The 72,089-nt window shown below is 38.8% G+C and overlaps 1 protein-coding gene across 2 annotated transcripts; it reads left to right on the plus strand.

The window, feature by feature from the left end:
- The first annotated feature begins 27,795 nt into the window (after positions 1–27,795).
- LOC121395657 (phospholipase A2 inhibitor and Ly6/PLAUR domain-containing protein-like) lies at positions 27,796–41,000 on the plus strand. 2 transcript variants are annotated; one of them, XM_041569739.1, is made up of 5 exons: positions 27,796–27,916; positions 36,299–36,412; positions 37,839–37,991; positions 38,902–39,042; positions 39,779–41,000. In XM_041569739.1, exons 1-5 carry the CDS (start codon positions 27,865–27,867, stop codon positions 39,970–39,972), a joined length of 654 nt encoding a protein of 217 aa, XP_041425673.1. In that variant the 5' UTR covers positions 27,796–27,864; the 3' UTR covers positions 39,973–41,000. The 2 variants fall into 2 exon arrangements, with proteins under 2 accessions (XP_041425673.1, XP_041425672.1); XM_041569738.1 differs by having other exon boundaries at positions 27,797–27,916; positions 36,299–36,415; positions 37,842–37,991.
- Positions 41,001–72,089: the final 31,089 nt, after the last annotated feature.

A 72,089-nucleotide genomic window follows, 5' to 3' on the forward strand; every position in this document is an offset into this window, starting at 1 on the left:
ACGGACGCCGGCGTAAAAAACGGGCGCTGGCGTCGGAAAAACGGGCGCCGGCGTCAAAAACGGGCGCCGGCGCCGTTTCGCGAATTTTTCGCCGTTTCGCGAATTTCGCGCGAAATTCGCAAAATTCGCCCATCACTAACCACAACTGTTATGTTTAGAAAGGGTAATAATGTATAGGTATATAATAAAATCTCCCATTGAAAATTAGCTGTTTTTAAGCTGTTTTAATATCTTATACCCAATTTTTAATATGTACGATATTTTTAATTGAGGAAAACAAACATTTTATCGCCAGGCGACTAAATCTCCCTGAATCTGCTCGTGTGGCAGGATCCTTAAATAACTAAGTTCAAACTGCTCACACATAACATTTACAATGCTATAAAAAGTATATGTATTACATCTATTTTTTCTGACTTTTGTGTTTCAATAAAGCAGGTAGTATAGTAGATTGCAAAAAATGAATTAGGGATAAGGGTTTGTCTCTAAAATGCATTTCTAATGTATTCTTGTACTGACAGGCTTATCACAAACAAACATACAGGGATCTACACCCAAATGAATTAATTCATAAGCTACACAATTAATTCATAAACTACACAAAATGAATTAATTCATAAGCATCTACACTCTTGCAAATAGTGTGTGGGTCTGACCTGGAGTGACCTATGTTTTTATTTAAATATGACAAGATGGTTGATGATCTAACTATAAAATAGCATAGTCATTCACTATTTATTGGTTGTTTTGTGTACCCAAACCAGATAGGATTCGTGAATCCATAATCTAGGGTGTATTTAGCAAAATGGGGTTCTGTGTGCAAAATAGCATAGGCAGGAACTATTTATTTGGTTTGTATGTGTAAATTAAAAAATGGGCTGTTGAGTATATTGTAAAATTTATCAAGGAATAAGTGTTTGTAAAATGAGGGGTCTGCTATAAGTAAATAGACTGAGCTAAGGTCCATGCAATAAAAATGCCAAGATGGCTGAGGGTCTGAGACAAAATGGCTGTGGATCCATGGAATGAGGCTCTGCCTGTAAAATGCTATGTAATCCATTCTTGTTGTGTCAATAACAGATAGGCTTATCACCACTAAACACATGTATATACACCCAGTCATGTACACAGTCCACCTCCATATAGCATAGAATTATGCTGAGCTAGCAAATGTATTATTAAGAAAATCTATAATATTCATTTCATAGCATTTCATTACTGGTTCAAACAGAGATACACTTAAAAACACATAAAACTAATTTAAAAATGATCTGACTTGAAATAACATGTACCACTTTAAGTTGCTATAGATACAACATTTTAGTTCTGGTATTTGGTTAATTTTTAATGTGATTTAAATTAATTTACATCATTTTTCTAGATGGATTTGGTAAAGAATGACAACATATATGAATACATTGATGATATTACTGATTCTGAACTGAGTGAGTATTAGTGACTTTTGAGGGCGTGGCTTGGCACCGAGAGTAATGGCCGCATGTTAGGGGAGCTCTGATAGCCTGCCGTCGGTTGAGGCCTGATACGCACAGCATACCATGGGGAAATCTGGCAAAACTTGAGCTGAGAAGGAGCAGACTCCAATGCGGAGACAAACCTCGGCACAACAGGATTTGGTCCCGCTATTTGTGAAGAAAAAGCCGGACCGCGCGGCTTCCAAAATGGCGCCGATGGCGGCAGCCAGAGAAGCGTATGCGGAGGCAGAGAGAGATACCACAGAACCGGAGAGCGATGCGGACGAGGAGACAAATCTCCGCTCTTACCTGGCTAACCTCCCATCTCGATCGGAGCTTAAGACCATGCTTCAGGAGGTCACTGCTTCATTAAAGGAGGAGCTGCAGGAAATAAAACGGGACATGGTGAGCATTGTATCTCGTACTGACGACATTGAAACTAATCAAAACAAACTGCTCCATAATGAAAAGCTTTTCCATACCCAATTGGCAGCCCAAGCTCGTATCATTTCCGATATGCAGAGACAATTGGAAGATGGCGAGAATAGGAGCAGGCGCAATAATATAAGGGTTCGAGGCCTACCTGAAACAGTACTTACTGATGAGATCCAGCCTGCACTATTGCAAATTTTTAACGGCATATTGTTAAGGGATGCTGGTGCGGTCATTGCGATAGAAAGGGCCCATAGGGTCCAAAAACCGAAGGCTGCCCCATTAAACGCCCCACGAGATGTGCTGTGCTGCTTGAACAGTTTCAAACTTAAAGAGGAAATCATTCAAAAGGCAAAGGATGTTGACAGTTTAACCTATGAGGACAATGCAATTAAACTATTTCAAGATGTATCTCGCTCTACGTTAATGAAACGAAAAGCTTTGCGACCACTCACAGATGTTCTCAGAGAAAAGAGCATTGCTTATAGATGGGGGTTTCCATTTGCCTTGATGATATCGAAAGATGGCGCCCAATATGCTCTTCGTGTTCCAGAGGATACCCCTCACTTCTTGAGAAAGCTGCAACTTCCCCCGATACAGCTGCCGGGCTGGTCCACGGAAACCGCGGGGGCCCAAGTACCAGATTTTGAGTTAGAGGGGAGATGGTCGGCCCAACGCACCCCCAGACACACCCCGAGGACACCGAGGAACATGTCTTCTAGAGAGAGATTCGCCTCTCCTACGGCACCCCCCCACTGAGGGAAGGCCTCTATTGTTTTTGATCTATGGTCTCTTTGCCTATCCAGAGGAGTGTCGATAATTCATTGTTATTGAGGCCGCTCTCTTCCTTGGACTTCAGATGACATTTCTGTGGACCTCCTGGTTGATAAGTTATTGCTTTGTTTTCTATTTTCGATTTTATTGACAAGTTTTTGATTTACATGATTATCTGCCTTAGTTTTTTCCCTTTCTTAAGTGTATAGGCCAACAGACCTGCCGACGGTTAGACCTACCATACGTTCTCTTGACAGTCTGACCTAGTACCCTCTCGACTGCCAATTTCTCCCCCCAAGTTACAATGGCCAACAGAATTGATAACCAGACTTGGGTTATTTTTACACCCACCTCTGGTTCGGCCAATTGGGAACGGTTTGTTCCCCATAATTTTCACCCGCTTTCCTTTCCCCCCTCTTTTGTCCTATCTCTTGGGATTAGGGTAATAGTGAGTAATACACTTAGCTCTATGTTTTTTTTTGGACCATGTGTACGTTCGATAAGATTGATCCAATAACTTATGCCTTCTAGCATGGAATGTAAAATTATTAGTTACAATGTTAACGGTATGAACGTGCCCATTAAACGTTCACAAATATTGCAGGAATGTAAGAGATTAGGTGCTCAGATCGCTCTGATTCAGGAAACCCATTTTAAGGACTCTAAAGTCCCTCAGTTTTCCTCCAAATACTATACTAGAATGTTTACTAGCAACAATCCGGTGAAGAAAAGCACAGGCGTGCTGACAATGATTCACAAGGATTTGCCGTTTGTTCTTATTGATCAGAAAAAAGATTCTGAAGGCAGGTACTTGTTGTTAAAGGGTAGATTGGCTAACTCAACAATTACAATAGCTAACGTTTATGCTCCCAACTCAGATCAGGTGCACTTTTTATGTCATTTTCTTTCCACCTTATCCTCATTTGCGGAAGGTATTATTTATTTAGGAGGTGATTTAAATGTTCCTCTCAACCCTTTGACTGATACATCCAACAAAAGATGCCATATCTCTTATAAAGGCCTTAAAAAAGTGAAAAAAGCCTTAATGGACCTACAATTAGTGGATATCTGGAGATGCCTTAACGTTCACAGTATAGATTTCTCTCATTATTCGAAAACATATGCATGCTATTCTAGGATTGATTATATTTTTATCTCTCATAAATGGCTCCAGTTTTGTCAGGAGGCTACTATAGATCAGGGAACTCTCTCTGACCACTCGCCTGTAGTGGTGCTTATGTCTATTCCAAATTCCACTAAAACGGAGTTTCATTGGAGATTCAATAGTACAATGCTGTTAAATGACACCATAAAGGCACAGATAAGATCTATGATAGAGAACTTCTTTTTGGATAATGATGTCTCGGGAACGAATCCTGCAATACTGTGGGAAACTCATAAATGTGTGTTGCGGGGTCATCTTATAGCATTGTGTTCGAAACTCAAGAAGGACAGAGAGAAAACTATACATACTTTATTGAAAGAGATTGCCATCTTGGAACAAGCTCACAAGCAGACCATTGCGGTTGACACGTTGAAGGCATTAGAAAGTAAACGGCTATTATTGAAATCCACTCTAGACCAATATTCCTACAGGGCCTATCTTAGATGTAAGCAAAGGACATATGACTTAGGTGATAAGAGCACTAAACACTTTGCCAATATTTTGAAGAGATTGGAACCGACCACCTTTATCTCTTCCGTTAAAGGGAAAGACCAACATACCTACTTCTCTACGCCCCAGATAGCCCAGTGCTTCCATCAGTTTTATCAGTCCCTATATAAATTGCAGGATTCCAGTCCATCAACCTCTCTGAAGACCGAAATAGAGAAATGTATTCAGGAGGCCAATCTCCCGCAGTTAACGCAGCTCCAATGCCACCGTATTGACGCACCCTTTACTGTTGCAGAAATAGAAGAGACTTTAAAATCAATACCGACAAACAAAAGTCCCGGCCCGGATGGTTATAATTCCTTATACTACAAAGTTTTCTCTACAGAATTGCTTCCCTATATGCATAGGTATTTTAACGCGATAGACAGTGGCAGCCAATTCCCAGCTCAAGCGAAAGAAGCTCACATAACAGTAATACATAAACAAGGGAAAGACCCGCAGAGTTGTGGGAGTTACAGACCTATCTCCCTCATTAATGTAGACCTAAAAATATTCGCTAAAATTATAGCTAATAGACTAAAGACAGAGTTGGCGCACTTGATCCACCCAGACCAATCGGGTTTTGTCCCTAAAAGGGAGGGTAAGGATAACACCTATAAAATGTTTTCCCTCATACATTATGCCAAAATGAAACAGATTCCTGCCCTGCTTTTAACGATTGACGCCGAAAAGGCATTCGATAGGATTTCCTGGGAGTTTCTGTATCAGACGTTAATAGGATTTGGATTCAGTATTACTACAATTACTAGAATATTTGCGTTATACTCTGAACCCACTGCCAGAGTCCGCATCAATGGCACTCTTTCTCCCACTATAAGCATACATAATGGCACACGACAAGGATGCCCTCTCTCCCCTGTGTTATTTGTGCTGGTTATGGAAACTTTGTTGGCCATGGTAAGAAACAAGAAGGATATCTCGGGACTGATTGTGGGAACTACAGAACATAAATTGTCTGCTTTTGCAGACGATCTTATGTTATTCATAACTAGGCCTGTTATTTCTCTCCCAAATCTTATGGTTTTATTTTCACGGTTCGGGAAACTTTCAAATTTTAAAGTAAATGCTAGTAAATCCGAAGCTCTGGATATAAATTTACCCGGCCCCTGTAAAACATTAATTGAACACAAGTTCCCCTTCCATTGGCCCAAGGGTGGAATAAAATACTTAGGTGTGCAGATAACTTCAGATCTTTCCTTATTATACCAGATTAATTTCCCTCCCTTACTTACCAAACTAACCAAACAGATACACTCCTGGCAGACGCTAGGACTTACCTGGTTTGGGAAAATTCAGGCTATCAAAATGTCTATCATGCCGCAAATTTTGTACTACTTCCAAACCTTACCGATTAAAATACCCCAACAATTTTTTTCTAAATTAAGAGGGTTGTTTAATAAATTTATTTGGGATAGTAAGCCTCCGAGAATTAAATTAGACACCCTTACACTGCCTAAGGACAAGGGTGGAGTGGCATTACCAGACCCATACTTATATTATGTCTCAGTGCACTTGACCAGAACGCTTCATTGGTGCCTGAAACCTAACATGAAGAAATGGGCTGAGGTGGAACAAGCTATGACAGACATTCCTCTTGGTAATATACTATGGGCCCAGAAAGCTAATATACCTAAGGTCCTCATCTCTCATCCAACCATATCGGCAACTGTGGAGGTGTGGTGTAAACAGAGGCGGTCTTCTAACCTTATATCTCAGTTGCCTAAACATCAACCTCTCCTACTTAACCCTGATTTCCCTCCTAGCTTGGATCCTCAAGCATTTGGTAGATGGGGCTTATTGGGAGGCAGGGAAACCAAGCTGACTGATTTTTACAAGGATGGTAGGATAGTCCCCCTAGCTTTGATACAGAGAATATGGGGTAATCACCCTAGGGATCAATGGTGCTACACTCACCTACATCATTATTTGGACACTCTAGAAATTCACTCAATTGCTGATCACCCTACTATATGGGAAAATTTATTAGACACTAACAAACTCCCATCTCGCCCGCTATCTCTTTCATACAGGATATTGCAACAGGGTAAAACCTTACCCCATCCTAACTATTTTGATTCCTGGGAAAAGGAATTGGAGGTCGTGCTACCTCAGCCGGTGAGAAGACAGATCTTATTGAGGTTGCATAAATGGATTATGAGTTCCCGATTAGGCTTCTATGGGTACATTTCGAGGCTTGTACTGAGGTGATAAATGTGTAGTGCATACTATGATTTATAAAAGGTCTAATGCTTTTGTCTTATATGTACTAAGAACACTAGGTCCTACTATTGAGATGTAACTTACTATTAACCCTGTGCTGATTGTATTGGATATATGAATAATGTTTTACCCTTCCCTGGTCCCTCTCCCCTCTTTTTTCTTTCTGTATCCTTTCCCCCCCCCCACTTTTTGAAAATCAATAAATAAAGATTTATAAAAAAAAAAAAGTATTAGTGACTTTTTATATAGTTGTGTGCTATATAAACATTAGTTAACTAATAATGTATTGTGTTTTTGCTTTGTTAAGTTTCAGCATTTAAAGGAACTTATATCCCACCCCCCTGACATACTTGGTGATAATGCAAACATGCTTGTGAATGATATAGTTCAACAAATTAAGACTGGTAAGGGAACATAAAAATGACCTGAACACTGTATTATAGTACTATTATAACTTTGTTATAAAATTTAATGATACATTTTATGTTTTAGACCTAAATATCGTGGTACGGGATGATGAAATAAAAGAAGGCGACCAAGTCATTGAAGAAACAATTGAAAAACAAGTGTTGCTACCAGAGAAAACATCCCGAAAAAAACAAAGAAAAAATAGTATGCCAAAAAGTAAGTTGTACAGAAAGATGTATGTAGAAATTATGTAAAACTGTAATGTATAGATATTCGGCATTTTTACACAATTATATTTTAACAGGCTTAGAAATGTTACCAAAAGATGTGTATGTTGAAGAAAGACCATGAACAAGCAAATTAAGTAACGCCCAAAACACATTTACTACAACAGCACTAGTCCATGTTGATGGGCGTAAAGATAATAAACACAGTAAGTTTAATCAACCTATTAAGAAAAAAATTAAATTGTAAAATATGTCTTGATACGTATTCTTTGTTTCACCGCTAAAACAAAAGATGTATGTAGAAAAGATGTAAAAACTGTAATGTATAGATATTCAATTTACACAATTATATTTTAACAGGATTAGACATGTTACCAAAAGACGTGTGTGTTAAAGAAAGAACATGTACAAGCAAATTAAGTAACGCCCAAAACACATTTACTACAACAGCACTAGTCCATGTTGATGGGTGTAAAGATAATAAACAGAGTAAGTTTAATCAACCTATTAAGAAAAAAATAAATAAATCAAATTGTAAAATATGTCTTAATACGTATTCTTTATTTCACAGCTAAAACCAATGATTGAGATAACTACTGATATTAAGCCTGCTGAACAACAATCCAGAAACACAGTTACAAATAATACAGAGCAACTGACTAATAGACCAACAAACTCGACAACGCGCATAACACATCGTACTGCATTTGCAACACCTGCTGAATCCATAATACCCGAAACACATGTCATGACGGGTGTTCGTGGGACCCTGGGCAAGTCAGTGTGCATAAGACCAAAAAATATTTTAGGTATGCGTCTTCCTAAAAAACAAACACAATCTAAAGTTAAACAGAATGGTACACATTTTTTCAAGACACAACAGTTACAGAACACAGCGCTAAACCATTGAAGAGATGTATTTCATTTAGTGGTTGTGACACCCCACAGATTAATAAAACTGTAGAGACACAAACAGACGACAGGGGTACTGTACTTGCACCAGAAACACATAACACATTCACAGTATGGCCTAAGGATACGAGAAAACAACTTTCATTCATTTGCAGCGAACATGTGAAATATATAACTCTGTGTAACCTTTTTGCTTCTTTGGTTAAACAGACAACTGAGTTAAGTAATGGTGAACCCGATTCACGCAGGTATAGTGCAGTGGCCAGTCTGTATGATAAATGTAAAAAAATGTAGAAACCGACTAATCTGAAACTCAACGAATCAGAAACCTCTTCCTGACTAACTATGAGTGGACGTGGCCTGGGTAATTCTAAGAAAAAGTTACTTAAGGCACAACACAGATCTAAAATGATAAAACAGGCTATAAAAATGTTTATACAGTCAAAACAGGCAATTTCACACAGGAAAAAAAGACAAGCAGAACACAGTATCACTACAAAAATTTTAAGGAATCATATTCCTGAACATGACCATCAACAGTCAGCTCATACTCTATTGGATGCTGTAGTTCCTAAACCTGCAGTGCATGAACCACAGGTCTCTTTACGTAATCAGGCAGACACACCTCAAAATTGTGAATCTGTCAGATCAGGTAAAAATAATAATAATGAGTTGTGGTTGACTTCCGGTTATGGCGCCGAGAGGGAAGGAGCGCAGAGGGTAGAGCTCCGTCTTACCGCCAGCCTACTCTTGCAATTTATAATTGGGAAAACCTTATTCATGTTAGAGAGATTGCGAGGCGGGTCTGTGATACAAGATATGCTGCGTCCATGTTAATATGGGAGGTGAGCATTTTACATTGACCCAATTATTTTTCTCTATGTGATATTGGAGTGGATTTTTGACTGAAACTCTTTATTAAATCCCTTCACATACTAAGCTCTGATATAGGAGCGGCTTTACTGTAGATGTCTGATTTTTACCTCAGTTTGTGTGAGGCGGCGGCCATTTTACCTTCTCTTACCTTCTCTTATAATGCCAGCTATCGCTTTATCAAGCTTCTATGGTTTCAAGCTGCAGTAATAAATTGACCTTTCTACAAGATTCGAGAGCATAAAACTTCCTCATAGAAAGTATAAATCTATGTGCTGGTCACTACAAAGAGCCTATATTCCCTCAGCTATAGAAGTGTGGCGGCCATTTTATCTTCTCTCACAAGTCTTGGACTCCTATGAACTGTGTCCTGAAGTTATAATTCTATAATATCTTCGTTTTGGATTTCGGATTAATTTTACCTTATCTGCTGGACGTTAGTGAGCTGTTTTGAAGTTTATATTCTCTCTTTCCAAAACTTGGGCATTTTTTTCAAAGACTACTAGTTTACTAGTAATTTTACACACAGGCTAGCTTTGGTCTTTATGTTCTCAGATTTTCTCAGTAATTTCTTTGAAGAAATATATCGTTTTTATAAAAAGCAAAGAATAAATAAAAATTTAATACAATCCTAACAAAAACAAAAAAATCTAAGTTAGTCAAAGATAAACCTTTTTGAATTCTCATTGGTCTAAAAAAAAAGAAAAAAAAACAAGATGGAAAAAGTGAATGGGAAAGCCTCAGAGAAAAAGGTAAGACCTACTAAAAGTTGGAATTCCAGAATCTTATAATACAGAGGCTTTATTGTTACTTGTTACCAAAACCTTTCCAGTGATGCTACACTTTTAAGATAAACTTCCTAACATTGGAATTGAACGGATTCATTGGTTGGGTCCACCTAGAGATAACATGAGCTCTAAACCTCGTGCTGTCATCTATGCTGAAAAAACTCCGATTTTTCAGGAATACAAGAAACTTGATAATCTGGAAGTAGATGGTAAAAGAATCCTATTATTTCAAGATTACTCAGATGTTCTCTCTCAAAAGAGAAAGGAATTCTCTACCATATGCCAGGCTCTATCTAAGCTCAACATTAAGTTCTCTTTGAACTATCCTTCCAGACTTAGAATTGTTCATTCTTCATGAACTTTTGTCTTCAATGAACCTGATGAGGCTCAAGGCTTTCTTCGACGACTTAATATTTCAGGATCTTCACCAAAGAAGGTTACAACCTCAGATTCTACCCAGGATTCTCTTTCCTTACAAGTAAAGAAGTCCACAAATTTAAGAGATTATACTCGCATCCCTTTGAGGTCCCAGAACAGATCACAGGTCCAGATCTCCGAGATCACCTTCTCCTGTTCATAAAGATCTGATGGTCCATTGATTTTGCAGTTTTTTTCTTTTTTCTCTCTTTTATTTTCTAGGTTCCCAACTTATTTCTCTGACTTTTGGCGGTTATTCACCCAGGCCACTTGCCTTCTTCCTTTTGAGGAAAAAAGGAAGTCAATAAACTGGTTCTGATGACCCTACTTTTAGGGTGGTTCTTTTTGTTAATAGTTTTTGTTTTCTTTTTTGTTTTTTTATTAGTTTTTTTCAGTATATTACCAATTGTTTACTCCTCTCTACCAGAATGTTATATTTATCACATTATATCCTTTTTATGTATTGTATTAAGCTAGATTTCTATCTCATTTTCTTTTATGAATAATTTGAAAGTATTATCTTGGAATGTTAATGGGTTAAATTCATATATCAAGAGAAAGAGGATTCTCAGTGCTTTAAAAAAAACAAAAGATGGATATAGCTTTCCTTCAAGAAACACATCTCTCGAACCAGGAATCTACTAGTATTTTTTGAAAAATACTAGTTTGATTGATATTTGGAGAACTCTTCATCCTTCAGAGGTTGATTTCACTTTTTTTTATCATCCTCATAATGTGGGTTCTAGGATTTATTTTATTTTTACATCCTTGGACATTTTTAATATGGTTCAATCGGCTGATATAGGTTTAATAGACTTATCTGACCATGCACAGGTTTGGGCTGATTTTAAGATAAATTCTACTCACAGATCTTATATTCCTTGGTCCTTTCCAGTTGCTTTATCTGAGAGACCCGATTTTGTTAATATAATATTGAAAAGATGGGACTCCTTCTTGAAAGACAATATTTTTCATCATAATGATCCTCTTTTATTATGGGATACATGGAAATGTGTCATTAGAGGTGAAATAACTTCCTTTAAAAGTGTCTTCTTAAAAAAAGCAAATAAGGATTTTTTTTTCATTAAGCAAACAATATGAAAGAGCATTTCTTAATTTTAAAAATTTCCCTACTTCCCATAATCCTAATAAACTCAAAAGGGTTATGGATACTTTCAAGTAGTGGAGGGATTTGAGGGATCAATTTTTTATTTCTAACTCAAATGCTAGATTTCATACCCTTGGTAATAAACCTAATAGATTTTTGGTTAATTTAGAAAAAAATTAGAATAGCGCTTCTCATACATACATAATTAAAGATAGCAAGAATAATGTCTCTGGCTTACCAATATTGTGGGATGATTTGAAACCTAAGTTTGATCTGAACGAGTGTGACAGACTAATTCATATGAGATTTCTGTGTGGTTTAGACCTTCCCACAAATAATAACAGTGTTGCTATGGATAAACTTCCTCTTTGTAAGGGGATCCAAAATTTTTTAGACAAACCTACTTTTAATAAGTTTTCATACATAACTGACTTTTGTCTTCGATCTTCTCCTAGCAATCTTAATCCTCTACAAATTTTAGTGAAAAAGTGGTCATCCCTATTAAAAGTTGAAATCACTTCTCAGAATTTATTATCCTCTACTAAGAATTTCAAGAAACTTATAAGATGTGAAGGATGGCAAGTTAAACATTATAGGTTGATACATTTAAGGTATAACTCTATTTACTTTCAGAATTCAGAGGCTATCGCACTTTCCTATTGTCTTAAATATAAGTCAGAGAATGTTTCTTTATTGCATTATATGTGGGAGTGTCCTTTTATTTCTAAATTATGGAGTAAGCTTGAAGACTTCCTAAATGACAAGTTGAATATTGATTTTAAATTGTCTCCTGAACTTGACTTGACTTTCAAGTAATGTCTTCTACAAGTTGTTTTGCAATGACAAAGATGTGGAATAATTATAAAAAATTTATACATCTAGCCTTTGCTGCCACTCGTAAATCTATCTTCCTATATTGGATTCAAGATACTTCCCCAGATTTGAAGGTTATCTTATCATATCTTAGATCTTTATGTATAGATGAGGCAATTGGCTTTAGGTATGGTAGTTTAAATTTAAGGGAACATTTTCTTAAGCTATGGTCTCCATATTTTCAAATTCTGGAGTCTGATGATAAAGCCTATATAGATAAGTTTCTGTATAATTCTGATGAAGACCCTTCTCTTTATACCCATTGCAGTTCCAGGATTAACTGATGATGTGATAATTTAGTATATTATTTTAATAAATACTTGTTTGTCTGGTTGGTAGAGAGGAGGATCTTATTTTAACTTATCTTATTTTATTTTCTTATTTGATTTTCCTTGATGAATATTGTTAAGGTCAATCTTTGGTGTTTTGTTAAAAATGAATTGTTATGTAATATTCTTTTTATTGCAAAAATCTACAAATGTCTTGATGAGCTAATAATTTCCTGCTTTAATTCTTTTTGTTTATTAAAAATTCCAATAAACATAATTGAAAAAAATAAAATAAAAAATAAAAAAAATAATCAGTTGTGCAATGAAACAGTGGTTTTAGAACACATATACCATCATGAAAGAGACATTGTATGTTTTAATTCTAGAATGTACACAGACCATTTTTGGTTTGTAAATCTAGAACAAGTACAATCTTTCTTAGAGGCATTGCAAGCTGTTCATGTTACTATAGAAAATTTGTTGGAGCGGGTAATTGCTGACATAGAACCTGGTGATTTTGTACAATTGAGACTGGATAGTACACATCTTTTGAGGCCTTTATTTTCAACAAGACAGGTTGGTCATGAGTTTAACTCTGAAGATTTCCTAAATGCTGTAGCAAATCTTTTGCAAAGTAATGCAGAGTGTCTTGGAAATAAGTGTTTAAAACTCATTGTAAGGAACAGAAGAGGTGTCTCAAGGCGTGGCTTAAAATCCATTGCACTAATCATTAAAGGTAAAAAAACTGGTTATACGATTCTAATAATGTCGACAACAATCCTTGTTTTGCTGCTAGTCTCATTGCTCTGCTAGATGATGATGCTGCTGATTCTGGGCGAGAAAGATTTGCAGTGATTTGTCGATACCTGATGACCATTTGGTGAGCTTTAGCGATACAACTGATTTTGAATCATACTTAAATGTAACCATTAAAATACTGTATCACAACATGGGTAAATGGTGCTATTATAACACTGGTTAATCGTGTACTAATAAAGTCTTATACATAGTACATCATGATAACCATTTTTATGGAATAAGAAATGTAAAAGACTTTATTGGTGCAGCATACTTTTGTGATTACTGTAGCTCAGTTTCAGAATGATCATTCCTGTCAGTATGTTTGCAAAGCATGCAGCAGAAAAGACTGTCCAGAGTCTAAGTATGCACCTAGATGTTCTAGTTGTCATGTTTTCTGCTTGCAAACGTGTATCCATAATGTTAGTACCCGTATGGTAAAGATGTAAAGTCAAATGTTAGCTGTCTCTTTGTATAAACACACTTTTGAGTTTTTCGCAGTAACCTTGATTCAATCTGCCAGTATTTTTTGTTTCTAACAATTCCTGGTTGTTCCACTAAAATTCGTTTCTGGGTCTCACAGTCGGAGTTGAGTGGGTAATCTAAAACTATTTCTTTAATGCTGTCAAAATTAATGGACTGTGCATTTTTGACATTTAGGGTTATACCCTTTACTTTTAAAATGTTTTTTCCACTAGAAAATTTGTATCCGTAAGTTTTGGGTCCTGCAGAAACAAATTCAGTAACGTGCATTCCATTTGGTACCTCACTAGTTAACTCACCCAAATAGTCACCCAAAGGTGGATTCCACTCACCCTCTTTACTTACAAAGATGACTGAATCGGTATCACGATAAAGACACCTCTCCTGCAATCTGTCAAGAAGCGCGTACAACTCTAATCTGGCATAGGCTGTGGTAAAACAGGCTATAAAAATGTTACTGTTTTTGTTAGTTGTGTACCTCTCTTTGACATATTTCCAGTTCACACTCGCTGTCTCGTGATCAATGAAGTTTAGTTCAGAGATGTCATAGTATGGTAAGAATGCAAAGCATGAACTATTGGTCAGGGTCTGTAATAATGCTGGTGCATGGTAAATTGGATCTCGGTCCAAACTTACCCTAAAGGGAATTAAGAAAAAGCTTAGGTATCTGTCTTTTGGCTGAATTCAATGCTATGTTTTCTGGTAGTAACTGAATGCTTCAACATACTGTTTTTTTTTTTGTATCATCTGAACACCAACTAGGATACCCAGAAGCCTCCTGTTTATCCCTAAGATGCAACTTGATGTAGGGAGCAAAAAGATAATTAGTAGTTTTTGTAAAATGCCAAATTTTATAGATCTCTACAATTTTATAACCCTTTTCAACAGCCAGCTCTAACTCCATTGTACACCAAGTCCCTAAAAGACATCTTTGCTGTTCATTGTGTTTACACTGAGTCTCCTGACTGTTTGAAGCACAAGTATAGCAGAGGGGGAACAATAGTTTTTTGTTGATTTTTGTAGGTAGAACAGGAAAAAATAAACCTCTTGGTGGTAAACCTTTTACTCTGGCAATACCAAAGTACTGGTCAATCTCTTTGAAATTTTCATAAATAATTGTCGGATGGCCGATAGGATATGTCTTTGTCTTATTAACAAAGGGATATAGACTTGTAAAATTATAGTAATGGATTTCCTCTTTTTGGACCAGCCTTGTGATATAACTTTATGGCGTTAGTTCTACCGCCATAAAGTGCATCTCTGAGGTCCAGTGGTTGAGGAAATTGCTTATACTGTGGGAAAGCCATTAGTTCAGTGTCAGATCCAACCATTTCTTTCCACTCATGTTTCCACAGCAAGTGGACATTAAATACACACTGCAACAGGTATCTTTTTTTAGCCAAAAATGTATGATATAGTTGACTATATGTGGTTTTTGTAACAGAATTAAAATCACCCTCATTGTAACAAACAGGGCAACCGTGATAAAAACAACCTCGAAATGCAAAAGCTGTTTCAACACCATCAACATAAGCACACCCATCCAAATAGTACCTTCCTACCCTTTTTTCACCACCTTTTAAAGCATGTTGGATAGCTATACCCTCTTTGTGTTCTACATACATAAGCCACTGTATAGCTGATGATGAGTATCTATTATGTGTTTTGTGATAGTTATCACCAGGCAAAATAGCGATACAATGTTCAGGCTAAAATTTAAATCTATACATTGCCATACAAACAGAGGCCAGTGTTGTAAGCTGAAATGGATCTACACATCTTGTCACAGATAGATTCTTCTTCCTTCTCTTACAGTACATCTTAAACTTTTGTTTTGTCATTTCCATAATTCGTTCCCGGTAACGATCACAATCCTGTCTCAAAACTTCAACATCCTGTTTACAATACGTTTTAAGCTCTTGCTGGAAGGAAAACATTTCATGTCTATTCTCATCATACCACTTTAGAAACACTTCCTTTGCATCAGACATCATATACTCTATGCCAATAAATTCAATCCCAGGCATAGGGCCAACATAAGTATCATTTTCCAAAAAAATGTGGAAAGTTCCCCTTTGATTCATTAAGACCTAGTACAGATGACACCCTACTAAAGTTTCATTGGGAGAAAGTTTATAGAGTCTATAAAACGTATTTTCAAAGTATCACAAAACAGATTACCACCCTGAGTTAACAATTTCAGCTGCAACTTCTCCTTAATGAGTTGTTGTACAATAAAATAAGAATCATACCTTCCAGCATTATGAGCAATGAATGTGTATCCAATAAATTTACCTCCTGTAAAAAATAGAACAAAATCCTGGATGCATGAAACACCTTGAAACTCACAAGATCCATGACCATATAATGTGGCAGCATAGATATAGTTTGGAATATGAATACCAGTCTCCTGCATGCACTCAAAATTGTAGATAATATATTTATCTGTTGGTTTTTTTGGAATGTATGCAGGCATGTAACAAAGATGTGGACAGTCTTTTCTGCTGAATGCTTTGCAAACATACTGACAGGAATGATCATTCTTGTGATGAAAAACTGAGCTACAGTAATCACAAAAGTATGCTGCACCAATAAAGCCTTTTACATTTCTTATTCCATAAAAATGGTTATCATGATGTAATATGTATAAGACTTTATTAGTACACGATTAACCAGTGTTATAATAGCACCCTTTACCCATGTTGTGATACAGTATTTTAATGGTCACATTTAAGTATGATTCAAAATCAGTTGTATCTCTAAAGCTCACCAAATGGTCATCAGGTATCGACAAATCACTGCGAATCTTTCTCGCTCGTTCTAATATAACAGAATCAGCAGCATCATCATTTAGCAGAGCAATGAGACTAGCAGCAAAACAAAGATTGTTGTCGACATTATTAGAATCGTATAACCAATGTTTTTTTACCTTTAATGGTTAGAGGCGAACCAACCGTTTAAAGGAAAAGTAAACCATTAAATCAAGTGAATGTCAAATTGATGAAGGTGCTATTCTAAGCACATTTGCAATGGACATCCGTTATTTATTTATTTTTAATTTCATAATATTATAGGATACATGTACCATTGATACCATATGGAGAGACAGTATTCATTTTGAAAATCCAATAACTTTCTTGTTTTAATAGAATTTGTTTGATTCTGGAACAAATTCTATTAAAATAAGAAAGTTATTGGATTTTCAAAATGAATACCATCTCTCCATTTGGTATCAATGAAAACAATCTATTTACAGCATTCATTTGAAATACTCCCAAAAACATTCACAACAATTTTTTTTTTTTAAAAAAATCCTTATAAATAATGGTTTCTCTCATCACTTCAATTAAAAGTGTAGTAAAGACTTAGTCATTTTTAAGACGTAATTATGTTAATTAAATTAGAACTACAGAGTGTAACTCTAATTCACGTGATAATATGGGTATGAACTTATAATGAATCCAATGAACTAACCAGACATACAACATAACTACATATAATAATAATAAAGATAAATGAATCTGATATATTTGATGAATTATTTTAATTTCATAACTAATTTGTAACAGGACAATTCATTGTTTATTTTTAAATAATACAAGTAATAAGATTAGATTTTATCTTTCTCTTTCTATTTTTTTAAAAAAAAATCTTTATATACAACCTAAACTCGTTTATACAGAGGTACCACAACTGTTATGTTTAGAAAGGGTAATAATGTATAGGTATATAATAAAAACTCCCATTGAAAATTAGCTGAATAAGCACACAGAGAGCTGGAGACTAAAGGTGGCCATACACGGGCCGATAAAAGCTGCCGACAGACCGTGTCGGCAGCTTATTGGCCCGTGTATGGGGGCCCCCGACGGGCTTCCCCAATCGAGATCTGGCCGAAAGTCGGCCAGATCTCGATCGGATGGGATTAAAAATCCCGTCGGATCGCGGCCGCATCTGTTCGTTGATACGGTCCCGCGATCCGACCGCCCGTTTGGCGAACGCTAGGATCCGATCGTTGGGCCCTAGGGCCCACGATCGGATCAGCCCGATATTGCCCACCTCAAGGTGGGCATATCGGAGGGAGATCCGCTCGTTTGGCGACATCGCCAAACGAGCGGATCTATCCGTGTATGGCCACCTTAAGTCTCCAATTCTCACGAGATTTCAATTTGGTGCACACGAGATGATATGAGGAATGCAACAGTGCGTAGTGATGTCATTACGCTATGTGTAGGGGTGCGCAGTGACGCAAACGCCCCCTGGGAAGTTTATAAATATTCAATGTCCGGAGGGAGAAAACGATATTATTGGTCCTTCTCAGCTTTGACCAAGGAGATATACACTTTAATATTACAATCTGTTTTCACTATAAGTGCTCTGGGGTTTGTGGTTTTATAGAAAGTTAGCTCTCCACAACAGCTAGAGAAAGTAGTGATGCGTCTACACCTCTCGTCAAGCCGCCCACTTCCGGCAAAGTGACAGGTGCCCCGCCCCCTTATCGAAATGAGTGGTCTATTAACCCTCCCCTTCCAATTGTGATTGCCCGTCCCCTCCCTTTGTGTTATTGTAGGACTGTTGATTTAGTTTATCCACTTTTGGACTGCGATTCCCACAATCCTCTATTGTATTAATAAAGAAATATAAAATTAATTGAATTACGTATTAACTATTGACCAGACACAAGCTGTTTTAATATCTTATACCCAATTTTTAATATGTACAATATTTTTAATTGAGGAAAACAAACATTTTATCGCCAGGAGACGAAATCTCCCTGAATCTGCTCGTGTGGCAGGATCCTTAAACGTAGTTCAAACTGCTCACACATAACATTCACAATGCTATAAAAAGTATATGTATTAAATCTATTTTTTCTTACTTTTGTGTTTCAATAAAGCAGGTAGTATAGTTACATAGCTACATAGTTAAATTGGGTTGAAAAAAGTCCATCAAGTTCAACCCCTCCAAATGAAAACCCAGCATCCATACACACACCCCTCCCTACTTTTAATTAAATTCTATATACCCATATCTATACTAACTATAGAGCTTAGTATCACAATAGCCTTTGATATTATGTCTGTCCAAGAAATCATCCAAGTCCCTCTTATAGTCATTAACTGAATCAGCATCACAACATCACCCGGCAGTGCATTCCCCAACCTCACTGTCCTGACTGTGAAGAACCCTCTACGTTGCTTCAAATGAAAGTTCTTTTCTTCTAGTCTAAAGGGGAGGCCTCTGATACGTTGATCCACTTTATGGGTAAAAAGGTCCCCTGCCATTTGTCTATAATGTCCTCTAATGTACTTGTAAAGTCTAATCATGTCCCCTCGCAAGCACCTTTTTTCCAGAGAAAACAACCCCAACCTTGACAGTCTCCCTCATAATTTAAGTCTTCCCTCCCTCTAACCAGTTTAGTTGCACTTAGTCTCTGCACTCTCTCCAGCTCATTTATATCCCTCTTAAGGACTGGAGTCCAAAACTGCCCCCATACTCCAGATGAGGCCTCACCAGGGACCTATAAAGAGGTCCTAACTCTTTATAGGTCCCTACATATCATAAAGATAAATAAATCTGATATATTTGATGAATTATTTTAATTTCATAACTAATTTGTAAGAGGACAATTCAGGTCCACCAGGTCTCAGTGATACCAATTATATCATATTTTTAGAGCATGCAATTAATTCTAGGTCTCCCATTTTACCTGATAAACTCCGTGCATTTGCAGCATACAGCGGAGGTTACTACTTTTACTTTTGAAATTTGCATTACTTAGTGGAGAATTATATGTTAAGTTAGTATTAGTCTCTAGTAGATTGCAAAAAATTAATTAGGGATAAGGGTTTGTCTCTAAAATGCATGTCTAATGTATTCTTGTACTGACAGGCTTATCACAAACAAACATACAGGGATCTACACCCAGCTCCTCTGCCAGCAAGCAATTATGCTGTGCACACAAAATGAATTAATTCATAAGCATCTACACTCTTGCAAATAGTGTGTGGGTCTGACCTGGAGTGACCTATGTTTTTATATAAAAATGACAAGATGGTTGATGATCTAACTATAAAATAGCATAGTCATTCACTATTTATTGGTTGTTTTGTGTACCCAAACCAGATAGGATTCGTGAATCCATAATCTAGGGTGTATTTAGCAAAATGGGGTTCTGAGTGCAAAATAGCATAGGCAGGAACTATTTATTTGGTTTGTATGTGTAAATTAAAAAATGGGCTTTTGAGTATATTGTAAAATTTATCAAGGAATAACTTTTGTAAAATGAGGGGTTTGCTATAAGTAAATAGACTGAGCTAAGGTCCATGCAATAAAAATGCCAAGATGGCTGAGGGTCTGAGACAAAATGGCTGTGGATCCATGGAATGAGGCTCTGCCTGTAAAATGCTATGTAATCCATTCTTGTTGTGTCAATAACAGATAAAATCCAATTTTATCTATTTTTTTTACTAAAGAAAGCTCAACCAAACTCCCATCCACGATTTTACCTTATTTATCATAAAATAACTCAAAAAAGTCAGGTCGGGAAAATACTGCAGATTTTTCAGACATTACTAGCGAATCGCTAAATTTTTTGTGGTTATTCTCCGAATCCCCAAAATTTTTAATTATCATGCTAAACCCAGTGTAGACCATGATATCTTCTAATTAACTAATTGACTAAAACATGATCTTGACAGGTTTGAGATGCCAGGTTTTCAGATTCAGCCACGCGGGTCTCATTCCGAAGATTACGGAAGAGAAGAAGATGGCGCCGTGAAAGGGGACCCGTCACCCAAAAAAAAATTCCAAATCCTATTTTATCACATTAGTCAAGCAAAATTAACTTAAATTGCACTATATAAATTATTTGAATCTTGTTTCCTTCAGTCTGGGAATTCATAATTATAACAAGCAGGCAGGAGCCATTTTGTGGACACTGTTATTAAGACAAGTCTTGTATCATCTCAGAATCTTGTTTGTGCACCAGAATGGGGGACTGTCAGGATCAGCCCGGGACTTGAACTCTGGTAGTGCTGTTCTGCTTATTTGCAGCACTTACCTGATGAGCCACTGGGGGCTCTCAGGGCTGATTCTGAACTCTGGTGTGTATTGTTTTCTATTATCTGCCATTCACAGTCCGTTTTCCACCCACCTCGTTTACCCTCATGTGTTTCCCATTTCCTAATCACCTTCCCTTTATAAACCCCGCCCTGAGCTTTGCTCAGGGCTGAGTCATTGATTGTATTATGTTTGTTCCTGACCTGCGAACCTGAACCTGAATCTGAATCTGAATCTGAACCTGAACCTGAACCTGAATCTGAACCTGAACCTGAACCTTGAATACCTTGTATGTCTTGTTCCTGAATACCTTGTTACCTTGTTTCCTGAGTGAGTACCTTTGTTCCTGTGTTCCCCACTTTTCCCCCACCATGTGGATTCCTCGATCAGCCATTTTGCTTGTTCCTGCCTTTTGTGTTTCTGTGTTCCGACTGCAATAAACCTACTATAACTTCATCACCATCATGTCTTTGCCTACAATTACCTATGGCTACACCCCTGGGCGTCCACCATATCCACTCCCCTTGGAGTGGCTATCCTCAGTTACAGCGGTTCCCCGTTGTGAACGTTACAGGGACCTGATGTCCATCCCCATGTACTGGTTACACAATTAAACGGTGAAGAGATTGGGGGGAATGTGGGGAGAGCAGTGACATTTAGGAAGTGCTGAATGGAAAGTGAAAGTAATTGTCTGCCCCGCCTCTATGCCACTGGCATAGAGGGGCAGACAATATTTGATTGACAGCTGAGATTTTTAAATGAGCTTACAACAGCTATGAATGCTGTAATAAAAAATAGAAATTGGATTTCATGTTTAATTTGAAAAGGACTTTTATTATACAGATTTTTGTGTCTGGATGACAGGTCCACTTGAACTCCAATGCCTGAATCTGCACCGAGGGGTAAGTAAACGTCAGGGACATTTGCCCGGGGTAACACTTAGGCTGGGGGGAGGAGGGTCTATGTAGGGTAGGGGGTTAGGGTTTTTTTAACTTTAGGGTTGAATTCTCCTTTAAAGGAGAAGGAAAGCTACGGAGGCATTTTATTGCCAATAGATTAGCTGCAATAGTGTAAGCTAGAATGCTATATTTATTCTGTAGAATGTTTTACCATACCTAAGTAAAAAGCTCTAGAATCTCTCTGTTTGTTTAGAATAGGAGCTGCAGTATTAATGTGGTGTGACATCACTTCCTGCCTGAATCTCTCCCTGCTCTGGGCTCAGATTACAGTAGAGAAGGGAGGGGTGGGGGGGAGAGGAGCAAACTGAGCATGCTCTTGCCCAGGGCAATGAGGTTTAAGCTGAAGGCAGGAAGTCTGATACAGAAGCCCATGAGTACACAATAGAAGGTAAGAAATGCAGTATTTCTTTTGACAGGGGGCTCAGAGCAACATTACTTTGGGGGTTTACTGGTATATTTAGATGGACCTTTCTGATAAGGCTTACTTAGTTTTAACCTTTCCTTCTCCTTTAAGGCAGCAGCTGGATCATCATTATATCCCAACTGAGTTGATAGAACCAAACAAAGAGAAAAATTAATTGAAAGGATTTTTTAACTCTGTTACACATCACCACATATATAAGATATGCTGTATGTAAACTTTAAAGGCTGGTTTGAAAAAGTGTGAGTGGCCCTTAAATAACAGCATTAGTATTTGATTCACTTATGATACCACCAGGTAAAGGAATTCCTGCTATGTCCACACTGTTGTTAGTTCCAGGGGTCGCTAGCACCTATAAGTGGACTTGAGCTCTATTTATCAAAGCATGCTAGATGGGTGCATTGCTTTTCCCCCAGAAGAACCTATTTTGGAATAGTATCACTGTGGCCTTAATTTTGCATCCCCAATGCAGTGAGTTTTCCCAGAATTTCAGCATCACCGTAGTCTTGGTTAGATTTGCCTCTGTGAAAATTACAATCACATCCTGGGTGACAGTAGCAAAAGAGTTTCCCAATTTCAATAGGCACCTGGGTAATTCATTAGAAATGCAAAGGGGAAAATTCACTAAAGGGTGAATTTTCGCCATCGAAGGATCCGCCACACTTCGCACCACTTCGTCAGGCTCAAATTCGTTGCCACTATGCTAATTCACTAAAATGCAAAGTTGCGTCTCCGCAGCCGAACACTGGCAAAGTTTTGCAACCATTTCATGGCGAACTTTCATTAGCGTTCATTTCTGGCAAGCGAAACTTTGTTAGTACTCAGGTTCTTTGTTAGTACTCTTAGTGGGTTATGCAATAAAAGGCACTAAGTTTGCCCAGGAGCAGTAACCCATAGCAACCAATCATGGTTTATATCTTATCTGTCTGACCGTTCCTTTAAAGTTTCCTTCTCTAACTCTACTTCTACTACTTTCCCACTCTCTGTTGGAGTTCCTCAAGGCTCTGTTCTTGGCCCCCTGCTGTTCTCGCTCTATACAACTTCACTAGGAAAACTCATTCAGTCATTTGGACTTCAGTATCATCTTTATGCTGATGACACCCAACTCTACTTGTCTACTCCTGATCTTTCTAATTCTGTCCTTTCCCAAGTCACAGACTGTCTCTCTGCTGTCTCCTCCTGGATGTCACAGCGCCACCTGAAACTGAACCTTTCTAAAACAGAACTCATTATATTTCCTCCAAGATCTTCCCCTGTCCCTCAGATATCACTCACCTTAAACACCACCTTTCATTCCACCACACAGGCACGCTGCCTAGGAGTCATCTTAGACTCTCATCTGTCTTTTTCACCACACATTCAAACACTTGCAAAATCTTGCCGTATTCAACTGCGCAACATTGCTCGAATACGACCCTATCTCAGTTCGGAATCAACTAAAACACTGATTCAGTCTCTCATCATCTCCCGCCTTGATTACTGCAACTTACTCCTCACAGGTATTCCAACAAGTCACCATTCACAACTCCAATCTGTTCTAAACGCGGCTGCTAGACTCATTCATATAGCTCGCCACTCAACATCAGCTGCTCCCATATGTATGTCCCTTCACTGGCTCCCAATCTCTTCTAGAATCAAATTCAAATTACTTACACTCACATTCAAGGCCCTTAATAGTGAAACCCCTCCCTATATTTCATCTCTAATCTCCAAATACTCTCCTTCACAAAACCTACGTTCTGCTTCTGATCTTCGCCTCACTTCTCCTCTGGTCACTTCTGCCCATTCTCGTCTACAAGACTTCTCTCGGGCTTCTGCTTTTCTCTGGAACTCTCAGCCACAAGCTGTCAGACTTTCTCCTTCTTTCCAAACTTTCAAGCGCTCCTTAAAAACCCATCTGTTTAAAGAGGCCTATTCGATGTACCTTAATTAATCATTGCTGTATCAAAAATTACAAAGTGTTTATATAATCCTAATGTCTCAATTGTACCCTAACCTTTTAGTTTGTAAACTCTAATCTCTAGGTCCTTCTAACCCTATTGTACTCTGTAATCCTTGTTTGTTATCCACCATTTATTTCCTGTTTGCTATAACTGCAGTAAAGCACTGCGTATCTTGACAGTGCTATATAAATAAATGATGATGATGATGATGATGAAAGCAACCAATCAGCTGGCAGTATTTCCTAGTCACCTGCTAAAAAGTAAACACCTTATTGGTTGCTGTGGGTTACTGTTCCTGGGCAAACTTAGTGCTTTATACATTCCTTGAAAAAGGAACACAACTTTTGCAGGTTAGGGTTGGGTGTGGGTTATGGTTTTGTGGGTCAGGGTCGGGTGCCGGCTGAGTTTCTTCTGACCCAGACATCACTTTGTACTGTTGCACTGGAAGTAAAGTGATTAATACTGGACATATGTGTAGCACAACTGGCTTCACACATAGTAGGTGCAACACTGAGCAGCTTTTGTATATACATTTTGTATAAGGCACAGTGGACACAATGTAGCAGCCTTGGGATTCTTTTTCGGGGGTGGAAGGAATACATCATTCTTGTGGGTGGAAAATGTGGCAATTTGTATGTGAAACCTGCACTTAGTGCATAGCATTATGTTTGTACAGTAAATGCCCTCTAACATCTTTTTGGAATTTTTGTAGCAAAGAAACATATGAATTTTTAAAGCAGCGAAAAGTAAAAAGGCAATAAAACACTTAAGAAATAAAAAAATGAGTGAGATTACACAATAAACAAAAAAAGCACAAAACAGCTACATTGAATAATGGAGAGTGACACATCCATCCAATTATACTGCAGCCAGCCAACCAGTTCAGGCCAAGGTTGCTACAATGTATTAAAATATAACTTTTAATTTAAACTGTATTAAAAGAATTCCTCATTTGGCAACACCAGCATACACATTCACAGTGTATAAAACGCCCTGAAGTTGATGCTACTTTTAAGGAACTAAATAAAGTCATGGTTAAAGGGGAAGGAAACCTAGTTGGCGCTAACCCAAGTGTATTGCCCCCCCTCCCTCCTCCCCCCTGGCCTACCCGTCCCGCTTGGCAAATGCCCCTAACTTGTTACTTACCCTTCTGCGCAGGTCCAGTCCAGGGAGTTCACAGGCGACATCTTCTTCCACGCATCTTCTTCCTGCTTTGACCGGCGCATGCGCAGTAGGAGCATTTCGCCGGTACAATCTACTGCGCATGCGCCAAAAGTACTTTGTGACTTTTGGCGCATGCGCAGTAGATCCGTACCGGCGAAATACTCCTACTGCGCATGCGCCAAAATGCCGTTCAAAGGAGGAAGAAGATCGCGTGGAAGAAGATGCACCTTCAGACGCAGCAAGAACTTCAAAGACAAGCTTATTCGGAGCCATTACTGTAATACACCAAATTCCACCTGGCTGTCAAATAAAACAAGGGGCTACAAATGTGGGACCTGTAAAGCGTGCCCATGGTTAAAGAAAGCAACTAAAATTGAAGGGAGATCGGATATGAAAGAATATCTAATTAAAGAGTTCATTAACTGTAAGACAAAAGGGGTTATTTATATCATGAGGTGTGAGTGTGGTAAAAAACTACATTGGGAAAACTAAACGGGAATTGAGACGGAAGATTTTAGAACACACAGTGTCGGACTGGCCCGGCAGGAAACCGGGAAAAAACCCGGTGGGCCCCGACCCTCGTGGGCCCCCGCCGGGCCAGAACCCTTCTCTATATATTTAGAATCGTGGGAAAAAAATTTTTTTCTGGCGATGCGCAGCGCCGCCAGCGCATTCACGCCGAACGGCGCGGTTGCGCATGCGCGCCGAACGGCGCTCTTGCGCATGCGCGCCAAGCGGCGGTGTTGCTGGCCCGACGCATTTTAGTAGGGGTGCAGGGGGCCGGAGGGGGGCCCCTGGACAGCAGTCCCGGTGGGCCCCGGGCCCCCAGTCCGACCCTGAGAACACATAGGCGACGTGCTACATAAAAGAAATACATCAGTCGCCAACCACATTAACGAGTGTCATGATGGGAACACTTCAGTCATGCATTGAAACACTGGCACACAAGGAACCCCATGCAGGGCCACCCCTTGCTAGCCCACTAGGTGCGGACGTGCAACGTTTCGGGGCGAGTCCCTTTCTCAAGCATCCTGATTGTGTATTGGAGGTCGCCGGACTCCCTGCACTGGGCACCAGCGGTTCTCGCTACATGGTCTTCAGGAGTGTGCTCTGCCTCATCTTCCTTCGCTTGAACACTTCAGTCATGAAATTTACAGGTGTGGGACACATTCAACCCACTACCAGAATAGGGGATATTCACAGAAAGCTTTTACAATGCGAGTCACGATGGATATATTGGTGCCAAAGCAAATCGCCAAACGGTTTGAATGAAGGATTTACGTTCGCACCAATTCTTTAACGAAGTCACAAGAACTGCATTGATCTGGGAATAATATGTATTTAACTAACAAGTGCATATTATACTGTCTTCTTCTTATTACTTAAATCAATTTGGACATATATATTATTATGCATATTTAGAACTATACTGATATTATTTGATTTATGATACTGGCACAATTGCCTCCTTCTTTCCGCCATTAATCGCATCCAGGCTCAGTAAAAAAACTGTTATATAATTTATTTAAAATAGGGCCAGTCTTGTTATCTATTTCAAATAAACCCCAGCAATTTATAGGATTCAGCAGCCGTCCCCTAACGATATATGTACTGGGGAACTGTACTGGCAATCGACTGCTGTCTAACTAAAGGTTTGAAGCAGCAAGACACGCACTTCCGCCAATGCATAGCAGTACTATGGGCAGAAAACCGGAAGTGACATCACGCTGGTACACGCGAATGCGGAGCGCAGAGACTTGCGCAAGATGCCTATTTAAAGGGGAGAAAGGAGCGCGACCAGCACTTATGCCCCTGACGAAGCTGCTTGTCAGCGAAACGCGTAGGGCGGCGTAGGTGGAAGGTGGTGTGAATAGCTCCCACTCTTCCCAACGTAGCTAGGTAGAAGGAGAGCTGGGGGAAGGGTGGGCATCCATACTAGTTTGATACTGAGAAGTATTCCTACTGAGCAGGTACTGATAATGGGTACTTGAACCCGCTACTTAATATTTTGCATATACCCACCACCATTCCAGCCTACGCTTTGGGTTTTTAGTTGTGTGTTATTTTAGGGACATGGTCCCGCACGGCGTAGCGTTTTATACGCCGTGAATGTCTATGCTGGTGCTGCCAAACGAGGAATTCTTTTAATAGAGTTTAAATTAAAAGTTATATTTTAATACATTGTAGCAACCTTGGCCTGAACTGGTTGGCTGGCTGCAGTATAATTGGATGGGTGTGTCACTCTCCATTATTCAATGTAGCTGTTTTGTGCTTTTTTTGTTTATTGAGATTGTTTCCAACCTGCGGGCTAAAGGCCATACTTAATTCAGTTGGCTCCGACTATCTTTCTATGAGATTACACAATATATGATATCACAATGGATCATTTTCAGTGTAACGTTGTTTCCTTTTATGTAATTTTTGCCAATCTGCAATATTTGTGACCGCCTTATTTACCTCATTTACTGTTGCCGCACCCTTATAACTTGTATAAATTCACAGGTTTACTTGTCACTCAATCTTTCCTATGAGAATCCAGTTACTGGAGACTGAGTGCAGGCAGTTACAGTTACTGTGCAAACTGTCAATATGAGACTTTCACTGGGAATTCTTTCTGTCTTATCAGCACTGGCTGCAACCGGTAAGTTCAACAAATGTGTGTGTATATAGTGGATAATGCACCCCCTACTGTAATTTATAAAGATATTATAAGTCACCGAGGAGTTCCATGACCATATAAAAGCACGAGGCCGCAGGCCGAGTGCTTTTATACAGGTCATGGAACTCCGAGGTGACTTCTAATGTCTTTATAAATTACAGTAGGGGGTGCATTATCTATTATAATCTACAAGTATACTATATAATCTATATACTGTATATGTCATTATTAAGAATAAGGACAAGATATATTTTGCTCTAAATTTTTTATTAGGTTATTGGTGAGGTCTGTGAATAAGACAGAAACGGTCTTTTTAAACATATCTATATATTTTGTTGTTAGTTTGTATAACAATTCTTTTAAAACATTTTTTCATAGATTTGTATTATTTTGTAATAGTATCAATTTGAAGAAACTTTGAAATATAATAAGCTTTGATATTTTACATTTAGTCAGATTCTGAACTGCTCATCATTTTTCTTGTTTTTTTTGGAGGTTCTTGTGGTAAGTTGTTGTATATGTGTATTGAAATATTTGAATTGTTGAATACACAATTTGGCCCAAAAAGGGATTCTAGTGTATTTTTGGTAATGCCTGTCTCTTGTTGTTTGAAAGAAATATTGGTAGTTGGTTTTGGTTGGTTGTTTGTAGCTAATGATGTGGATGGTTGTTCATTTTCTGTTTCTTGTGGAATATTTGTGGTTCCTTCATTTGTTTTTTGAAGTATTGTTGAAATTTCCATCTGCTTTTTTTCACTGAGTGATGCATAGTTATTGATGCTGCTTAGACTTTTATGGCCGGATATTTGCACTATTTCTGTTGGGGGTACATTGCTGTCTACTAGCTTCTGGATAGTGGTTTTTCGGGTGGAATGGTTTGTAATTTTTTTGGAGTCTGTTAACGATGCCTTTATTTTCATTGATGACATCAATGTTCTAATTTTGTGCACACCTATCTTCATTGTTCTAAACCACCTTGAGTAACCTGGTTTGAAATTAAAATTTGGTGCTAGGTAGAAAGGAGAGCTAGGTTCATTCATGGTTTCTGGGCGGTTATCTCTGTATTTTTTATATGCGACTATTGGATTTCTCTTTGGGTTTTCTGATGTGCTGTACATGCGTGGTTTTATTGGGCGAATATTTTTTGGATTCTCTCCAGTTCTTGTTTTTGTTTGGCGCTCTTTGCCAGTTGAGTCAGTTTTTAGTGTAATGTCACCCCATTGTAGGTCATATTGCTCTTGCGTTCGAAGTGCAAAATGAATTCCATTGTTGAAGAAAACTAAGTTGAGTAGGCTTGCTGGATTATCTAAGGACATTGTCCCTGAGTCATACAATTTGTTTATTTCTTCATCTGTTAATGCTTCTGCCTTGTTGGGTTGATTTCCTTTTCCTTCTTTCTTTAGAAATTTCATTTTTGCTGATAAAGATTCTTTTGTTTTAGGGAAGTCATTTGAGGGTCCAAACATTATAGTGTGTGGATAGTTTTTGTCTTTGAAATATCTGTCAACGCTGCTTAAAATACAGAGCAGTGTATGTGGCTCATACTCTTTTGAATCTTTTCTGAGAACAGATATTATGAAAGTTGCCAGAATTGTATCTAGTTCATGGTGTGGAATTTCTTCAATTCTTCTGGTTTCTTTTACTTCTTTCAGAAATGATTGTAAAGTTGCAATGTCACTGTTGGTCTTTTTTAAGGTGTTATAATTTTTCTGTTGTATGATAAAGTTTGCTTGTTCTTCTTGTGTTAAAATTTTAAACCTTGTTGCCATCTCTGTATACACAGAAACCTGTCTGAAGAGGGAAATAAGTTAAAGTGATTTATGGTGCCTAAAGGATTAGTTTACATTCCAATTATCTTTTAGTATGATGTAGATAGTGATTTTCTCAGACTATTTGCAACTGGTCTTTTTTTTAGTTCTCTTCAGTTTGGGATTTTAGATGTTATTTGCTAGTATCCAATTTATCCTAGCGATCAGGCTGTGGTATGAATGAGAGAATGCAATATAAATGGCAGAGGGCCTAAACAGAAAGATTAGAAATAATAATTACAATACAATTGTAGCCTCACAGAGCAATAGTTGTTTGGCTACCAGGGACAGTGGCCTCTCACTTCCATTTAAAGTCTGGAAAAGGCAGACGTAAAAGGCAAATCATTTGTAAACTATAAAAAAATGTAGACCAATTGAAAAGTTGCTGAGAAAGTGTATTATATAATAAATTAAAAGTGAACTACACCTTTAAAAAATTATCTTATTTTGATAATAAAAGGGGGGGTTGAACAAAAAAAACCCCATTGCTTTAAAATGAAAGGCTATGGAGGGGCTATGGATTCTACTATTAAGCGCTTTGGGATCACCACTGTAATAGGGACAGATTTATCAAGGGTTGAATTGAAAATTTGAATTTTTAAATTCAAATTTCGAGTTTTATTTTAGTGAAATTTGATTAGGGAATAGTCTAAATTCGATTTGAGTTAAAAAAAATGCGAAATTCGAATTTTGAAATTTATCATGTACTGTCCCTTTAAGAATTCGAATTCTACTATTCACCATCTAAAACCTGCCAAATTGGTGTTTTAGCCTATGGGGGATCTTCTACAATTAATCTGGAGTCATTTGGTGGACTTTTGAAAAAAAAAAATTTTTTAGTGAGAAGAAACTCGAATCGAATTTGATCGAATTTTATTGGAATTCGATTCGAGTTTGCAGGTTGATCATATTCCTCTGAATTTAAAAAATTCAAATTTTTTAATAAGTTTAGATTTTTTTTAGAAACTCTCATAAACTTGAAATTTGACTCTGCCCCTATGTGTCATGAAACACTGGGGGGCCATCACTGTGTTTGTCATGAAATACTTGGGCACCAAAGTGTCATGAAATGGTTAGGGGTCACAGTATGTTATAACATATGTGGTGATCACAGTGTGTAATGAAAAGTTTGGGATCTACAGAGCATGCGTTCTAAAATTTGAAAAGTACAAAGAAGGAAAAATTAATTGACATTAAAATGGTCACAAAATGGTGGGGGCCGTGTTACATTTTTTGTTCCTATCAGTAAAAAGGGATGTGAATAGAATATGTATGTGTGTGTTATAGTTCAATAAATAAATTGTATGCGTGTATATATAATGAATTTTACTTACATTAAGGTTATACAATAAACTGCTTGTGGTTGTGGTGAGTTTTGTTATTATTTTGTTATTTTTCTTTCAAATAAAGGTCTGTCAGGAAGTCGTTTTTTTTGTGGTACTGATATGATATGTGCACTGTGACTGGGAGCTGTTACAGCTTTTAATTTCCCCGCGCTTGAGTTTGTAAGTAGTTTTATTGGAAAAACTACATTTCCCATAATGCATTGGTGCAGATGCGCAAATGCGCATGCGCACTATTTGTGCTGCGCATGCGCACTGTTGTGAAAGGATTTTATAATGGCGGCAGGGAACTTTAGGTCCGGTTTTGAGACATTTCCTTGGATTTAAACTTGGCGATTCACATGGCAGTGCTTAGTAGGTATGATGCAGGCTTGTTATTTTAGTTTTGCTGGCACTTTTTTTTTTTTTTTTTTAGTCATGTGTTGGGCAGTATTGGATCAGTTGTGGTATTGAACACTGTTTCTTTAAAGTTATAAACGGCGCGTTTCTGCGTCACTACGCGCCGTTTATATGGTTATTATTTACAGCGTTTCTTATGGCATAAATGATGACTTGTTGATTATATAGTGAATAAAGTAGCCCCTATTGTAAAATATAAGGATATTATAAGTTACCGAGGAGTTTCATGACCATATAAAAGTACGAGGCCGAAGGCCGAGTGTTTTTATACAGGTCATGGAACTCCAAGGTAACTTCTAATATCCTCATATTTTACAACTGGGGGTACTTTATTTATTATAATACACAAGTTTCGATGATTCATGTGACAGAAATTACATCAGAACTCACCGTTTATAACTGATGACATCAGAACTCACCGTTTATAAGGATATAATTTACAGGGTATTCATGGCTTTGTGTATTATATATATATATATATATATATATATATATATATATATATATATATATATATATATATATATATATATATATATATATTTTGTAATTAAAAGTTTTCAGGTGAATTTGGTTATAGGTGAATATTATTGAATTTGCACAGGGAACAAGGCAGTAATCACTCACAATGTTCACCCTCATTGGGGATTCTGTAGGGGGAGATTCTAATTTGGGGTTTGGAGAAAGCTGAGTGGTTACACTCCTTTAAATAGAAGGAGAATGGTAAATGGATCGGCATTAAAGGGAAAGTCTTTTTCATTCTAGGGTGGTTCAGGAAACAATGTTATCTTGGGTACAAATGTCATTCTTGCAGTAGAGAGTGGATTTTGTAAGTTAGGGAAAAAAAGTTGGGCTAGTTTATAGGAATAATGAGCTGAATTTTATATGTATCCATGATGGGAGATATAATGGAAGTTATAGAAGACGGAGTCAGAATTGCTCAAAACCAAACTTTATGGCCCTATATGAAGAGAGTTTGTTGATTTTCAGCCAAGAGAATAGAATAATATATTATTTATGGAGGGTACAGGTATGGAACCTGTTATCCAGAATGCTTGGGACTTTCAGGATAATGGATCTTTCCATAATTTTGGTCTTCATACCTTAAGGGAGCTAGCACACAGGCAGATTCAGGGAGATTTAGTTGACTGGTGACTAATCGGCCCTTCTGTGGGGCGACAATCTCCCCGAACTGCCTTCTCCCCGAAGTCTACTAGAAAATCATGTAAACATTAAATAAACCCAATAGGCTGGTTTTCTTCCAATAAGGATTAATTATATCTTAGTTGGGATCAAGTACAAGGTACTGTTTTATTATTACACAGAAAAAGGTAATTCGGAGCTTTCAGGAAAATGGGTTTCTGGATAATGGATCCCATACCTGTACAACACACACTAACACATGGAAGAAATAAAAATAGCCCGAGTTAAAAGTATAGTGGATTTAACAAAATGATTCAAAGTACAGTTATGGAACCTGTTATACAGAATGGGGTTTTCCAGATAGGGGGTGCTGATGATTTTTTTTAACCAGAACCTTATTATAGAACAAAACCCTGAGACCAGTTTCACAGAGCAACAATTGTAATTGTGTCACAATCACCTTCAATGATTCCTTGTCTGTAGCAGCTTTTATAGGTAAATTCTTACGTAACGGATAACTGGTGAGTTACAAAGGTTACAGTTTATGAAAGTCCCCATTGATGAATAGTAGCATTATTGTAGATTTATTAAGATGATATATTTTTAATTTAAACATTAAATAAAGATTCTGAATAATAGATCCCATACCTGTCATTCCAAAACTAGGAGATTAGAAAAATAGAGAGTAAAACAAGAAACAAACAGACAAGCTCTCGCATGAGGGTTTCCAGAGTTTTTCAGGATTTTTGCCCACATCTTCAGTCTATAACGACATTCCCTAACCATTTTTGGCTTGGGACTGGTGTAGACCCAAATTTTTTTGCAAGGACCAGGTGGGGTGGGAGGAGTCAGGAGGGGGTCGGGAGGGGTCGGCGTCAAATTCTGGCTCGTCCGTGTTAAATTTGAAGCATCGGTTTAATTGGTCGCTAGGCTCAGCGGTTAGGGACCCCCTGGTCTATAAGAAGGTAAGGTGACAGCAAATGCCCTGTGTAATTGAGAAGAATATTGTGGCACATTTAGGAGAGAGGAAATCATTCCAGAGCTCTTCAGATTAGAAAGAGGCAAGTCTATATTATGTATTGAAGTCGATGGATGTCAAAATAATTTTTACAGGTGCGTCAATTTTTACATGCAGGGCTATTTGGTCAAAATGCATTAAATTCAATGGGCATCCAAATAATTTTGAAGAGCGACAACTTTTTTTTTTTTGACATGGCGGATTTTTTCCTTCATAACGCAGAAATTCGCAGTGAATTTGTGTCAGGCGGATTTATTCGCCCATCACTACAAATAAATGATAAAAATGAAGAGCACAGATTTGGAAGCCTATTTTCAACAGGATAAAATGCACAAAAATTGTAAAGATATTAAAGGGGTTTTTCACCTTTGAGTTAACTTTTAGTTTGACGTAGGGAGTGATATTCTGAAACAATTTGTAATGTACAAATGGTTATTTGACCGTTCAGCAGCAGCTCTCCAGTTGGCAATTTCACCAATCTGGTTACCATGATGCAAATTACCCTAGCAACCATGCATTGAAATGAATAAGAGACTGGAATATGAATAAGAAAAGCCTGAATAAAAAGATGAGTAATAAAAAGTAGCACTAACAAAAAATTCCCGCCTTACCACGCATTTATTTTTTAGATGGGGTCAGTGACCCCAATCTGGAAAGAGTCAGAAGAATTATAAAGAAATAAAAATGATAAAGAATAAATAATGAAGACCAATTGAAAAGTTGCTTATGACTGTCAATTCGATAACATACGAAAAGGTAGTGAAACACCACTTTAAAAAAATCATAAAAACATAATCCCAAAGCTAAATACAAACTAAATGATAACGAAAAAAAATTACTAACTAAATGGAGTTTAGGAATGATATTTGTATATAATTTACTGTAAAATGTACTTTTCTTATATTTACTTACTATATTTACCTGACCATGGCGGCTCCCTCCCAGTGGGGATGTCCTAACGCGTAAAGGGGGCATTTTTTTCAAAAAATATTGTTATCCCCAACCGGAGTGCAGACTCTATTAGCCCATACCTTTCTTTGAGGAAAGTATTTTCGCCCAACAGGTGCCCTTTAAGCAGCGGGGAAGGTAAAACAAATAACATGCAGCATAAAAAGGAGTTTTAGTTATAGAAAGAGCAGGTTATACTGTTACTTTATTTGGCACTGGGTAAACTAAAGGTTAGGTGTCTGGCAGGGCCGGAACTAGGGGTAGGCAGAGTAGGCACATGCCTAGGGTGCAAAGCTGGAGGGGCGCCAGGCACGTACCTGCTCAGTCGCCTACCCCATTTCCGGTCCCGTCTCTACCCGACTGCCGCTTCTATTCATCGTGTCAATGTGTTTCTGCGCATGCACGCTGGAACGAAGCTTTGCGCATCCGCTATCGAGCGCGCACTCAGCCGGCACCGTGGCCGGCCAGGTTGCCTAGGGCGCCTGGCCGGGTTGGCCCGGCTCTGGTGTCCACAGAAACAGAAAGGAAAATGTCTTTAACCCACAGAAATAAGTGGAGTTTGAATGGGAAACTAACAAGGTGAGTCACGGTTACAATATTGTATTTATTACTCCTGTGATGCAATAGAAGGAGCAGATTTATTGTAGAATGAACTCGAAGATCCACATTTTGTAATTCATCAACATTTTTCTGATTGCCACACATTTATCACACATTTCAACACAGTTCTTAATGCTGATAGCTATGTAGCTCAGCAATACAGGTATGGGACCTGTTATCCAAAATGCTTGGGACCTGGGGTTTTCTAGATAACGGATCTTTCCATAATTTGGATCTTCATACTTTAAGTCTACTAGAAAATCATGTAAACATTAAATAAACCCAATAGGCTGGTTTTGCTTCCAATAAGGATTAATTATATCTTAGTTGGGCTCAAGTACAAAGTACAGTAATGGGACCTGTTATCCAGAATGCTTGGGACCTGGGGTTTTCTGGATAATGGAACTTTCTGTAATTTGGATCTTCGTACCTTAAGTCTATTAGAAAATCATGTAAACATTAAATAAACCCAATAGGCTGGTTTTGCTTCCAATAAGGATTAATTATATCTTAGTTGGGATCAAGTACTTGGTACTGGGATTTTTTTTAATAAAATGGAGTCTATGGGAGTTGGCCTTTAAGTAGTTTGGAGCTGTCTGGATAACGGGTTTCATAGATTACAAAAGAATACTGGCCCATAGAATAGTTTAAGTGAGCCCTGGTCGTTATCAGTTTTAATAATGGAGCTCTTTGATAGAAATAAATAAAATAATAGTGTACTGAATGTATGTATACTTAAAAATAAAGAGGCAAGAGAACCATTGCAATAAATATACAGGGGTACAATGTTGGGTGCCATGGGCTAAAAGACACAGGAGGAAGGAGGTCCCTGTCCTGTAGAGTTTAGGGCAGAAAAGGTCCTGCTTTATGGATTTCCCTGCTACAGTATCAGGGGACTCTGTGGAACGTTGTAATTGCCGATTGCAAATAAACCTATTTCTCACGGGCAGTTCATATCCAATAGGTTCATTGTAATCACAAATATACATGGTTGTTAAAGGGACAGAGACTGGGAGATCTGATGAACAATGCAATAGATTTTGTACATTGCCAGAAATGTATGAAAATGTAAATACTTAATCACTGTTTGAATTCTTTCTCTTTAGGTCATTCACTCTCTTGCCAGAACTGCACGTCAGCCAGTAGTACTTCATGCCTAGGCCCAAGTGTTACCTGCGCTCCTGATAATGTTTGTGCAGCTTCTTACATATTAACTACTGTATGTAGGTATCATAGTATGTTATGGATAAATATGGTGGTTATGGTTTGTATATATAATTGTATATATTTAGGATATGCACATTCTCACCATCTCAGCTGTATACTTATTTGTAGCTTGGCTGCTCTAAACCCCCAGTCCACTCACTGTGTCCAAAAGAGAGAGGTAGAATTTATGATAATAACAGAAGACAATGCAAAGGATGGAGCAAAGAAGAGATTGGACCTCAGTACCGTAGTAACAGAAGGTTCTACTTGTTCATAGTGGGGTTTTAATTTTAAAGCTGACCATACATCAGACAGGGAAGTTCTAGGCATTTCGAAGTTTAATTATTCATATGAGATGTCTGTAACTTCTAGACCAGTGATCCCCAACCTGCAGCTTGTCAGTGACATGTTACTCACCAACCCCTTGGATGTTGCTCCCAGTGGCCTCAAAGCAGGTGTTTATTTTTGAATTCCAGGCTTGAAGGCAAGTTTTGGTTGTATAAATACTAGGGATTCACTGAATCTACTCTTTTCGGATTCCCGAATCCTTTATGAAAGATTAGTCTGAATAAGGAATCATATTCACATGCTAATTTGCATATGTAAATTAGGGAAATGAGGGGGAAAGAGAACTGCACTCGCAGGGGGCAGTTACAAAAATTTTGACTTCCTCGTTTGCGTGGCAAAAAGTCACGTCTTTTTTTTGGATTCGGATGCTGTTCAGCCAGGTACTTGGATTTGGCCAAATCCTACTGAAAAAGGCAGAATCTTGTTCAAATCCCAAACTGAATACTGGATTCGGCGCATCCTTATTAAGAACCATGTGTACTGCCAAACAGAGCCTCATGTGAGGTACCAGTCCATATAGGGGCTACCAAATGGCCAATCACAGCTCTTATTTAGCCCCCCAGAGACTTATTTATGCTTGTGTTGCTTCCCCACTCTTTTTACATCTGAATGTTGCTCACAGGTAATGTAACATTGAATTGCTTAATCATACAGAAAGATGAACTGTTGGTTACATTTATTCGGCAGGTGCGAATTTTGCAGTGAATTTACGTGTTTCGCCACTGGTGAATAAATTCCCGAAATTACAGCAAAAATTTGCCAGCGATATTCAATACTGGTGACAATTCTGACGCCGGCGACAATTTAGACGCCGGCAATAATTCTAGGCACCCATTGACTTTAATGGGCATCAGAATTGTCGGCAGCATCGGAATTGTTGATGCCGTCAAAATATATTTTGACGCCGGCATCAAAGTACGCGTTTCACGAATTTTGCAGGAGAAATGGGAGAAATTCGCCAATTACTATTGGTTAGTCTTAGGCACAGCCAACTTTTACTAAGTTATTCATTAAAGGGAAGTATGCTAATATGATAAGCTAATCACGCTGTTTTGAGCTCTTCGGTACCCTTAGACTGTTTGTATATTCCTACAGATGGTGGACCTGCAAGTAAAATATATACCCTCTCCTGTGCACCTCAGAGCAAGTGTGATAAACAAGGAAGTATCAGTATTCCTCAAGCAAAAATCAAACAAGGAATCTCCTGTTGTTTTACAGACAACTGCACCCCCACAACGCCGACCTGTAAGTGTCTCTTATTCATTCCAATGTTCCCTGTGAAAAAATATTTTAAATTTACTTTAAAATTAGATTTTTGGAGGAAGGCACTTTTTCTTCCTTGGGTGGCCCATTCCTTTGACTATAAGCATTTCAAACTGTCTCAATATATTACTTTTTCATGTCAGCAGTTCCACTTCCCAGAAAACAGAGTAGAAACAACACACAAGTCAAGGGGACTCCTCAATCGACCCTTTGCCCTCAGCCATCCCACTGAACCCCATTGTCACTTACCTTAATGAAACACCAGGAGCCAGAAATGGGGTATAATGGCCACAACATTTATTCACATTGTATTAAATAAATAGGACCCTGCCAGTCTCACCCCAAGGCAATATTCAAATCCAGAATTCCATAAGAGATCACTAATATGCTCTGCCATACCTCACTGAAGATTTGAGATCCGCACTATTTAATTATTTCCACCAGTGAGTATTAGGATGTCTCTACTTAGAGAGAGAATGGCCCCAAATCTGCTACCAGCAGAGCTGCATCTCCCACCATGAGAGAAGTGTATCTGCAGTGTCTCAATGATCCAAGCCACCAATCCAAGTCACCCAGCACAAGCAGTAATAGAGTCTGTATCAGGAGAGAGACAATTTTCTCCCTTAGGAGACTGCAAAGCCCTGATTTAAATCTGTCCGTTGACTTGATGGGACCTTGTTGCTTTCCTTTGCAAAAACTGCTTAAACCCAATTAAAGTACCCTTTTATTGTAGGGGGGTAATAATTTATCCTTCCACCCCATAAATAAACATTGGCTTTAAAGTAATAAAACATATTTAGGATTAATAATTATAGGATTTAAATGATGAGTTATGTGATAACAAATGAACAGGAACAAATACATTGAGTTCTTTTTTTTTCTCCAAATAAAGTGCCAGTTGATAGCTCTCAACAGAATGGACTGGTCTGCCGAAGTTGCATATCTGCAGACTCAACCTGGTGTTACACTAGTGATACCATGCAATGCACAGGAGAGGAGAAAATGTGTATCCTGCAGAGTACAAAGATAACAGGTAAAATCAATGATATTGAGATAGAGAGATTGTTCCTATAGTAACAGTGGATAATAGTCTCTGGGAAGGGAGTGTGACTGTGGGATAGCAGGTATAGTAGGGAGAGATGGTGCCTATAGTAACAGTGGGATAATAGTCTCTGGGAAGGGAGTGTGACTGTGGGATAGCAGGTATAGTAGGGAGAGATGGTGTCTATAGTAACAGTGGATAATAGTCTATGGGAAGGGAGTGTGGCTGTGGGATAGCAGGTATAGTAGGGAGAGATGGTGCCTATAGTAACAGTGGATAATAGTCTCTGGGAAGGGAGTGTGACTGTGGGATAGCAGGTATAGTAGGGAGAGATGGTGTCTATAGTAACAGTGGATAATAGTCTCTGGGAAGGGAGTGTGACTGTGGGATAGCAGGTATAGTAGGGAGAGATGGTGTCTATAGTAACAGTGGATAATAGTCTCTGGGAAGGGAGTGTGACTGTGGGATAGCAGGTATAGTAGGGAGAGATGGTGTCTATAGTAACAGTGGATAATAGTCTCTGGGAAGGGAGAGTGACTGTGGGATAGCAGGTATAGTAGGGAGAGATGGTGTCTATAGTAACAGTGGATAATAGTCTCTGGGAAGGGAGTGTGACTGTGGGATAGCAGGTATAGTAGGGAGAGATGGTGCCTATAGTAACAGTGGGATAATAGTCTCTGGGAAGGGAGTGTGACTACACTATATCATAATATATTTTTTTCTACAGGATCTCAATCACTCAGTACGGCTGTACGTGGCTGTGCTACTAAGAGTATATGTGATATCGGAAGCAATTCTATCAGTACTCCTCAACTTTCCATGGATGTCAAAATCTCATGTACTAGTGGCAGCTCTGGTGTTCATCAAGGCTACATCATGTTATTACTTGTCCCCATCGCTTTAATGAAAATATTGTATTAAGCGTAGTAAGTGGTTTTCTCTTACCTGCCATTCTCTCCAAAAACTGTTAATTTTATTTGCATAATGAAAGAGGTTGTAATTCGGTAAAGCTATCCTTTATATGTCACTTAAAAATTCTAATTTTTTTCAATGAAAGTAGCATTTTGTTTGTTTCTTTATCTTCTGGGTCTACTTGATGAAACTCTGCAGCCAGAGTCATTGCTCCTCCAGATCTCAACTGCTTCCTTCATACTAATATATGTATATAATACTGTATATATGTTTTTAGTGCTAGCGTTACTATTAGTTGTCATCAGCCCTGTCTGCACACAAAACAGTAAGCTCAGGAAGGCAATATGGGGAGAAGTCAGGGACCATATTTATATATAGGCTGTTCCAGTGTCGGAATGGGGACCCAGGGCTCACCAGCCTGCTGCCTTAGGGGCCCCCACACAATCTCTTGACTCCCCATCCACAAAACACTTTCTGACCCCCCATCCCAACCGCAACCCACCTCTGCACCCCCCCCCCATTCCTTTACAATCCTCCTCTGCTCCTCTTACCTATTCCTTCTCCTCTTACCTATTCCTTCATGTGGCACCGACTGGGGCCAGAGAGGGAGGTTGAGCATTGACCGGATCAAGGGAGGGATGTATGGAGAGCTATAGTGCTTCAAGAAGGGAGCAGGTCTTGGCTGGTGGGCCCATGAGAGCCAGCCCCACCGGCCCAGTCTGACCCTGATGACATCACGCACACCCGTAAATTGGCAGTTCTGTCAAGTCATGTGCTTATGGTGTCAACAGACCTAAATACAGCAATGGACAAGGTTGTGAAGTTGAGGTAGAGAGCAGTAAAAGCACCAATAAAACAGAACCAATTCCAAAGAAAAAGGAGGAAATGGAACAATACAGGAGAAACAGCTTATATGGGACCACATAGATTTCAGGCCAAACCCTGTTGTTAATTGAACATGGCGAAAAGCATTTATGAATGTATTTTATGTATACAGGTTATGATCTGTGAACTTTAATAAAATCCATTAGAAGTTTTTTTTTCTTTCATTTTTTTGCTACCACCTTGTGTGTGAGTGTGTGTATTATGTTCTTCTCTGGAGTCAGTCTGGGAATGGGAGACATTTATTTAAATCTTTAGTAGGAGATGTGCCCAAGCCCACAGCAGGATTCTCCACTTCTCTTATAAGTTAATATTGATACTAATCATATTTAATCCACAACTGGTCCACAGAGATACATTTTGCACAGTGACATTTTTCATATTGTTTCAATTCAGTATTGATAATATACTGATAATATAGTATACTGATAATATAAAGCCTTTAGCAGATTTCCATGTTCTGTCTGGTATGTTGGATCTTCAGTAATTAAGAGTACAAGAATCTCTTGGATGTAACACAAACACTTCAGAGAGAAGCTGCCAAGGGCATAACAAATGTACACAGATCCCAGAGAAGAAGTTCATTAATCTACAAGAACATTCCAAAATAATGTCTTTCAATGTTGTTTTGCACTTTTTCCCCTTTTGGTGACAAATGAAACATTTTCTGCCGAAGCCAACAGCCATATGAACCAATGTTAGACACAAGAAACCTAAGCAGTAACCTCCAAGGCAGAACACCTTCTAAAGAAATTGTAACAAGCATTCAGATAAAACAAATAAATATCACCTTTAGGAATTTTATGGAGATACAGTATAATGTAGCTCTTACCTCCACCCCTCAGAAGATGAAAAAAATCAAAGTGCTTTGAGGTCACACCAAAAAAACAAGCTAATGCAACTTGTGTTAGAGTCCCTTGACAGCAGAAAGACAAAACATACCAAATGGGGGGGGGGTGGAGTAGTCCAGGAAAAAAAATATTTTATTTTTAAGGAGGAAATTCATAAAGGTTCCACTTGCTTTTGGAGTATTCTTGATACTTGGCCCAAACAAAAACAAATATAGCCCCTCTTGGCTAAAATAGTCCGGGCTCCCTGTGTAACTCTGGCAGTATGTAACACAGGTAATTGCTAGCCACCCATTGCTGCTTTACAAGTCACTCTACCAGTAGTAGAGTAGGGTACATAAGGGCAGGGGCGCTGGTCCACAGTTTGTCCAAATCAAAAGATTTTCCATTTGGGGTGAAGATGCTGGGGAGGACAGCTCTGAACTAACATGTGTGGAGCAGGCTGAACTTGTGGAGCAGGGTCACTAATAGAGGTGGGTGGAGGAGTGGTAGGAAGGAAAGGCAGGTTATAGTTTTAGGGGATTTCATTATTAGGAAAGTGGAAAGGGTAATCTGTCACAGGGACACTTCATGCCAAACTGGCTGTTGCTTGCCTGGCACTAGGATTTGGCATGTGATGGAACAAGTAGAAATATTATTGGGAGGGACTGGGAAGACCCAGAGGTCTTGGTTCACATTGGTACTTAAAGGACATGTAAACCTCCCCCTACAAAAAATGTAATCAATGAACAGCCTGTTACAAGATTAACAGTAAGGTTGCAGCATCCCTTTAATCACTTAGAATTCCTTTTGGGTACTGATTGGTGTTTTTATTTCCACCTGTTCTACTTTTATCCTCCTCACTATTCATTTAGAAAAAGTTTTGTTTACAAACAGATACCAATTCAATTACCTGAACTGCAGAAAAGAATTGTAATAAATCAAAAAACAAAGTCAAATGAACTAAAGGTATGGGATCCGTTATCAAGAAAGCTCCAAATTATGGAAAGGCTGACTCAATTTTAATCAAATAATTCAAATTTTTAACAATGATTTCCTTTTTCTCTTCTCTTTGTACTTCATCCAAACTAAAATATAATTAATCTTTATTGGAAGCAAAAACAGCCTATGTTTACATATTTTTCTAGTAGACTAACAATGTGAAAATCCAAATAACAGAAAGATACATTATCCTGAAAACCCCAGGTCCTGAGCATTCTGGATAACAGGCCCCATACCTGTATTATGGAATATTGCTAAAAGTTTTTTTTAAAGAAACAATTCAATATCTCTTTCTCCAGGCCCCTGGCATCTTGCTCTCTGTTTATAGCCCCAATAACCTAGATAACAAGATATGACAGGTCTCTAACTGTAGTTATTATAAGAATTATATTCTTGACTGTTTACTGACTGTTATCTGCTTTATAGCACATGGGCGGGATGCCACATGATTCATATCTAGTTTACAAGTGACAGTGACACCTTAAGGGAAGAAAACATCATAATCACATGGAGATTTGATCAAAACTCAAATCAAATTTTTCTCTGAAAATTGACTTTGGTGTACAGTAGAACCCCCATTTTACATTTTTCAGAGGACCAGAAAAAAATGTATAATCCATAATATATAGGTGGGACCACAAAACAACAATGTAAAATGAGGGAAAACTATAAACCAGGGAATGTAAAATGGGGGTGCTACTGTATATTCAAATTAGAACTATTTCCATGTCGAGGTGTGATAAATCTCACATTCTAATTTACATTTGGGTTGGTGCTTCTAAATTTGAATTTGTGAGTTTTGACACAAATCTTTTTTCTAAAATTTACCATTTGAACCTTAAAGGGATACTGTCATGGGAAAAAAACATTTTCTCAAAATGAATCAGTTAATAGTGCTGCTCCAGCGGAATTCTGCACTGAAATCCATTTCTCAAAAGAGCAAACAGATTTTTTTATATTCAATTTTGAAATCTGACATGGGGCTAGACATTTTGTCAATTTCCCAGCTGCCCCAAGTCATGTGACTTATGCTCTGATAAACTTCAATCACTCTTTACTGCTGTACTGCAAGTTGGAGTTATATCACCCCCTCCCTTTTCCCCCCCCAGCAGCCAAACAAAAGAACAATGGGAAGGTAACCAGATAGCAGCTCCCTAACACTAGTGATGGGTGAATTTGTGCCGTTTCGCTTCCGAAAAATTCGCGAAACGGCCAGTTTTTGACGCCGGCGTCCATTTTTTCGGAAAAAATTTTTTGACGCCGGCGAATTTTTGCCGCAAATTTTCGCGGGCGTTTCGCGAATTTATTCGCTGGTGGCGAAACGCGCAAATTCGCGCCTGGCGAATAAATTCGCCCATCACTACCTAACACAAGATAACAGCTGCCTGGTAAATCTAAGAACAACACTCAATAGTAAAAACCTATGTCCCACTGAGACACATTAAGTTTCATTGAGAAGGAAAAACAGCAGCCTGCCAGAAAGCATTTCTCTCCTAAAGTGCAGGTACAAGTCACATGACTGGGGGCAGCTGGGAAATTGGCAAAATGTCTAGCCCCATGTCAGATTTCAAAATTGAATATAAAAAAAATCTGTTTGCTCTTTTGATAAATGGATTTCAGTGCAGAATTCTACTGGAGTAGCACTATTAACTGATGTGTTTTGAAAAAAAAACATGTTTTCCGATGACAGGATCCCTTTAATAAATCTGCCCTTAATAAACTAATTTATTATTTAACTGAAGAAATGGAAACAGAAATTCGTATACAGGTATACAGTTAGTTTTGGTTGAAAAGAAAACTGCTTATTAATTTAAAATCTTAACACACACACAAATACACAGACATACACAAAACTAACTATAACCCTGTAGATCACAATAGCCTTTGATATTATGTCTGTTCAATAAATCATCCAAGTCCCTCTTATAGTCATTAACTGAATCAGCATCACAACATCACCCGGCAGTGCATTCCACAACCTCACTGTCCTGACTGTGAAGAACCCTCTACGTTGCTTCAAATGAAAGTTCTTTTCTTCTAGTCTGAAGGGGAGGCCTCTGGTACAGGGATCCACTTTATGGGTAAAAAGGTCCCCTGCTATTTGTCTATAATGTCCTCTAATGTACTTGTAAAGAGTAATTATATCCCTTCCCTTGCTCCAGAGAAACAACCCCAACCTTGACAGTCTTTCCCCATCCTTTCATTTGTTGCACGTCACTGTAGTCTTTCAAGCTCATTACCATCCTCCTTAATGATTGCAAATTTTGTAACAATGTTCAGTTGGTTCTGGGTTTCTTAATGTGCATATGTTGATATTTTCCCAGACAGAAGGCTTAAAAAGTCCAGATAAATAACTCTTCATAAAAATCACACCTGGATGCAGTTACCTCAAGAATCAGATCGATCTTCAGTCATCTAAATATATAAATAATAGGGTGATGTTTTGGTGTGTACCAATCAAAATGTATTATTAGATTAATACTTACAAAGTGGCAGACATTACAAAGCTCATCAAGACACTCCCACACTGATGTAGATTTCCTAATAAACAGATGCAGTCTTTTCAACCTAAGTAAGATCACGGTGTTCAACCAAAACAGAAGATGGCAAGCACTCACAGATCCCACAAACAGGCGTGTAAAAGAAAATTTATTTTAGGCCACAAAGTAAATTAATACATAGCCTTATGCATTTTGTGCCTTTAGCCACTTAATCATCGGCTAAACAAAACAGATTGCTATACCAAATATATACCCCATGCCCACCAATCACCAGAGTACATTAATTAACCAATAGGATAGGAAGGGGCATTAAAAACAGTTATAAAAAGTGGGGGGCATCCAAAAGCAGACACCCATGGAAAATTGTTAATAATTAACAGTAAAGCTATAATAGTAAGATATTAAAGAGAACAAAATATAACAAATTGTTTATAAATCATTTATAGTAACAGGATATATCAAAAACTTTATTATATTCACAGTGAATTATTCATAATATAGTGAATAAAGTACCCCCTCTTGTAAAATATAAGGATATTATAAGTTACCGAGGAGTTTCATGTGTTTTTATACAGGTCATGGAACTCCGAGGTAACTTCTAATATCCTCATATTTTACAACTGGGGGTACTTTATTTATTATAATACACAAATTTTAGTAAGTCATGTGACAGAAATGACATCACTACTCACCGTTTATAACTGATGACATCACTACTCACCGTTTATAAGGATATAATTTACAAGATATTCATGGCTTTTGTGTATTATAGTAAGATTATATAATTTATAGCAACAGGATATATCAAAAACTTCATTATATTCACAGTGAATTATTCATAATAGCAGGATAAATCAAAGTCATAGTTTAGACTTTGAGGTTGTCTTTAACAAAACATCCATTTTACTTCTCTTTTTTTGAAAAGCATGGATAGATTGCCTCCCCTATGACCTAGACCAGGGCTGTCCAACTGGCGGCCCGCGACCCCCCTTATGTGGCCCTCCACATCAAAGTCTGCCTGCTGTGTCTGTTTACCATATGTAACATTTAAAATGTATCACTACAGAGATTGACTGGCCCCTGCATTGTTTAAACCTCAAATTCCCACTGTAATCCCCTGTATTGTTCACACCTCTATTGTTCACATCCTAAATTCCTGTACTGTTCCACCTGAGACCCAGACTGAAACTGCCACATTGTTCTCCTGTTCACACCTTATTCAAAATGCTAATGGGGCACCAGCACTGTGTCACTGTATGTAGTACATATTAGACTGAGAGCTTTCCCTGTCTCCTTCTCTGTTCTGTCTTCCCTATGCTCCCTGTGTGTGTCGTACTTTGGTATTTGTTCTGGGGGTTTGTTAGCAATTGAAAATTATTGTTCGTGGCCCCTAAGGTGTTTAATCATATGCTGGGGTACTGTATTATACACAGGGGAGGAGGAGGCATATGGATTTATGGTCATGTCTTAATCTGATTTAGCTTTTTTCACATATGAGTGACATCCTTGACAGGGCAGACACAAGCTAGTTTGGCTCCCTAGGCAAGAGCTTCAATCAGTGCCCCCCTGTCCTGCATTACCATTTCCCTCCTTACCATGATGGTTTTTAAATAAAGAAAGCAAGAAAATGTACAACATTTTTTCATTTATATGACTGCTCCCTATACCTGTACCAGCAAGCCCAGCAGCCATCCATCATACACTCCACCCATACCTGTACCAGCAAGCCCAGCAGCCATTCATCATACAGCCCTCCAGCAGCCTTCATATTGCCCCAATCCTTACCTGTGTCAGCAGCAGCCAAAAATAAATCTGATCACATCATATTGCCCCCGAGTATTTATGTACCCATGCCAGCGCCCAGCAGCAACAGCAAACATATGGGCCCCAAATCTGTACGTGGCTGTGCCAGCAGGAAGCTTCACACTTTACAGTAATAGAAAGAAAGTCTTCAGTTCAGTGTAACTGTGCCAGGCTGAGAGCAGCGAGAGTCACACCAAGCAGCCCCCCAGCTCTCTACTTCTCTCTGTCACCCAACACATCAGTGACGTCATTGACTTGAAGGCAAGAGGGAGAAGGAGATGGATTCCGCCCAACTGGGTGACCATGATTACTGAAACAAATTATTAAATAAACGCTTGAAAACAACAAAAAAATTTAAAAAACTAAAAAAAAATCCCCTTAAAAGTGCGCCCCTCGATAATGGCGCCCCAGACAGCCGCCTACTCTACCTACCCCTAGTTCCAGCCCTGATCCCTGCAGTGAGCACCAACCATTTGGTTTTTTTGGTGTGCTATTAATGTGGACATGGTCTTGCGGTAATATGGGTGTGGTTTAATGTGGGTTTGGTCTAAAAACAGGGAGTGGCTAACATTGGCTTCCATTATCGGCCCTCCACCATGTAGATTGGAAAAATTCCGGCCCTCGGTACCATAGAAGTTGGACTGACCTAGACCAAACTTTTCAATACATATCACAGAGAGAAAAGTTTCATTACCAGTAGAACAGTCAGAGAAATGTTCAGAAACATTAGTACCTCTATTTCCTTTAATAACCAATATATGCTCACGTATTTGCTCTTTTAGGGATGTGGCTGTTAGACCTACATATTGCTTTCCCACATTTACTGCGGGGCAGTAAATAAATCCCATTCCTTGCATTACAGTCTATATATTGTTTAATAGGATCATTTCTATTAGTTATTGAAGATGAAAAGGTTTTTGTCACTGATAAGTACACGTTAGGCATCTTGTAAAGCCACATATATATTGCTACCTAACTAAAGTGAAGTAGTAGGCATCTCAGATGTAACTAAACTGGGAGCCAGAATATTATCTAAAGTTTTTGCTTTCCTGGTAACAAATCTGCAGCCATTTCTTAGAATATTATCAAATACGGGATCAGTCTGAAGAACTTTCTCTTTATAATTTTCTTTATGCAAGGAAAATAAGGACTATATGTGATAATGCATAGAGGTGCCTCGGATCCAAAACTAGAACCCACAGTCCCTGTAACAGGGACATTAGAGGGGGAGCTAGAGTGGGAACCAATCTGGCTTGTCCCGTTGGCCTTATATTTCTTAAACAGATTCCCACTGGGTGTTTTTATGGATCTCTAAAAGGCTTCAACTAGGATGGACAAAGTATACCCCTAGAAAGCAATCAGTCTGATTAGCAAACAAAATATTCAAAGTCAGAACAAATTTTCCTAAGGCGTAAAAATGATCAAACTTTTGGTATGTTCCTAATTGTATGTGGTGGATGGGATGACTTAGCAGAAAAAATATTATTACCTGAACATTTTTCCTATACAAAGTAGAAACAATTCAATGTAAAACAAATATCAAGAAAGCTAATAGTTTTAGAATGGAACTCCTTAGTAAAAGTTAAGTTTAGATCATTACTATTCAAAAATACAAAAAAATTGATCAAATTATTCCAAGTCATCGATGAATCGTTTGCGGAAATTATCATGATAAATATGTGTGTATTCCCACCAACCCATAATAAGGTTGGCATAAGAAGGGGCAAACTTCGTACCCATTGCCATACCACATTTTATTTTAAATAATATTTTTATCAAAGAGAAAGTAATTGTGACTTAAAAGGAATTCAATTGACTGTAATAAAAAAATCCTTCCACCGGGTATTGTATGCACTAATGAAAAGAGACCTCTTTAAAACCAAGGTTGTAGGGGATACAATAATATAGGGAAGCCACATCCACTGTGACCCAGTTATAAGTATCTTTCCATGGAATGGAATCCATAACACCAAGGATATGCCCACTATCCTTAATGTAACTGGGAAGACGGGCAACCAAAGTTTTCAGGTGGAAGTCTATAAACTCACACAAGGGCTCACCTAGTAAGTCAATTCCTGCAACTATACTGTAGGTTGCCCTAGAGGAGGTCTGTCCTTATGTACCTTGGGTAAATGATGAAAATTTGTCAATCTGGTGATTAATTACCCCATCCAATACCCCCATTTGTATGAGATAAAAAAAAACAAGCTTGATTTGATAAGTAGGATTATTGAAAAGGAATTAGTAAGTCTCGCTATCAGAGAGTTGCCTGTCAGCTTCAGTCAGCTACAGTCAGTCTTGTCCAGAATAACAATACTGTCGCCTTTGTCTGCATTTCGAATAACAATTTATGGATCTGATTTTAATTTACAGAGAATGTCTCTTTCTAAAGCAGTCAGATTATCTTTGTGATTTCTAAACGGCACTCTCGTGTATCTTGACTAAGTCATTTTCCCCCTGTTTCTGAAACATATTAATTGTGGGTGTCCTAAGGTGAGTGGGGCTTAGACTTGGGCTTTAGATTTGTTTCATGCTCTCTGCGTTCTCATTTTGAAGTGATTCTAACAATATTCTAGTACACACATCCTCAAACTCAAAAATCTGTACAGTACATGGATCTCCTATAATGGGAGATACTTCAAGAGCACTAAATTCAACAGTGTTTGGTAGATCATAGGAAAGGGCAGAATCCTGTATAGCCATTAGATCATCCCCTGCTTATTTGTGTAAAAATTGTTCTTAAAGTGATACTGTCATGGGAAAAAAAATTTTTTTTCAAAATGAATCATTTAATAGGGCTGTTCCAGCAGAATTCTGCACTGAAATCCATTTCTCAAAAATTGTTTTATATTCAATTTTGAAATCTAGACATATTGTCAATTTCCCAGCTGCCCCAAGTCATGTGACTTGTGCTCTGATAAACTTCAATCACTCTTTACTGCTGTACTGCAAGTTGGAGTGATATTACCCCCTCCCCCCCAGCAGCCAAACAAAAGAACAATGGGAAGGTAACCAGATAACAGCTCCCTAACACAAGATAACAGCTGCCTGGTAGATCTAAGAACAGCACTCAATAGTAAAAACCCATGTCCCACTGAGACACATTCAGTTAAATTGAGAAGGAAAAAAAGCAGCCTGCCAGAAAGCATTTCTCTCCTAAAGTACAGGCACAAGTCACATGACCAGGGGCAAGTGGGAAATTGACAAAATGTCCAGCCCCATGTCATTTTTCAAAATTGAACATAAAAAAATCTGTTTGCTCTTTTGAGAAATGGATTTCAGTGCAGAATTCTGCTGGAGTAGCACTATTAACTGGTGTGTTTTGAAAAAAACATGTTTTCCGATGGCAGGATCCCTTTAAGTAATAGTTTTCTAACAAAATTGTTAACATCCACATTAGCTTGAAATACATCAAACTTATCAGAAGGGGCAAATGACAGCCCTTTGCTTAGAACAGAGAGTTTAGAATCTGTAAATGATTTTTTTGAAAGATTTAGAATCACTTCCTCTTCTCCCATATCTTGGACTTTGGGCTTCCTGGTTCCCCTTCCTTCTCTTCTGTTATTTCTGACCTTTTTTTTTTCTGGTAAGTCCATCGTAACTTTCTTTGGGAGGGACCTCTGTAGTTTTCTTGTCATTGTTGTGATCTATTAGCTAATTTGTCTCCTGAAAAAGCTGCTTTCTACTTTTTCTTGTGTCCAGCAATGAAAGGGAAGAGGATGAGCCAGTATACTCACACTAGTATCAAACTCCCCACTAGAAAACTCATATGTTTTACTTTCTTTTTTAGAGAAGACTGGTGTGCTAGCTACATACCTATTACCAGGGCTCATAGTTGAGAAACGTGACCAGTTGTAAACCTTATTTTCCTCGTAATCACATTTGTCACAAGAAAGTCTTCTTTCTTATAATGTCATCCTCCAATCTATTGAACTTCTTTTTAAGATTAGTGTTAAACTTGTCATCCTCATGTTCACAAAAAGAGCTTTGTTCCAACTCTATTTCAGTCAATAACTGCTGATGACTAGACTGTTTTTTCTCAACTATTAATTATTAATTCCATAAGTTTTGTAGAGAATTTTGGTTTTGAATTAGAAGGTCTGGAATTAGAATGTGTAAGGACTCACCCTGGTGGTCTAGTGGGCAGCGGGGTCCACCGCCACTCCTTCCGCGTGAATGCCCACTGTGCTCCCTACTTCTCATCCTGTGCCGTTCTCCACTATGGCAGGTGCGGCACGCACTTCTGGGTTTCATAGGCGCATTCACTCGGGCGTGTGACGTCAGCGCGTAATGGCGTGAAATTCAAAGGCTATTTAAGGGAGATTCCATTTTAAACACATTGCCCGTTGTTAGGTTCAACTTAGCTTCTTCCTGGTGCTATTGCCTTGTGCATCCTGTTTATTCTATTGTATCCTGATTGATCTTTTGTGTATTGACCCTTGCTTTGCCTGTGACTTTTCTGATCTCTCGAACCCAACCTTGCCTGTCCTCTGACTATCCTACTCTCTCCTATCCTGAATTCAGCCTGTCAGATGATTTTCTGCTTGTGCTGGCCCGGCCTGCCTGTTCCTGGTGGTTTTCTTCCTTCCAGTATCCTGGTGAGATGATTGTGTCCCTTTGCTCATCCACAACCGTTAGCTTTGCTCCTCTCTCAAATACGACCTGGCAGCCAATTAGCCGAGGGCTCCTCCCGAGGTGAAAGGCGGCAGTTAGAGGCAGAAGTGAGAGCCAAGACCAGGGAGTTTAGCTTGGGTTCTGGATATAGGGTGCCGAACGTGACAGTATGTAATTAATTTAGGAAATTCAGAATCAATTCAGATTTTTTCTCAGTACATTTAAGAGACAACATCATTGCAATGTTCCAAAAACAGGCTGAAACTCTCTATGAGAAAATAAAAACTGATATTAAAAACCAAAAAAAAAAACAAATCTCAACTATAAACAAAAAAGAGCTTTACCAGTTTTGAAAATAAAGAACTAGTTATTATAAAAGCAGATAAGGTGGGGGGGGGGGGCAAACAGTCATCCTAAAAAAGCAAGACTACTTAAAGGAACAGTTCAGTGTGAAAATAAAAACTATGTAAATAGACAGGCTGTGCAAAATAAAAAATGTTTCTAATATAGTTAGTTAGCCAAAAATGTAATGTATAGAGGCTGGAGTGACTGGATGTCTAATAAAACAGCCAGAATCCAACTTCCTGCTTTTCAGCTCTATAACTCTGAGTTAGTCAGCGACTTGAAGGGGGGCCACATGGTACATAACTGTTCAGTGAGTTTGCAATTGATCCTCAGCATTCAGCTCAGATTCAAAAGCAACAGATATGACCCATGTGGCTCCCCTTCAAGTCTCTGATTGGTTACTGCCTGGTAACCAGGGTAACCAGTCAGTGTAAACCAAGAGAGCTGAAAAGCAGGAAGTAGTTTCCTGACTGACTTGTTATACGTCAAATCACTCCAGCCTTTATACATTACATTTTTGCCTAACTAACTATATTAGAAACATTTTTTATTTTGCACAGCCTATCTATTTACCCAGTTTTTATTTTTACACTGAACAATTCCTTTAAAGCTTATAGACAATTATCAGATGAGACATCATATTGAATACTTAGCTCTAACCCTTGTACTAAATTCCAAAATCAGCCACATAAATTAATAGATGAGGCTTTGGTAAGAGGTACAAAGTTAAGCACCCCCTAATAAAAATTGTGCAATAGAACAAATTCAGCACTAACTTACATTTGTTTCCTGTAAGAACAGATTTGCCAGGAACACTTCCTGCTCTTCTACTGCAGAGGGAACTAATGTGCACAGCCAAGGTAGGAACTTTTACTTGATGCACCAGTTCCCATGTGCAGGATTAAGAAAAAGTTCCTATTGTTTTTCAGGTAGTAATCCTAATGCTATACAAACTGATTGAAAACGGATTATATGTCACTGCAAACTAGTTTAATACTGTCTCCAGCACACACAGCCTGCAGTGAACTAAAGCAGACAGACAGTTACACCTGCAGAATCAGTGCACATGTTGCACAGTAGTTTATGCTGATTATAGATCATTTATGTTGCCTGATATAAAGTCTACTGTTTTATAAAAGCCACACTAGTATATTCATAGGATTGCTATGTTATATGTATTTCCAGAAGAGTATTGCTAATACAGCATCATGTTATATTACCTGTATACTGAATTCCTTGTATAGAAGTATATATGTTTATTTAGTTTAGGAACTTTTACTTGATGCACCAGTTCCCATGTGCAGGATTAAGAAAATGTTCCTGTTGTCTTTCAGCTCCCTGCAATAAATGGAATGACTTCTCTCTTATCTTACCCTCGCACTCTGAATTCATTTTCATATGTGCAAAATCAAATAATTGATGATATTAAGGCAAAATATAAAATATATCTAAAAGTAGAACAGAAAAGTAGAAAACACCAATTTTTCGCCATTTATCAAAAATTCAAAAACAAGATAGATCACCATTAGAAAGTCCTATCATTGGATGGACAAGATCTTTAGGGGAAAATCTATGTGAACTAATTGAACACTACCTTCAACCACATGCTCAGTTATCTAAGTGGTAGTGGTTCTGTTTTACATACTCTATGTTAAAAGGTTTGACATGGGAAAAACACAAAGTTGCACTGGTTTCTGTGCTGTCATGTAGTAATTATCTGTATTAATTACTAATAAGCCTTATATTGTGACATTTCTATTCTATGTGTACTGTATATTGTGAGTGGGTCCCTAAGCTCAGTAAGTGACAGCAGCACAGAGCATGTGCAGTGAATCAGCAGAAAAGAAGATGGGGAGCTACTGGGGCATCTTTGTAGACACAGATCTTTACTGCTAAAGGGCTGTGGTTGCTTTGGGCTGGTACAAAAGCACAAAACATCATGTACATTTCTAGCTACTTCGTTGGTTAAGCTTCAGTTCTCCTTTAAAGTCTGAATGCAAAAAACTTGAAAAATGTAAGGGTTTTTTTTACTAGAATTTTTCTAGATTTATTATACCCTGAGGCTGCTAAAAATCAGAATCCAAAAATACTCCATCTCCAACCTGTGGAGGTCCTGTAGAAGTCGATGGCAGAGGTCCCCTTTTAAATTTGAAGATATCATGGTCTGCACTGATTTTCATACAAAGATCCAAAAAATGTGTGGGTTTCGAGCAATATCATGAAAAATGAGAGCATTTTGGGCATCAAACCTAAAAAGTTCTGGGTTTGTTGTTTTGTTTTTTTTTGCAAAAACACAAATTTTTCGAGTTTTTTTACAAAACGATGATTATCAAGTTTTGTAATGATAAATAAGGTAAAATTGTGGATGGAAGTTTGGTCGGACTTAATTCAAATAATGAGATAAATTTGGATTTTATTGAAAAACTCTCCACATCTACTGAATGATACAAGCTATAAAAAAATACAAGAAGCAAAACTACAGTTGCTAAACAATTTGCAGAATGAAGAAGTCAACATTGCTTGACGTATTCTCAGTTTTAGCATCGAAAAAGTCACTCAAAATATAATGCAATACCATAAACTGTTTATTACAAGAAAAACTGAAGGAACGAACCCTGAATACAATGTTTCCTGTTTTGTTTAGGCATATATATATATTTATAAATACAGACCTGTTATCCAGAATGCTCGGGACCTGGGGTTTTCTGGATAACGGATCTTTCCGTAATTTGGATCTTCCTACCTTTAGTCTGCTAAAAAAAAACATTAAAACATTAAATAACCCCAATAGGCTGGTTTTGCTTCCAATAAGGATTAATTATATCTTCGTTGAGATCAAGTACAAGCTACTGGTTTATTATTACACAGAAAAAAAATCATTTTAAAACCTTTGGATTATTTGGATAAAATGAAGTCTATGGGAGATGGGCTTTCTGTAATGCAGAGCTTTCTGGATAACGGGTTTCCGGATCCAATATATATATATATAATATAATATGTAGCACAGTCTAATTCTGGGTATCAACTTCACACAGGCAAGAAATATACGATTAAACAGAGGATGACGTGCACCACCACTATGTTAGTATATATTATTAAATATCCTTGCGGCCTCATTTACTGTGGAAAGACAATTAGGCAACTCAAAGAGTGAATTGGAATGCATAGCTACAGTATAAGGGCAGCATTAAACCCAGAGAGGGAAACTGAGGGCAAAGAGAAAGAAAAAGGTAAACAGCAAGATATTACAACAATTGGTGGCAAAGCACTGGGCAGAGGCTAAGCATAGTCCTGCCGCCTTCAGATGTATGCCAGTCGAGCATGTACCTGTGGAGAATTGATAGGGCCCTACTACAGAGGGAAGCCTATTGGATCCATGAATTAGACTGTGTGGCACCCAATGGGTTAAATGGACAATTGGTCTTGAGCTGCTTCTTATAGTAAAATTATCTAACACGAAAAGGTAGACAAGAAATGACGACATCATGAATGGTTAAATTGTATATCTTTATTGATACATTTTATATAAGTTTTACATTATATATTGTGATACAGTCGTTCTGCCGTTTCTGGTAACAGAGTATATAATTCATTTCACAGGTTCACAAGAACGGAATGTTTTTTTTTCAGGATGGACTTTTTCACTTAATAATAATCACATCACTCACTCAACAGTGACACCTCATGGTGAGAAAATATATCACATGGTTGTTAAATTACTTATTCATTAAGTGCAATGTGGACTTGTATGATTGGCGCCATTGCTAAACTGAGAGGAGCTATGTGTATTCAAAGATTCACACACACGTATTTTGTCCTTGATAAAGGCCCTAATGTGGGTCGAAACGTTGGATGCACAAGTGTGAAAAATAAAACACTGATTTTTTTCACTGATCTTGGAGTGCGGGTCCTTTTGAACTATGCGTTTCATTAGGCATATGTGCATTTACACATTTATATGATTCTACTTTGATTATGAAATGTATTTCTATCTCTTTTTCCATAACGGTGTATTTGGGATTTTTAGCCCTCCCACTAATGAGAGCGTTTGTCATGCAGTAACCATTGATTGGATAATTGCTCGAAGCTCTCTAATTGGTTATTTTACTGTTACATACTGTGTTGTATTGTACCAATTCAGCCTATGACTAAAGGCATAAAAAACACGGCAATTTGCATTTTATACTTTGTTTTGTGATTATAACTTTAGAGGACCCTGAGCCAAATCAATTGTCAGAAGAGCAAATGTCTCAACCAAAAAATAATTGTTTGCCTAATAAAACAAAATATTATTTTAAGAAACTCTGCAATATACATTCATTATTCAAATTTTCTGATATTTGTACAGGTATGGGACCGGCTATCTTTCCATAATTTTGATCTTCATACCTTAAGTCTAGTAATGAATAATGTCAAAATGAAATAACTCCAATAGGCTGGTTTTGCCTCCAATAAGGATTAATTATATCTTAGTTTAGAACAAGTACAATTTTTAAAAATGTAGATTTTTTTTGGATAAAATGGAGCCTACGGGAGACAGCCGTTCTGTAATTCTGAGTTTTCTGGATAACGGGTTTCCAGATAATGGATCCTATACCTGTATATGTATTTCTATTAAAAGCAGTGTTTCTCTGTATGTTAAGATATGTATTAATGGTTGTGCTCTCATACAGATCCCATAGTAATTGGATACTGACACAGTGTCACGTGACACGATCTTTGTCTGCTAATGCAGAAGTGTTAATAAAGTTTTGTCTTCTTGAAGCACTAAAAGCATGGTGTCTGTGTGCAGTTTCTCCTCTGTTCAAATAAAATTCGAGGGGCACACAACTGGTTCAATTTTCTTATTTGTTTGGGTGCACCTCCCTCAGTGTCCTTCCCCACTGGAACTAGGGTTGCCAACCGACCGGCCTAGCCGGTAAAACACCTGCCAAGGCTGGGGCCGGTATTACAAATTTACCGGCAATGTAACTGCTGGTAAATTTGTAATACCCTTCAAAAAGACCCCTCAGCCTGCCCCCAATCCCCTGTAAACTTAGCTTTTCTGACTTTGTCCCCCGTCTGAAAATCTCGGTGCCGTAGCCACGCCCCTTTTGCATCACGGTCCCTCCCCTTTTGACGTCACTCTCCGCCCCTTTTTTTTCCTGTCCCCACCGGCCAGTAAAACATTTGGAAAAAGGTGGCAACCCTAACTGGAACACACGTATCACCAATCAAGCACTCCAGAATAAAGTTAAAAAACACCTTTATTCACAATCGCAGGGCAGCATTTGCAACATTTCGAGCCTAGCACGGCTCTTTTTCGAGCTAGCATAACATTGTACAAATTCTCCTTTTTATACTCTATTGTTATCGCCCTCTAGTGAAACTGCAACATAATAGCCGAACACTTAATCATTAACAATTGTTTCACTTATCTGACACTGTGTCAGTTGATAAAAATTCCTATCAAATTCCTATCAAAAGATAGCTGTCCCAAGGCTTTTTTTCTCCAGTTAAAAAAATATTTTATTTAGATTCACATTAAAAATTCAGATACATACTGACCCCACAAGGCCCACCTTACGCGTTTCGCACCCTCCGGCGCTTAGTCATAGGTGTGTCTGTAAACAGCATGTCCTATGCAGCTTTTAAACCCTATCAATCCCTCCCATTTTCTTTAAAATCAATCAAAAGTTAAGAGGGATTAACCCTACTTTTTTAATGTGTTCCCAAAATTTACCTCTGTGGGATGTTCGTATCCTATTCTATGTATCACAAATTGAAAATTCAAATAGTATTTCAAAATTAACAATATTGATAAAGGCAGTATATAACTTATCACATTAAAACAGTATGATACCAAAGTAATTTATAAACACTTCTTTGCACAAATTATTAATTATAGTTAATAGTCCATTTTCAGAAAAAGTAGCAAAATCTATCTCTCAGATAGGCTGTTAAAAAAGGAAAACATTAAAACCAAATTAAAATCATGTAAATTATCTAAAAACAGGAGATAAGTCATATTCCAGATTTAGCCCATTTGGTGTTAAACTATCCAATTTTCTAATCCATCAAGCCTCTTTATATAATAACTTTTTCACCCTATTGCCTCCCCTTCTCATACTGGGGACAGCATGTAGGATCTGGAACTTTAATTATTGTACAGTATGCACTAGTTCCACAAAGTGTTTAGCTACTGGTTGGTCCAGTCTTTTGCATTTTATAGCTGATTTGTGTTCCCTGATCCTATCTCTGGCCAAGCGTGAGGTCTGCTCCACATAAACTAGGCCACACAGGCATTTTATAGCATAAACCACAAATGTGGAAGTACATGAGTAATGGCCTGAGATAGGAACAGGGATACCACTTCTAGGATGGTAAATAACTTCTCCTTTTTGTATATTATTGTAACAGTTACACGAACAACAAGCAAACGTTCGCTTTTTCACCGGGCGCAGCACTGTCTGTTGTCCTTTCCTGGACCCATATCTGCCAACATAGAGCCAATTGTGTGGGCCTTTCTATAAGACATAACTGGTGGATTTTGGAAACCCGGGATTTCTCCCAGATTTGTTTTCAGGATATCCCAATGTTTTCTAATGATTTTACTGATATTGTCACTTAATGTATTATACACCGAAATAAAAGGGATTCTGGAATTATGTTCTCTCTCTCTTTTCTTTAGAAGCTTCTCCCGATCCACCTTCTCCACTTCCCCTCTTTGTCTATGTACCACTGTCCTTGGATAATGTCTAGAAAGAAATTTCTCAGTCATTTCATGCATTCTTACTTGAGACAAGTTGTCTTCAGAAACTATCCGTCTTATACGTGTACATTGTGGTCCAGAACGAGTATATATATTTACAAAGAAATATATATAGGGAGATCAGCGCCTGTGGCAACAGGAATTAAGAACAAGCATAGCGTAATACGTTCATTTAAAAGGGATGTCACCCTGTGTTTCAAATGGCTTATTAAAGTGGACCTGTCACCCAGACACACAAATCTGTATAATAAAAGTCCTTTTCAAATTAAACATGAAATCCAATATCTATTTTTTATTAAAGCATTCATAGCTGTTTTAAGCTCATTTAAAAATCTAAGCTGTCAATCAAATATTGTCTGCCCCTCCTCTATGCCCTGGGCATAGAGGCGTGGCAATTAAACGATTAAAGAAGCGGTTATAGCGGAGCTCACCTCGGCGTTCAGCGCTCCCTTCCTGGTCGCAGCTATCGCGAGACTTCGGGTATTAGCCCCAGATACTCCAATCTTCACACTATAGATTCCTCGCTAGCAGCGCCGGCCATTCAACGGAAGGAATACCACTGTTTAATATCATTCGGCTTTATTATTACACACAGTGCGGAGTTACAATTCAGTGGGTGTGCTGTGCAAACACCCACTGAAATTGTAACTCCGCACTGTGTGTAATAATAAAGCCGAATGATATTAAACAGTGGTATTCCTTCCGTTGAATGGCCGGCGCTGCTAGCGAGGAATCTATAGTGTGAAGAATAGAGGCGTGGCAGACAATTACTTTCACTTTCCATTCAGCACTTCCTAGATGTCTCTGCTCTCCCCACATTCCCCCAGTTCTCTTTACCATTTAATTGTGTAACCAGGGCATGGGGATGGACATCAGGTCCCCCATTCTGGTGCACAAACAAGATTCTGAGATGAAGCAAAGCTTGTCTTAATAACAGTGTCCACAAAATGGCTCCTGCCTACTTGCTATCATTTTGAATTCCCAGACTGAAGGAAACAAGATTCAAATAATTTATATTGTGTAATTAAAGTTCATTTTGCTTGACTAATGTGATAAAATAGGATTTTGAATAATTTTTTTTGGGTGACGGGTCCCCTTTAACAAATGTGCTCCCCTTTTTTTTGGGCAACTGTTAGTTAGAAAAAGACGACATAACAGGGGTAGGTATAAGGAGTGAAAGGAGTTTTCCTATACAGCAAATTGTGTTCCAAAAGCGAAGCACCTCCACCCTCTGGGCAAATTGCCTACTTACAAACCACTTGTAGTGAATATTACTTGCCCTGGTGGTCCAGTGGTGTGGCGGGGATGCCGCTGCACCGCTCCGTGTCCGACGCCATCTTGGAGGCCTAAGGACGCCCGCGCGTGCCTCTGCGTCATTTAAAGACGCACTGGCGTGATGACGCCAGCGTGCAATGGCACCAAATTTGAATCGTTTAAAAGGCTCATTAGGGCTGTGAGACCTTGCCCGTGACAGGATCTTGTTTCCTGGTGCTTTGTTGCTGTTCTGTTTCTGATTCTGGTTTTGACCCCTGCCTGGCTTACGATTATCCTGACTTCTATATCTGACCCTTGCCTGAATATCGACTATCCTTCTGCTGAACCCTCCTGTCTGATTGATTACCCGGTTTTGACCTTGGCCTGCCTGATTACGATTGACTTCTGCCTGCCTCAACCCGGCCTGTACTGACTACGATTCTGTTTCCTGTTTTGTACCGTGACCCTCGGCCCAAAAGACTCTGCTAACAGCCGTGCCCCTTTGCCAGGCAGAACATCTCGCCTTGTACCCCTCGTTAAGTTCAGGTGGCACCCAAGTAAGCTGAGGGCTCCTCCCGAAGCCCAACGGTGGTCACACTACTGGTGAAGCCGAGCCGAGACCAGGATACTTGGCATTTGTTCTGGTATTGGGTGCCGGCCGTGACACCACTCCTGTGGGGTTGTGCATGTAACAAATTCCCTTATTGGTCCTTCCTCCGAATTGGCTCTCTCTAGGCTCCAGAACAGGGATAAGAACCAAAGATAGTGTAATAACGTTTTATTAAAAAGATAATTAAAATCATCAGTAAATACACTCACATTTAACCCCCTTAGGGTGTTCGCATTCAGTCCAGTTCAAATCTTTGCAAGAAGTCCCAGAGGATGGTCCTGCTGGCTCGATTTAGACTTCCTCGTGGTGCTTCTCTTGGACCGGTGTGTGTTCACCCTTGCCTAACGCTTTTCGCTGTTGTTCTCAGCTTCCTCAGAGGCATAGGAAAACACCTTTCACTCCTTATACCTACCCCTGATATGTCATCTTTGTCTAACTAACAGTTGCCCAAAAAAAAAGGGGAGCACATTTTTTAATAAGCCATTTGAAACACAGGGTGACATCCCTTTTAAATGAACGTATTACGCTATGCTGGGTTTTTAATTTCTGTTGCCACAGGCGCTGATCTCCCTATATATATTTATTTCTTTGTAAATATATATATACTCTTTCTGGATTTCTTTTGACTACAGTTGAGGGACTGTGAAGTGATCGGCAAGAAATAGCCTAAGAGACTGACATTTTTAATTAATTGCAAACTGTAAGCAATATTTTTTCACGTGTAAATTGTGACTTGGGCAATGATTTTTTGATCTGTGGTGGATAAAAAGAGGAGAAATGGAGCAGAGTATTTTTATCCATCTCTTTGGTAAGTAAATCTGTTTGAATCTGTTTATTACCAGCCACATATACTCTGGTGTCAAGGAAAGCAATCTCCAGTGTCCCTGTGGAAAAGTCTATGTGGGCCAATCCTCTAGAGAAATAAAGGCCAGAATAAAGGAACATAGAGGTGACATTAAAAATTTCAAACCTAACACCTACACAGACACCTCAGTCTCACGCCACTTCAATGAATGTAGACACAACATGTCACAACTTAAATGGCAGGTGTTAGAAGTGGTCCAGACACCACAGAGAGGGGGAAATAAAAAGAATATTCTGCTATAGGGATGTAGCGAACTGTTCTGCTGCGAACTAGTTCGCGCGAACTTCGACTGTTCGCGTCCGCCGCAAGTTCGCGAACGTCGCGCCAAAATCGTTCGACCATTCGACCATTCGATCGCTAAAATCTAACGATTTTCGTTCGAATCGAACGATCGAAGCCATTGGATTGAATGAAATCATTCGATCGAATGGCTTTGATCGTTCGATTCGAACGAAAATCGTTCGATCGAACGATTAAAATCCTTCGATCGTTCGAATCGAACGATTTTCGGATGTTCGAAGTTCGCGAACTGTTCGCGAACTGTTCGCATTTTTTGCCGGTGTTCGCGAACGGCGTTCGCGAACACATACTCGGCGGTTCGCTACATCCCTATTCTGCTACAAAAAGAGGCCCTGTGGATCAAAAAACTGTGTGTGATGGTTCCCCAGGGCCTGAATGATCAATGGAGTGTTGTAAGCTTTTTGTTATTTTTATACTAAATTTGTTCTCCTTCTTTAGCCTTTGAAAAAGAATTCTTCTATGGGTAAGATACTTTATCGTTACATATAAGGGTTGGCAGCTTAGTAACTTTGTTTGAAATGATTAAGTCAGCATATTTGCAACATAATGTAACAGTTTTACTACTGTGTTAAAGCTATGCCTCAAAGTGTTTTTTGGCTATGGTAACTCTTGCAGGCCTTTAATGAGCAGTGCAGAGGTTAAGAGTAGGTTTTCTTTCACTTATTCCATTTCCAGCAACAACACACAAAGGATTCAAAAGACTTTGATGAATGATTTACACACTGGACTTACACTTGGGACTTTGAACTTGATGGACTATTCACAAAGAGGTTAATTCTGTTATTTTGGAGGTTAGGCATGAAAATCCTCTTTGCAATTACCTCGGAACCAATAGGAACAGAGGGGGGAGGAGTTTGTGGTTACTTAATGAATGTTTCACTGTTGTGGTTATACACTTGAAAAAAAGCTACCCAGCTCGAAACATGTTGAGTGACGGTGAATAAAGGCACCTATGCAGCTATAAGCGCTTACTGGTCTTCTTTCCCCATATCGTTTGTGTTAAAGGAAAGCAATCTCCTGTGAATCAATATGTACAGTAAACTTGATATGTGAGCATGCTGAATTAATTTCCCTATGAAATTCTTCTAAGGACAAACGTGGCCCCTTCCATATTACAAACACATCATCTATGTAGCGTAGACATTTTATACAGTGTCTCATAAACAACTGATTAGCATACATGAACTTCTCTTCAAATTTTCCCATAAATAAGTTCACATAGGAGGGAGTCATGTTTGATCCTATGGCCGTCCCTTTTAATTGCAGAAAAAACTTGTCCCTGAACATAAAATAGTTCCATCTTAACACTAGTTTAAGACAACTTCGTGTAAATCTTTTTTGGGCCCCATTCAGGGTTTCATCAAAAAAATCGTGAAATTCTAACGTTTTCACGAAAAAAATGAGCATTCGAACACTTTCATGAAAAAAATCGTGCAATTCGAACGTTTTCACTTTAAAAATCAGAAATTAACGCCGGTGAATTTTCGCGGAAGATTCGCAAATTTATTCACTGGCGGTGAAATGAGGAAATTCACTGTGAATTCGTGCCAGCCGATTTTATTCGCCCATCACTACTGAAAAAATAAGATTTGGAGAATTACATTAACCCCAGACACACCATTTAGTAGGATAACATTTCAGATAATGTTGTCGCTAACAAGGAAGTTCTCTGCAAATAATCTACACGTTTACTTTCTGACCATTGTGCCTATCTGCATACAGTTCTTAGGTCTCTGCTTCAGTATCAGCACACAAGGATACTGGTGCATATACTGTTCTTCCTTTTTGCAAAGCAAGTTAAAGGCTAAAATTAAGTTACCTTTATCTGAAAGGTCTATATAAATACACCAGTAAACCCTCAAAGTAATGCTGCTCTGAGTCCTCTGTCAAAAGAAACACAGTATTTCTTTCCTTCTATTGTGTACTCATGGGCTTCTGTATCAGACTTCCTGTTTTCAGCTTAAACCTCCAGGGCTAGGGCTTGAGCATGCTCAGTTTGCTACTCTCTCCCCCTCCCTTTTCCCCTCACTGCTGTAATCTGAGCTCAGAGTTTAAGTGAGCAGGGAGAGACTCAGGCAGGAAGTGATGTCACACCAAGCTTATATGGCAGCTGCTATCCTAAACACACAAAGACAGTGTCTAGAGCTGTTTACTCAGGTATGGTAAAGCATTCTGCAGAACAAATATAGCGTTCTAGCTTGTACTATTGTGGCTAATCTGTTGACAATATACTGTCTTGGAGCTTTCCTTCTCCTTTAAAGCAGTATATTTATTTCCCATACAGTTTTCCATCAAGTTTCCAGCTGAGACCACTGTAGGGTTGCCATCTGGCTGTTATTAATAGGGCAGGAACTTATTTTTTGATTAACCCTAAACAAAGGAAACATTTTCGGGGGTTGTCAGGTTAAAAAAAACAATTAACTTTAACATTGCTATTCTATATTATTGACCAACTAACCTTGCCCACTAGAAGACTATAGGGCTAATTTGCTGAAATATCTGCTCAAATGTTTTTACCAACAATGTAAAATTATTATCCAACTGCACTCGCTAAAATATATAGCATGTGAAACTGGCCATACAATTTGCACTTGCTACATGCAAGTTGCGCTGAAATCAACATGGCCGTTCCTGGATGTGGCACGTCAATAACCAGGGTAAGTAGTCGCACACATAGGGGCAAATTTACTTACCTCTGAAATTGACGGCTTTGCTGACATCGCAACACTACGGCAAGTGTAGATTCAGCAGGACAACGATAATTCACGAAAATGTGAAGTTGCGTCCAGTGTTCCGAACGCTTGAGAAATGGCACTAGCGATAATACGATAAGCAGTTTGAAGTTGTGCTAGCGATACCTAATTAGCATATGGAGTGAAGTTAACGTTGAATGGACGTATATGTTGCAGCAAATACATTACACTACACAAGCCCAGGGAACCTTAATAAAGTCAATAAAGTTGTTATATTGCCCTACACATGAGCCCACTGTATAGTTTATGTGCCATATGTTAGGAAATGTAGGGGGGAAGGAGGGTACCCCAAAAAAAATGACAATCTTTTTCAGCCTATCACCCTGTAAAAAGTAAAAAACGCCAGCTTTTTTTTTTTTGAGAAACTCCTATCTACTCTATTGCACTTCACCTGGTCTGAGGTGGTGAAGGCAAGTCTGACGCAAGAGGTAACGTTCAGTAAAATCCGCATCTTAGTGAATTTGCAGAGTTACTTCCATTCACCCGAGCGAAAACTCGCCAGGCGTTAGAGTGAGAAGTACCGCTAGAGTCTGTCTACTTCGCTATCGAATTTACACCAGCGTCAGTCACTTCACCATTTATTAAATTTGCCCCATAGTCACAACAAAGGGAAAACCAACATATTAACATGTACCGTGAGTTTTGAGATTTATTCATTGCAAGATTTAACAGTCATTACAGTTTGTTGGAGTTCGCTGGATCAGAGTTCAAGTGTTTGTAGTAAAGAATGGTACAATCAGGTCATTTGGTGTAGGGAGGATACTGTGCTGAACGGAACCCACAGAAAACTGCTTTTACTTTCAGTATGTGTAAACTTTGTGGTTTCTTACAAAGAATCATCACCAGTTACGAGGAAAGTCAGAACATGAACCAACCACATGGAGAATTCGTTTTCATCACTAGCTCGTCTTTTCACCTTTTGTTTGTGTTACAGGAAATAATATTTTTTTTTTCATCTTGTAGCAGTGCAGAAGCCTAATTAGTTGTTAAAGGGCCCAAAGCAAATTCGATTCAGCGCCCCAATCCTTTGTAAATCAACCTATTCAACGATGATAGGTGTATATTCAAATTTCTCAATCGTTAAGTCCTTACTGGGCCCCCTACAATTTTGGGCCCAAAATCACTTCCCCTAAGTGGTTTTACAGGCACTTGCAGGCAACTGTCTTTGAAGTAAATAAAGGTCTGTTTTGGACATTTTGGCTCTTTTTTCTGAGCTGCTAATTGGCATATGTGACAATGTTCTGTACACTATAGTCCACTATAGTCCTAAACAGTGGCGTAACTAGAGTATACCGGACCCTCCTGCAAAAAAAAAAAACATCTTTGGAGAAGCCAGTGCACTACAAGCCCCAACTGCCCTCCCATCCCCACCCTTTTTGCACCACCCATACCCACCCACCCCTTGAACACCCACAGGCTGCCTGTGCAACGTGCAAGAGTCTCCTGGCTGCCTTTAACCTCCTGCCCAGCCAAAGTTAGAGAGCAGCTTTTTAACTTACGAGGAAGTGGACCCTGCAGTCCAGGCTCCCCTGTTCCCGGGGGTCTGATATTGGCCCTAAGACTGTACATTCCACACATCTACAATATGCCTGGCTATGGCTACAACTTTGCAAGCACAAAGATACAACTTTTATAATCCACGTCACAGTGGAAAAAGCAAAGATGCAAATTTTTGTTTTGGGGCTGGCTGGTTTGGCTGGAGGCCCCCAGAGCTATCAGCTTCTGGAGTCACCTGATGAAGGGGCAAGCCCCTGAAACGTTGTGCATTTGTTTGACCTAATAAACACGTAGGGGGTAACCCCTTTGCAATTGCTATTGAGTGCCAGTACTTTCCTCTTTGTGCATTACCAAATTGTGGGGATCGCCGTATCACCCAAGGACTGGGCACCTAGCAGGATCGGCTAAGGAGGGCCGGTGAGTGCAAGCGGAAATTGTGTTGTCCTCCACACTGTGCAATTTGTCAATTAGGGCTGCTATTTTCACCCTCTTTTTAGGCCGGGCCAGACTGTATGCCTTTGCACACTCATGCCTCTTGGTCTTTATCAGAGTCTTTAAGGTGGCAGTCTCTGCCTTTTTCTCTTTGTACCTCTGTATTCCTTTTGCCATGTTCTCACGGAATCCAGGGTCAGTTGGCTGCTTATTGGGGTTGAATCCAGCATCATGGTCAGATGATGGGGCCCCTCAGAAACCCCTCTTTTTGCAGAAGCACCCCAAGGCCTAGGTGAAACAGGTGAGGACTGGGACTTTCCTGGATTAGCTTCTTGGATGCACTTCTTCCACCAGGGCTGCAATTGCTCATGATTGAGCTAACGAGCACATACACAACCTGCTCTCTCCACCCAGCAGCACACCATGGTCAAGTGAACACTAGTGGGCTGTTCCTGTTGAATTGTGCTTAGTACAAGGGAATTCCTATGCTGCCATAGTTTTATGGGATCTCTCTGTACAGACTATGAGCAAACTTAGCAGACTGAAGACAAAAAGGAACACCAAGAGCCCCAATAGTATAATATGTTTTTACAAGGAGTAATGGTAGAGTAAACAAGTTAATACTCACAAACCAGGGTTACCAATAGGCAACCACTGTATAGGCAGGTGGGGAGATTATCCTGACCCCACTCAGGAATAAGACGCAGCTCTCTGTAGAAGAAGAAAAAGGGGATGATACCCCTCCACTCGGGGTGGACTCGATATAGTAGTAAGACAAAACAGAGGCGCCAAAAGGATAAAAATAGCTAAAAGCACTTAAAAACCCAATGGGTAATTCAGAGGAGGTAGTAATGAACTTACCTCCTCCAAGCAGACACCAACGAAAGTGGTAATTTTCAATAATAGTTTATTCCCAAAACAGTATTGCAACGCAGTTCGCAGGCATTTCCTGCTTCATCAGGCAATGTGGAACGGGAGCAAAAACAACAGTGTCTTTGTATAAACACGCCAGGCGCCTCTATCTTAGCGGACTGTTCCTGCTGAATTGTGCTTAGTACAGGGGAATACCTATGCTGCCATAGTTTTATGGGATCTCTCTGCTGAATTGTGCTTAGTACAGGGAATACCTATGCTGCCATAGTTTTATGGGATCTCTCTGTACAGACTATGAGCAAACTTAGGGACTGTTTCTGCTGAATTGTGCTTAGTACAGGGAATACCTATGCTGCCATAGTTTTATGGGATCTCTCTGTACAGACTATGAGCAAACTTAGGGACTGTTTCTGCTGAATTGTGCTTAGTACAGGTAATACCTATGCTGCCATAGTTTTATGGGATCTCTCTGTACAGACTATGAGCAAACTTAGGGGCTGTTCCTGCTGAATTGTGCTTAGTACAGGGGAATACCTATGCTGCCATAGTTTTTATTGGATCTCTCTGCTGAATTGTGCTTAGTACAAGGGAATACCTATGCTGCCAAAGTTTTATGGGATCTCTCTGTACAGACTATGAGCAAACTTAGGGGCTGTTCCTGCTGAATTTTACTTAGTACAAGGGAAATACCTATGCTGCCATTGTTTTATGGGGTCTCTCTGTACAGTCATTTTCTATAATGGTAATTTGTGAAATTTGATTTTATTTCTTAGTTTTAAGATAAAGGCTTGATGGATAAGGGTAGTAGGGGTGATTTAACATTGCCCAACACAAATGTTGTGTTGGTGTAAGATGGCGCCCCTTAGTCTTCACTCAGTAAACACTTGCATCCTTGGCATACCCGCACATTGGCAGTGGGTACAAAGTAACTCTGTCCTTACTGGCTGCCATACAGCAGGTGATCTATACAGGGCTCCTTTGCACCCTATAGGGCAAATTTACTAAAGGGCAAAGTGGCTAACGCTAGCGAAAATTCGCCAGCGTGACGTTATTTTGCCACTTCGCTGATTTACTAACGGGCGTAAATTTTCTAGCGAAGTGGACCTACTCAAGCACTACTTCACTTGTTCACTTGTTTTTGATCTGTATACTCAGGGACCCCAAAAGCTGATGACATTGAAAGAATGAGAAGAGATTTGTCTTGTCCTGAGCAAATAGGACCTTCACCATATCATTATTACATGGGAAACGAATCATTAATATTAAGAATTAAGAAACTTGTATAATCTGTAACATGAGATAAATCTGTAGGTGTTTCTTACCCATTGCCACGAAGGCTAAGAGGGTGCAGAGAGCTGCCAGGGTGTTGCTCATTTCCAGTGAGTCTCTTGGGATCCGTTCAGTAATTACTGTGATATGAGATTATGGATAAACCCAAGGTCGGGAACTTTCTATTTATGCCCTTGATATCAGAATGGGAGGGGACAGTAGAGTGTAAAATAATTCCCACCTAGTGAGGAGAAACCTCAAACAAACAGCAACAATGTTTCAGTAATTAAATAAATCCTATTGTATTTACACTAATATATAAAATCATTATATTTATAAAGAGCTAACATATTCCATGGAGCTGTACTTAAACACACAGAACATGCAAGAATACAACCAATAACCAATACAAGAAACAAAGAAGTTGCTGCTCAGTAGAGCTTGCAATCTAAAAGGAAGATGGGAGACACATGTGGATTCATGCAGAATCAGGTACAAGGTACTACAGGTATGGGACCTGTTATTCAGAATGCTTGGGACCTGGGGGTTTCTGCAGTTAGGATCTTCATACCTTAAGTCTAGTAGAAAATCATAAATAAACCCAATAGGCTGGTTTTGCCTCCAATAAGGATTAATTATATCTTAGTTGGGACCAAGTACAAGCGACTGTTTTATTATAACACAGAAAAAGGGAATCATCTTGAAAAATTTGGATTATTTAGATAAAATGGAGCATATGGGAGACGGCCTTCTGTAATTTGAAGCTTTCTGGATAACGGGTTTCTGGATAACAGATCCCATACTTGTATTTTTTTAAAAGGAAATATTTTTTAGAAAATTGATTTGCCTAAAATGAAAGATTAGGTTCCCACATGAACACCTAGGTCTCTCCCTTAGATAACGCCCAGAGCTGGGAAACCAAATGAGAGAGATCTCCTGTGACAATCTACTGGAATAATGAGCTGCCAGACTGAAACACCAGAGAAATTAAACTTTAAACTTCAATTTTGGAAAAATGGTAAAAAAAAATAAAAGATGGAAAGTAATTGAAAAAAGTCTTTATTTCTGGTGAACAATCTGAAAACAACTCAACTGAAAACAAGTGGTATAAGGTGATCAACCCATTTAACATCCAAAATATGCAACGTAAGCTCAAGTGAACATTTTACAGTAATGTGAACTTTTTTTTTAAATATTCCAAAAAATGTAACATCTTTTGACTTGTGTCTTTCCAAATAAAAGAAGTATTGCATAATGCATGTAAGGAGCCAAATCAGTGTTAGTAAAAATGGCTCTAGGGGGTATGGCCTTCCCTTATTGAGGAACTTTCTGTATACAGTAGGGGACATATTTATCAAGGGTCGAATTTCGAATTGAAAAAACATTGAAATTCTAATTTAAAAAAACCAACCAAAATTAAGTTGTAGTTTTTTTTTTTGGTTGAATAGGTCCGTTTTTAATCGAATAGGTCCGTATTCGGGCGAATTAGAATCGTACGAATTGAAGGAATAGCGCATTCAATCGAATTCGATTCGTAGTTTTCCCCAAAAAAACGTTGATTTTTCAAAGTCCACCAATTGACTCCAAATAGGTTCTAGGAGGTCCCCCATAGGCTAAAACAGCAGTTTGTCAGGTTTTAGATGGCGAACGGTTGAAGTCGAATTTTTAAAGAGACAGTACATGATAAATTTGTGTCGAAGTACACAAAAAATAGCTTGAAATTAGAATTTTTACATTCGAAAATTCACCTCGACCTTTGATAAATCTGCCCCTAGGTGTCTGGATAAAAGATCCCAAACCTGTCATTGTAAAATCCATTCTAATAATAACATTTCATTTTAAATAGAATTCCTCATATTATGCGTCCATGTAACAGATAATTAATAGAAAACAGATCCGTTTCTCAGGCTCGATATTTAATCTGTACCTCCCAGGTATTTGCACCCGTGTTCCTTATCAAACACAGATAGAACACACAAAGGGTTGAACAACTGATTGCATTAGAAATCCAACAAAAGCCAAAGCTGCTATAATAAACATGGGCAGGTAATCTGGGGATTCAGCCAAGAATCAGAGAATAGATATGGTGTTATTTATAGTAAAAGTAAAAATGTATTTCAGAATAGGAGGAAAATTAACTAAATGCCCCTGCTGTATTATAGCATTGCTATGTCAATGAAAAGCATGGAAATATTCAAAATACATAATGTATTATATGTATTTATATTTATAATGATGTAAATATCTTGTGGGTAGTGATGGGCGAATTTGTCCCGTTTCGCCACGAATTTCGCGAAAAATTCATGAAACTGTGATTTTGTGTCTAAATGGGCGTCAGAACCGTCGCTGGCGTCGAAAAAACGTTGCGGAAAATTCGCACCTGCTGAATAAATTCGCCCATCACTACTTGTGGGGATTCACTCAAATGCAGAAGAGGTAATACAATTTCAAAAGAGGAGCCGGCAACACTCAATGTAGTTTTTAAAGCAAGTACAGGTATGGGACCTGTTATCCAGAATGCTCAGGACCTTGGGTTTTCTGGATAAGGGATCTTTCCATAATTGGTATCTTCATACCTTAAGTTTTCTAGAAATCATTTAAAACCCAATAGGCTGGTTTTGCTTCCAATAAGGATTAATTACCGTATATACTCGTGTATAAGCCGACCCACGTATAAGCCGAGGTACCTAATTTTACCTAGGAAAACTGGGAACCTGTATTGACTCGTGTATAAGCCTATACTACACTTTTGCCTGCACAGCTACATTTAATTAAAAGCTGCTCCCCCTTCCCCCTGCAAAAAAAATAGCCACACTGTCTTCTCAGTGCTGAGCTCAGCCTCAGCTCTTTCTTCCTAGTGTCAAAAGCACTGCTCTGCAGCAGAACAGCTTCCTTCCCCTCTCTCTCTCCTACACCCCTCTGTGAGCCTGTGTGAGCGCAGAAGAAGTCAGAGAAGAGAAGGTTTACCATGTGGTCGTGGTGGGTGGCAGCAGACTGCAGCAGGCAGTCTCTTCCTCTCTCAGAGTCTCCCCACACAAAGCAGGCACATAGTTGGAGTCCGACTCCAGCCAGCAAAGCCACGGGGGAAGGGGCGTGCATACCGGTAATTGTCCCGACGTCCACACTCTGTCTCTCCCCACCCAGTCACTAAACTTTATTGTCACTACGAGCAGCACAAACTGACACTGGGGGCAGGACGGAAATCTGACGGAGTGCGGAGAGCTCGGCTGTTATTGTGACAGGCAGGTATGTGAGGCAATAGATCAACTTCCACTCACCAACCCTCCGCCTCCTCCAGATCTCCGTCCCTCCCGGCAATCAGCGCCCCCCAACCCCTGTCTCTGATGTGTGGGGAGAGAGCAGGAAGTACCCGAACTCAAAACCCGGAAGTAGCAAGATGCCGCTGCCCATGCCGGATCCAACAACAAGAACAGCCGGCACGGGTCTGCGGGACATCTTTGCTACTATGCGCAGGCACAGGAAATAGTGACTGTCCCGCGGGACAGTTGGGAGGTATGGCCGCGGCTTGTCTGATACTGGGCACTGGG

The sequence above is a fragment of the Xenopus laevis genome, chromosome 7L (assembly GCF_017654675.1).
Source record: "Xenopus laevis strain J_2021 chromosome 7L, Xenopus_laevis_v10.1, whole genome shotgun sequence".
NCBI classification, from domain to species: Eukaryota; Metazoa; Chordata; class Amphibia; order Anura; family Pipidae; genus Xenopus; species Xenopus laevis.

Bases quoted from the DNA above. Each gene is read 5' to 3' on its own strand.
- LOC121395657 (XM_041569739.1), top strand. From the start codon at position 27,865: ATGAGACTTTCACTGGGAATTCTTTCTGTCTTATCAGCACTGGCTGCA. The intron at 37,992-38,901 runs GTAAGTGTCTCT...CTCCAAATAAAG, and splicing joins CACCCCCACAACGCCGACCT to TGCCAGTTGATAGCTCTCAA. The intron at 39,043-39,778 runs GTAAAATCAATG...TTTTTTCTACAG, and splicing joins GCAGAGTACAAAGATAACAG to GATCTCAATCACTCAGTACG.